This window comes from Vigna unguiculata, chromosome 3 (genome assembly GCF_004118075.2).
Source record: "Vigna unguiculata cultivar IT97K-499-35 chromosome 3, ASM411807v1, whole genome shotgun sequence".
Taxonomy (NCBI): Eukaryota; Viridiplantae; Streptophyta; class Magnoliopsida; order Fabales; family Fabaceae; genus Vigna; species Vigna unguiculata.
Window position 1 is genome coordinate 54,359,056 of NC_040281.1, and position 62,417 is coordinate 54,421,472.

Consider the following 62,417-nt stretch of genomic DNA (forward strand, 5'->3'; position numbering starts at 1 on the left):
TACATCAAGTGACTCTTCAACAACTTCTGCTTTAGCTTTTTGTGATGCAAGCGTAAGCGTACGTCATTTCGTTTCACTCACTTTCATCAAAATTTCAACCCTTGTGAAATACTTTTAACCTTTTTATGATTAATTAAAAATGAAAATAGAGAAAAGAAAAGAGGTTTGTTGTTAGAAATAGGGGAGCACGGTAGAGAGAGCACGTGAAGAAGCAGTGAGTCACGTGCGATCATCCCCTGCCGTTGGTCTACCCCGCGTGCGGTGGGGACCATTTATGTGTGGAGTTTGATGAAATCAGGTTTAACCGCCGTTGGGTTTAGTTACCTGGGGCGATGGGTGATGGATGATGTATGTGTGGGGATGGATGATGATGGATGATGGATGGGATGGGATGATGGGGGAGTGGGTGTGGGTATCTTAGTGGTGAGGGTGTCACGTGGGGGTGGGTGAGGGACCCACAGGGGGAGGGATGGAAAAGTGGGAAAAGGGAGAGTGGGGGCATGTGCTTTCCCCTCTCAACTGACCTGTCGTTTATGGCTGATTCAAATCTGAAAGCGATGCAATAAGAGAGACACTTCTTTCACATGAGGTGCCTCACTCACGTGCTTCACTCACGTGCCTCCCTTTCTTTGTCGTTTACCTCATGCATGCCATCCAGTGGACCCACTTCTGGTAGGACAAGTGTCTCCATCCACCCCACTCTGTCCCACATTCCATTACTTTTTTCTCTCCATTTCCTATTCCTATTCCCTCCACTTTACATTTTTTAATACTTTCTATTTTTCTTTCTCCAATATTTAAATAATACTCATTTTCTTATCCTCGGAAAATAAATATAATATGCACCTTTTTACTATTCACAAAATAAATTAAAAAAATCAAAGAACGCGTACACTATATATTATTTTTCGAACTCCGAATCATGTAAGACTACCGATTTAATTTTTTTTATTAAACAAACAACGCTGTCACGGGAAAACTGTTACAGAGTGTCCAATTCGGAATGAACCACTTAGATCAATTTCATTTCGATTGCTATTTGAAAGCGTTTAAGGATGAACCGATAAATTATTGGAAAATAATATAGAAGCTTCAAATTAGAAATCCTTAGGGGTGTGTTGAGATTACATAATTTTGTTTACATTAAAAGCAATATTTCATATGGAAAATTTTGGCACGGCATTTTTAACCTAGTTAGTGAATATATAAATGATTGCAACGTCATATTTTTCATACCATTAAGAGGTACGTGTGAGAATAGAAAAATAGAGATGATTTCTGTAATTTCTCCCAATCTCATAAATAGTTACAATAATTTAATATAGAAATTAAACCGCACCTGCCTCAGCTTTATTTCCTCTTCCAACCTCTTTCCCAATTCTGATGCTCATATGGACTGGGCCATGAGTTCTAAATCGATGCAACTGTTGAGGTTGAGCTCGAAAATAACCAAACACCCCACATCCACCAAAGAGCATGTTTGGAAATCTGTTTCGAGATCATTTCATCATAGATTTATGTATACTGATTTTTTTTTTCTAAACACGATTAAGAGTTTAAATATATAAAACGATTAACTTTGTACCCTGATATATACTTGAAAATTTTAAATCAGTGACAAAATAGTCTCTGCTAATTTTAAAAAAAAAATCATTAAAATTTACTGATCCATGAATTAGCCACAAAAAATGTCACTGAAGGGGTTGCAAACAGAAGCTGGTTTGGTGAAGCCAAAGTTCGTGTCGACCGTAGTACAACACACTCCTGATGTTTTAGTGGTTTCATGATTCGTGATGCAATAGGACTGGAGTTTACACACTCATTGGAGGCAACTGTACATTTTGCTTTTTCTCTGTACGACTGTACCCAAATAAGTGATACACTTCCATAGTGCAAAAAATAATGTCATCATGCATAGGCTTTGAGTGATGAGAATTGTGCATACTTGAAGAATCGGTAAACAAATACTCTAGTTTTCAACTTAAAAATCAACTCTTATTCCATCAGGTGGAAAGTAAATAGATTACACTGCTATCCCCTAACTCCTCCGACTTGAATTTTACAATGGAGAACAATAATCAAAGCAATAGATAGAAGCACAAAATGTAGACAGAGAGAAGAAAAAAAAAATGGCAGATCAAGCACAACCCACTTTCTCCATAATGGTGGAACTGACAACGTTGTTTACAAAGGCGTAAAAGCATTGCCTGCAACAATTAGGCATTAAAGTAGATTTCTGAAACTGAGGAGTATTGTCAGAATGACAGCATACTGAGCAAGAGGAGGATGTGCTGCACTTTTGCTGCTCAGAACTGCAAGCAGCCAAGATGGTATGGGTGGCCTGCCTAGCAACTACCTTGAAGGTATCAAAACCTGCATCACCAACAGTTTCGAGTGAAATACTTTCATTCAAGTAACAATTATCATTTGCATTCGGCCACATGAGTGATTATTTCTCCAGAACAAGCTGAACTATGCACACACGCTACCTAATTAAAGATCACATATGGATTGTAAAATGTGTACACAAAGCACCTATAAATATTTCAGCCAATAACGATAATGTAAATCTAGGACAAAAGACTGAATTTTGATAACCAATTACCTAATTTTTTATCTCTGGTTAAGAGCTTCAGATTCAATTTGACAAGAGACTGGATCTCAGTTTTTGCATCGCTAGTTTTTCCTGTGCTTCCATCCTCGCGACTACTAGCTAATCTCTTTTCTTCATTGGCAAGATCCAAGTCCTTACAAGAGGAGAGGTCACTAACAAACTTGCCACGCGAGGAAGCTAAATCTGCCGAAGTTACCTGGCAAGCATTTCTCTTTTCTTCACGACAGGGAGTACCACCCTGGATATTAGTAGGGACCTTTCTAGACAATGGACTTTCACAGTATCCTTCTGAATGAGTAGTATGGTCCCTTACACGGTGTATCATCTCCTCACATCTAACTCTACTTTTCTTTTTGTCTTCCAACTTTAAAGTTGAGCAATTTTTGATATTCTGGAAGAGTCTAGAATGGTCACACTGCTTCTCTTTCTTAGTGTTCCTTAAGTCCAATTCTTTCGAATGTTGATCTTTCAGTTCTGGGAAATTAGAGTGTTCAACTGATGTTTTACGAGCTCCTCTACTGCATGAGGGTCTATCTACTCCCTGCCGATTGCTGCTAATTCTTTGATGAGTTAGTTGCACCCTCTTTGCTCTGTCCACCATTTTCCAAGCCTTGTCAACATCATCTTTAATGACTCTCTCATTCAACGTTTTGCTAGAAGGACCACCTTGGACGGTGGATTGCTGCACGCTTGTGGAAGCCCCAGAATGTGAATCATATAGTTTTCCATGTGATAAGGATCTAGAATCTTGCTTTTGACTAACTGAACTGCTAGGTTGATCTGCATCACAATGGAACCGTAATGAACCACTCCTCAAAGCATTCCAGTTTTCACGAAATGCCTGTATATTACGCTGCATACTATTGACACCTTTGGCAGGACTTTTTCCTTTAAATCTACTTAACCTATCTGATAAAGGAATAGCAGAAGGAGATGACAGGTTCTGTTGTAAAGGAGATGTCCTTGGTCTTTTAACCAACCGACTGCCTGTTTCACGCACAATATCAAAGATATCAACGACTTCTCTTGGCTCAGCCTCTGGCACAACACGTTGTTGGTCTGGATCTTCATTGGCATTGGTCTCCCGTGAAATAGCACAATCGTGACAAAACCAATCCCCTTCAGGAACAGTATATCCCAGGCCAACACAGTATGTGTGTGAAGCAGTATCACAAAGATCACAAAGTAGTAGAAGATGTTCATCTGTCCCAGCACGACAAACACCACATTTGGTTTCAGCATAAGAATCGGCAGGACCAATTGACACATTCCCATGAGGATGATAAGCCTACAAACAGAAGAGCTTATTTGCATATTAACATTAGTTCATCTACTAAATAAATACTAGCTCTTCATTCTTCAAGTTCATTGAATCACCAGCTAGAATTAATTTATAAATTAAGAATTATGATTTCTTCTGGTTCAGACAGAGAATTATGATTTCTTTGAACTTTGTGATTCCCTTTTTGGTATAAAAGAAGTTTTTATACTAACATCTAATTTTGCCATTCACTTGTGACATTATTTAATAAGTTTGACAATTCGAGATGTCAAAATCCCATTTTGGTTTAAAAGAAGTTTTTATACTAACATCTAATTTTGCCATTCACTAGTGACATCATTTAATAAGTTTGACAATTGGAGATGTCAAAATCATTAAATGGTATGACATGTTAGATAATGTAAATTGTATATAAACAACCAACTTTTGGTGGGATAATGTATAGCCACAAACTAAAACGTACAATGGAATGGAATGATGTATAGGACAGTGAGGCAATAGCAGTTCCAAATTTATACTTGTTTTGATTAAGTGATGGCAAGTGGGAGAGTGGAAAAGAAAAGAAAAAAGATAAATAGAGTGCATAGTATAATGTTTGGATTATGAAAAAGATAGTGAAAAAGATAGTAGAATGTTTGTAAGTGATTATTATGATTGATTTCAAAGATATAAAGATATGTGATAATTTCTTAATTTAAACAAATATCATAGGGATTGATTTACCAAATTTCTTAATTTGGTAAAAATATTTGGTGATTAGAGCATAAACAAATACTTGCAATGACAATGAAAAGGGTTAAACATAAGAGCATGTTGGTAAGGGTCCAAACATTGTTATTTTGGCACATACATAGACATAATTGGTTATCATTAGGGCATAATCGATTATGTTCTTCAAAACATAAGCATTATGATGATTTTTACCCTGCATAATCAATTATGGATATAGCATAACTAATTATGTAGGTCTATGGTGCAACCATGAAGTGAATGAGGATGAGTATAATCAATTATGCCCCATATATAATTGATTATGATTAGGGAATAATTGATTATGGATTTAAATGTGTTTTTGGTCCATCAACATAATGCAAAATTGGAATTGGTCTCTGCTCAAAACTTTTATTCTATTTGGTCCCTGCTCCATTCTTCCTCTAATTTTCCATCTCCATTTCCATCCTCTCAATTTTTCCATCTCTTCCATCATCCATACACAATTTCATCACAGCTTCCCCCTCTAGCTATCACATATCCTACATAACCACACTGCCACAACATCCAGGGTCTTACTTTCATCTATCTTCTTCCATTCATCACCTGCATTTCCAATACTCACAACACAAAAACCCATAACACAGTTACAAAGGTACTCCTTCATAACCATCTCTATCATCCACCCCCAATTTTCTTCAATTACTTGAATTAGACCAGAATCTTCCAATTCTATCTCCATTTCCCCTTTCAGTCTCCAATATCACACACCGCCACCCAACATCATTCACAAAGACAAAAGAACCATTACAATAGGAAATGAAATTGGAAGAGGGGAGAGCAAGAACGAATAGATAGTATTCTTTGGAGCAAATCTGAAATGGAAAATATCCAAACGACAAAGCAATGCCGGTGGTTTCTGCATTGAAACTTGTTTCAGAAAGGACAAGGCAAGAACCAAGGATGGGAGATGCGGCGACGCCAACGAGACCTTCGGTGGTGGCTGACTTTGTCACCGACAGCTCTATGACAGGTAGCTGCAAGACTTAGTGCTGGAGTGACGAGCCTTGCGGAGATGGAGGAAACCCTTAGGGGTTTCATTTTGAAGGAGAAGAAGCAGCTACGAGACCAAGTGTGGCCCGTTTTCAAAATCTATTGCTTTCTAAAGTAAGGGGACCAAACAGAATCAAAGTTTTAAACAGGGACTAATTCCAATTTTGCATTATAGTTTAGAGACCAAAAACATATTTAATCTTTATACAAGAGATAGAGCCGGATAGATTAAGACACATTGGGCCAGGAACTTATTAGTCAGGCCCATACCTTGGCAAAGAGCTGCAAGACGAGAACATCTCGGTTTGAGAATGTTGATTACAATAACCAGCATTTAGGGGATTACGACAGTTAGGACAAAGCATTCATGAACATTTATGAAATGAATCTTAATGCTCTTAAAGATAGTAAATGAGACTCAAATATATAAAGGTGATTGGAACTAAGGTAAAGGATATCTTAACTTTTATATTATCACCAAAATTACCAGATACTTTTTGTTACTGACTTGATCGTCAGAATACTTGAGGTATCACTCCCCCTATTCTTTCAAGGGGCATGTTGAGGACACCTTGTATATACACGCAGAGGACATCCTAGACATATTAGCCGGAGTGATCAAGATCTTCTAGATCAGTTTGGCTCCATACACAAACATCAACATCATAACATAATGATGCTTCACTTGTTAACTTGTGTCTATAAATAATTTGGACGTTCTAAATTTGCAATAAATTCTTCAAGTGATATCAAATCCATGTAGATCCAATTCTGAGGAGTTCAAGTGATGCCGACTCACAAGCTAGCGCACAACTAGGTGTGTGGGCCCATCTAAAGGGCAAATTTATATACCTTTTGAAAAATATTTACTTTATAATCTTGTAATTTTGGTGGGTTTTCAAGATTTTTATACACCGGATGATATTTTTTGTATGAATCGGAAACCCTATTTTCTGAATAGCAAATCAAATCCTACCTTGAACTGTACGATTCATGATCACTAATTAAACATGGCTTATAAATGACAAATAACTAAAAGCATATCTCTTGGATCATTTTAACCTAAGGAAACATATGACATGGAAAAAAAAAATTAACATAATTCCAAATGCTATCTGTAAATAAGACAATAAGACAAGTTTAAGCTATCTGATGGGCTTTCAAGTTTAAAATTGCACCCGAATTGTCTATTTAAAATAAACAAAATAAAACATAAGAAACAGAGTTTTAAAAACTCATACGACGCACTTAACTTTCTATGTGAGTTCTTAAAAACATGTAAATTTTGAAACCAGCAAGGCCCATACCCAATGCCCACACCCGACCTAGTTTTCTTTCCTTTCTTTTCTTCGTAAACCCTGAACACCCTGACCCAATGGCTGGATTTAGCCTATGTATCTCATCAGAATACCCTTGACAAAAATACATAGCCTAGGACGCAATTCAAACCGCTGATGCATAAGGCAGCTGCAATTGCTTCTGTTGCAGACTTCACTACGTCATCACACTGCACTCCCATTCATGTAGAAACCCGCAAAGTTGTGCCAAAATCGTTGAACTTGGAGATCGAAAATTGCATCATAAGGCTTCCAAATCATGTCAAATCAATAGTACCGTATGTTGATGCGTTCGATACTAACTACCATGTTTATTTTTATCAATCTAAGACTATTTTAATCATAAATATTATACTTCTAGGTAGCTCTGCTGTTGGGAGTAAGCAGTAAGATTAATGAGACATCTTTTACGCTACTGAATATGTTAAAAGCGTATCCCTATTCCCTAAATTAAGACACCGATTAGGGAAGGTATTCTTCATCATCTTCACTAAACAAAAACCATATATAAGAAAGGTATATGACAAGAACCTGGTCACGATGAGGGACCTTCACGTCCCGGGAGGAAGAAAAGACGCCATGCATGGGGAGCCTGCGAACGTTGGAGAATCTCTGGCGACAAATTGGGCATCGAGACTCATGCTTAGCCCATTCCATGATGCATACGAAGCAAAAGTAGTGGCTGCAGGAATCGATTTCCCCGGCAATCGAAACCCCTCGCTCCGCGTAGCAAATCCCGCAACAAACGCCCTCTTCGTCGTCCTCATCCTCCTCTACTTGGGATTTCGCTCTCTTCTTTGGAGAACTCAACGACGCCGACGACGACCCCATCCTCGCCGGATCTCTCAACTCCGAAGCCTGCACCACTTCTCCTTCCGATTCCGAATCACCCACTGTTCAGAACCATTGGTGAAGAAGATGACAAGCTCCACCGCACCAAAACTTTGTTGCTCTGGCCCAACTCATCACTGTCTCGTCTAACTATTGGGCCAGAGGCCCAATTTCACATATGCATGAGAGGTGGGCGTTAGAACTTGCCCAGAGTAAATTTTCTAGAAGAAAACATAGTCATATTTTATTTTTGTTAATTCAATTTATCAATTATAACTATTTATTATCTTAATTATGTATGAAAAATTATTATAGTATTAGTAATTAATAGTTAAATCATTTTGTGTACATATTTTGAAAACATAACTAGTTGTTAGTTTGGGGTTTAAATATATTTTATCTCTCAAAGTTTTTTGTTTTATTTATATAATAAAAATAAAATGTTAGTTTTTTAGTCCGAACGTCTTCCCCTAAACTTGTAGAAAAATAATTTGAAACATAAAAAATAGGGTGAAATATGTTTTTAACCTTAAAATTTTAGTTAAAATTGAAATTAGTCTTTTTTAAAAATTTTGAACCAATTTAGTCATTCATCTTTAGAAATGCATGGATTTAGTCTTTTAAACAAAAATTTTGTAAGTTTATTTGACGTTTTAAACGCGTTTTTCAGCTAATATTGAAACAAAAATGTGTCAAACGGTATAAACAAACTAAAATATTATAATGAAATATGTTCGAAACGTTAAATAAACTTAAAAGAATTTGGTTAAAAAAATTAAATCCACGTATCTACAAAATTGAGAGGCTAGATTGATTCAAGGTTTTCAAGAGAAACTAATTCTAATTTTCACTTAAAGTTCAAAGACCAAAAACATATTTATCTATAAAAAGTAAATAGGTAACTTGTTTGATAAAGAAAATGTAAAATTAAAGTAATGAGATCAAGTTGTAGTTATGAGACAATTTTCCTTTTCAAAAGCTAAAAGTATATGTAATTTTTAAATCAATATTAACTTTTAATCCAATAATGAAGTATTCATTTAAAATATATTTAATAACGTTAGAATTAATATATCTACAATCCCTCAGGTAGAAGACACGTGTTAAAGAATCAAAATAAATAAAGCAAATGCTCGAAGTGGTAGGAACCTTAGTTTTCCTTATTTAAATTGCAGACAAGTTAGATGAGCAGAAAAAAAAAAGTGTCGGGAGAATTTTATTCTTTTAAATGAGTTCAGTAATGGAGTTGTTAAATGTCGGGTTTAACCAAAGAATACTAATTATATATTTAAACCAAATCTTATATAAGTAGTAGAAAAGCTCCTTTTGGGAACACTAGCTGAGTTCACAATTAAAGCCTCAATTTACATACATGTATAAATCACCTATAATTTACTTGTAATACAAAACTGAGAGCAAAGACAAAGCAAATATGGTTAGAGGTAGGTAAAAACTAACCAAACTAAAAAATACACTACATATATATATGTCAAAATTCCTTATATATGCTTCAAACTCTGTGATTCAGTTGTTCTTGGGAGGGTGAGGTCTTGGAACATAATAATCAGCATTCAGAGGCACCAAACCAGACATACTAGAATGCCCATTAATATTCCTTTTACCAACTTTATGCTGTTTCTGTTTCACCTTCAAAACTTCTTCATGGTTGTTGCAGTTTCCAACCACACAAGTGGTTAAGCCCTTTGCCTTCAACTTCGAGTGCACTTCATTAGACATCATCTTTCTCCCAGAAAGAAACCTCGTTCTCTGATCCGTCTCAGCAACTGCTGGAACACCATGATAAACCTTTGTTGTGGAAAAAACAAATGTTGTCACATTAGTTAACTCACTGTTTGAATCATCACTTCATAGCATATATATACAGTATCATCACACATACCTCTAAGTCCACTCGACTTTTTGTTGTTTGAATATCGTCAACCACCATGGTCTTCTTACCTGAACAATATTCAACACAATCAATCAGCAACAGAAAAGAAAAGAGAGGAACATGATTGGGAAAGTGAAAAGTTAGCGAACCTTGGTTTTGGGTGTGTGCGCTGGAGAATCTTAGAGGAAGCAAAATGAAAAGAAGGAGAAAGGTGGTGGACCTTAAGCTTGCCGACACCATTATTGCGAATGGAATAACAGAACGGTAAGGGTATGTCGTTGAACAAAAAGAGGAGAGGAATCGTGCGGAAGAGAAATTAAGGGTCTTTCCTTATAGGGTCCACCTTAATAATCCACATGCATCTCAAATTCTTTTAGCTCTTTGTGAACAAATTACAGAAAAAAGGATTAATTTATTACTGGGTCGTTACTTGGGAAAAGGAATTAACGAGTAGCGAGAACAATGTTGAAAAAGGGGTTTGTTTTGTTTGTGGGAGTGAAACTAGGGTTGAAGTCAAAGTGAAGAAAAAGGTGTATGATCGCGTGAAATGGAAGATACGAGATGTTCAGCTCCTGTCGGCCGTCATGCATGCAACGAGGAGAACTTGTTCGGTCCATTTTCCATCACTCCATGCTCCACTTCCTATGAAACTTCACACACCTTTTTCGATTCCCCAAACATACAAATGAGACAAGAGATTAGTGGCTATATATAATAAGTGTTCGATTCTATTCGATTCAGTCTATGTGTAAATAGAGTTGTTTCTTAGTTAGAACCTATGTTTATAAAAGATTGGTCTCGGATTCAGCTTTTAGAGACAACCCTTTGAGTCCAATATGTATGTTTGTTTGTTCGTTCATATCAATATACTATTATTATACAGTGATGTTCAAAGCTTGAACTTTATATACAATTACCTAAAAGTGAGTGGGGATAGGGAAAATAAACTAGGGCACCCTTTGTGGTAAATTGTGTATAATGTGAATTATTATATGAAATAAAAGGTAGTTAGTGTAGACTTACAGTTGTATCTCCTTCTTGGGGTTTTAAGTATGGAGCAATCCCTTGCATATATATAGCTTTAAGCCTGTTCTCATTTTGACCAAGATTATAGGGTGCTTTGAAAGAAGTGTTCTGATTTGACCATTACCATTGGCCTACAATGTTATATAATTCAGAATATTTAATTCTTACACAACAATAATAATGTCATTACAAAAGTGATTAAATAATGACGGTGACCACAAATGATCGTTAAATATAAAAAGGAAAACATTTATTTTTGTTATCTTTGTATTGGCAGACAAGAAAGAATAAAGAAATGTTGTTTTTTCTTGCTTCGAAATTTTTAAGGCTAATTTATGTGTTTTAGTAATAAGGTGAAAATGAGGAATAATTAAAATTTAGAACTAGCATGATGATGTTTTATTTGACCCGCCTTATCTTTTACATATTTAGAACTTGTAAACCTAGGTTGTTGATAAATAATTTGTGTATTTTAGCAATATAGTAGAATGAACATTATATTGTATCCGTTTTAGAAATTGTGACTTTTGTAGTGAGTAACCTAATGCTTTCGAAACAACGTTTGGTTGTTTAGCCATGGGTGTATGTTTTAAACATTACTTAATTATTTTGTTAGAAGTAATTAAGTTTCAAACATTACTTGGTTATTTAGACAATAGTAATTGAGGTCCAACGAATATTTCTCTTATGTTAAATATACACATTTTATTAAATATAGTACCATATTTTATACACATTTTTATGACAAATAAATTCACCTTTTTAGTTAGCAAAACCTAGTTGTTATGGAAACTAATTAAAATGATCTTAAATGGTTGTTATTAAATTTAAATTGTATTTTTGAATTGATTTCTTCATTGTCTTGTTACCAGAATGATTTTCAATAACGACATTTCAATTTTAAAATTATAATTTTTTATTCAAAATTACATTTAAATATATAAAATCTTTAAAATGAATAAAATATTTAGGAGCGAAATGTAACAAAACAGGAAGAAAAAAAACTTGGGTGGTAATAACATCTTCCTTAGGAAAGGAAAGTGCCAAAGGAGAGCATTTAAGTCCACTGGACTAGTTAGCAGTGACCCATATAAGGCTTTTACTTCCTGAACCCCCATAATTTTAAGGCTCACCACTCAAATTTTTGAAATAACCACTTTTACTTTCCGTAAAAATAATTTTTGGATTATATATTTTGGAAAATTTTTAATGTTTCGAAATTTAGAAGATGATTTTTGAAATAAGATTTTTAAAATAAGATTTTCATAACATATACATTTTAGAACAAATTTCTCGAAATGGGATTTTGGAACAAACTTTTCAGAATACATGTAATGTAATTTTTTTCCGAAGCTCTTCTACATTAAATATGTTTTAATAATACTTTCCAGAATATATGAAATATGTTTCCAAAAAATAATCTAGAAGATTTTTCCTGTATTTTCTCTCTTCTTTCTCTACATTCTTTCTCTGAAGCGCAATAATAACACTTATTTAAGTCTTAAAGAAAATTATAACAACTGAATCGCCAAATACCTTTAATTGAAGGCTATAATACATATACAATAGAAAAATACATTATAAGTTTTTTGAAGATATTATTACAAAAGATTGACTTAACAATTAATTTGTTGAAATATTTGATTTATCAATTTTTAACTGAATTCTTCTTCGACGTAAGAAATATATATATGTATATATATATATATATATATATATATATATATATATATATTAGATATATATATATAATTACATTTTTTTCTTCGTTGATATATTGTATTTATTAACAAATTTTATTGAAAATTATATTTAATGGGATATTCTTTCAATTGTATACTTTTAGTGATTAGTGATAAAGTTGAGAGTTTAAACTTACGTAAATATGAATGAAATTGATGTAATGAAGACCAATAGCGTAAAAGGTTGAGAAAAAAGCATTTATGGATCATAAAGATGCTAATAATTATCCCATTCCATCTTTTATGAAAGAAGGAAGCAACTAATGCCACAACCAGTAACATTTTTAATGTTCCTTGAAGTGAGGGGAATCTTTCCTTCACATCTAAGTACCCTTTCTTAGGCAAATTGATATATTATAATAATCCACTTTTATTATACTCTTATTTTCATGTTAATACTATATAATAATATTACTTTAGTTTTGTTCTCTAGTATATCTTTTTTATTCCCAAAGTGAACTGAATAAAAAGATAATAGATGTCAAATAAACTCATGGAATGGGTATGGTCTAAATTCATAGACATTTTACTTTTAAAATTCTATATTTGGAAAGTATGAATGTGTATTTAATTTTTAAACTTATGTAATCTAAATAATTTATATTTATTTTTTTACATCATTTTTTTTTCTATTATTATCCATTATTAATAATGATTGTTGTAACGTCCCATTTAATTATTAAACGAAATTAAAGAAAACGTCACACAGAGATAATCAACAATGCAGTCCTGGAGTTCATAACGTCACCCCTACAAAACCAGGCACACCACGATGCCAACTAAAAGCAGGATAACCGTTTACTTAAGAGTTTACAATCTACCGACTACGAATACAGGGGCCATAGCCCTAAAGAAAACATGAAAAGAAGAAGCGTGAGATCTAGCCCAGATGGCTAAGCTGCTGGATCACCGTTTCCCTGCTGACCACGAGAACTTCGTCCATCTGCTCCCATCAACCAAGTCGATGATCATCGCAAGAAAGAACAGCCACATACATCACAACCATGCAACAAAACGGGTAAGCTAGAGCCAATCAACATATTCAACATGCAATCATATATATTCTCATCATCTCATCCACATAACAACCAAACATGTTATGACTCTTCATTCAATACACTACGACTCGACTCGACTCATCCGGATACGTATAACTCGGTCGGATTCAGCGGATGCTTGCACTTGTGGTGGATACCCCTGCTCGACCCTGAGCTGCTCGACCCTGAGCTGCTCGATCCTGAGCTATGTGTTACCAGTGTTACGATGAATCAAAAATCTCTCCCACCACAAGGTTAGCCCTTAATGAGTTTCAGGCCTCCTGCTACTCCCACCACAAGAGTCAGTCCGCTCTAAGTGAGACTAACTGGCTCCTCGGAGCGTCAGGATGCAACCTTACCTTGAATCCTTACCTAGTTATACAGATGGGGCACCACCATGAACACCCACTAGCAGGGGCCATGGAATTACGTCCCGACCACTAAAGCGCGACCCCGGAGGTCTCACCTAGAGACCCCAAGGAATTACACGCTGACACGGACCAACGTTCATAAATTAGCAATAAGAGAATATTGAATTATGTTTTTCAATTCCATATGAACCCTTGAGGTTTGATCCTCATGTCAATCACATCTCAAATCCATACCCCTGATCATCACCACCCCCAATGAGTCTGGGGTTTAGTCTCGTATTTATACCATGATCCTTGAGTTCCAAACCGCATACTCATTTCACATGCTAAGTCCCCACTACACTCATCATTCATCATTCATGAATCATGTCACGCACATATAGCAACCCATTAGGCATATATTCATACATCAGTACATGCATCTTGTCATAGCGTTCATACCCAAACAAGTCCAAGCACAAAAGAACAAATATGCAACCCAACACCGCACTGTCTCGCCCAAACCCCTCGCTCAGGCTGAAGGGTCTCGCTCAGGCGAGACAGGCTCGCTCAGGCGAGCCCCCCTTCGCCTAGGCGAGGGCTCAAGGAAAACAGGGCCTGGGCAACACGGGATCTCGCTTAAGCGAGATCCCTCTCGCTTTGGCGAGTTGCCTGCTCGCTCAAAAGTTGAGCGAGGCGCCTGGGCGACTTTTCGCACAATAAACCTAGGCGAGCTCCCTGTTTCATCTCGCCTAGGCGAGATGGACTCGCTTGGGCGAGATTAACAGGTCTCGCCACTGTTCTTCACTGCCACAACCATGTTTATCAAATCCATCAAGCATAACAAGCATTTAATCATACCAAAACGAAGGATTCATTCATGAAATCATTAACTCACTCAAGAACAGCCAAGACAACACCTAAAAGACTGAAACCCTAACTTCTCGTACCTGGAAAGCGGCTAACAGAACTTCGACGCGGAACCTTGGAGCACAGCAGCTCGAGTGATGGACCTCGGAACTGACGGAACAGCGAAGGACACGATTATTTTCGGGCTTTAATCGGTGGAAAACGAATGCAAAGCTTTAGGAGGTAAGTACAATAGGGTTAGAGTTACTTACGTGGAGCAGGAATCGTTAGTTGGGACGAACTGGTTCGAGACAAGAACAAACCCTAGCAGAGCTCTAGTGCGGAAGGGCGACGGCTGCTGATTTCTGCAAGTGTGAGAGTAAATTGTGAAATTAGGACAGACTTAGTGACTTTATACGTTGGGCCGGCCTTAGGCCCACTAACTTTAGGGCAGAAAAGTTAACGTATTTTAAATGGGCCTTACAATTGTGATTTTATTATATAAAAGATAATGATACTATTTTTGTTATTTATATTTATTTAATTTTTTTTATAATAATAGATCTTTATCAATAATTTTGAGAGGCCAAAATAATTTTTTTAAAATTAATCGTAATTTTAGTTATTAATTTTTATACAAAATTAATAGAGTTCATTCTTAAGGTATTACAAGTAGCATTAACTTGTTTATTCCTCTCACACAGTGACTACATTACCCTCTCTCATATCGCAAACAAATTATATATAAAAAAGTGTATTATTCTTAATCACCAACAACATTGATCTCTTCTTGAAAGTTGTAAATTTCAATAATATCACGTTTTTTTTTTTGTGCAATTTTCTTTGTTGTAAAAAAACATTTAATTAATATTTGCAACAATAAGTAAATATATATGAGTGTCCCTATTCTCAAATATCGATGAAGCAAGATTTCATATCTATTAGATGTGTAGACAAAGAATGTTAATAATTTTTTACTTCAAGAATGTCACTATAGATACATACAAGTTTTGTGGATCATTGTCATCTCTCGTATACTTTTTTTTTGTACATTTCCTAATTATGTAATTAAAATTGTACAAGGAAATATTCTCTGCAACATTAATTAAAGGATTCTGACACTCCCCTCAAGTTGGTGAGTGGATGTGATTTATTCCCAACTTGCCAACAATAGAATGAAATGTAACATGAATTAGTCCTTCTACCAATACATTTGCAAATTGTTTTATAAAGGATACAGGCATAGATATTGTATGATTATTCAATTTCTCCTTTATAAAATGTTTATCTACTTCAATGTACTAGTTCCACCATGTTGCATAGTATCATCCACGATATTTATCATTGATTTGTTATCATAATAGAGTCTGTAGACTTCTTTTAATCAATTTTTGGGTCTTTTAAAATTATCTTTGACATTAGTATTTCTTAAATTCCTAACATTTTGTTTTTTACTCTTCTAAGAGACTAAATTTTCTTCAAGAAAAGTGCAAGATTTAGGGATAGATATTTTGTCATCTATAAAACCTACATAGTCAAATTCTTCTAAGATAATTTCATTCCCCTTTATAAATGAAATTCTTTGTCCACAAATTCCTGTCAAGTATTGTAGAATGTGATGAGTCTCATTTCCCGTCAATATTTGATAAGATCGTCTATTTCCAACAACATCTTCAATTAATTTACTGGTGATTTTGTTCAATAGGTGTCTCTATTATTTTGCATTCTAATCTACTAATCTCAGATAATAAATTCAACACATGTTTTTCTTAAGTCACTTTAATGGCAAAGAAATATTTTAATTTGCCTAAATCCTTAATTTAAATTTTTTCATCGAACATATTTTTAAGGCTTCATTTTTGTCTCATAATTTCATGTTATAAGTATATAATCTACATGTATAGATAATTAGTGCAATAAATCTCCTTAAAGCTAGATGCTAAATAAATGGTGTATGGTCACCTTGATTTTGCCTGTATACTATGTTCTTCATTAGTAGTAAACTTGTCGAACCATACTCTACAAGACTATTTCAATCCATAGGTGATTTTCACGGTTTACACACATATTCCTATTCAACTTTAAACCTAGGTGATACCTCTATGTAAAAAGGTATTTGTGACATTAGATTGTCGCAAACTCCCTCGATAGTTAGTTGGTAAAAACAATAAATCACATGCACTAAGGCGTGCGAAATTCATCCACTAAATCACACACTAAGACGCACACGCACTAAGGCGCACAGATTTTATCTAAATCACCAAACACTAAGGTTTTGTAGTTAAGTATAAAAAAATATTTAACATCAAACTTTTATTTATTCACTTACTATTAATTAATAGTTCTGTGGTTAAATTGCTAATATCATATTCAATAGAAAAATATTTTTAAATTTTAACTTCAGTATTTTATTATTAATACTTTTAATTATTCAAATTTGTAAAATCTATCTATCATCTTTAAATTATATCAATATTTGACAAGAATAAAAAGTATATTTTTACTTGAACATTTTTTTTATCAAACAAGATTGTGAAATAAATTAGGAAATAATTTTTTTGTACACAATATAATTATTTACATTGAAAAAATGTAACTAAAACTTTTAGTTTTGACTTTATTATTGATGGATTCAATAATTTCTTTTGTAGTTATAATTATGTTGAATTATGTATTAATTTTTGTTGTATTAGTAATAATGATAAGATATATAAATTTCAAATATGTTATTTTGACTCTCCCAAAGTTAATGGTAGAGTGGGGTCTTTATAAACATTAAATATCAATCTTAATAAACTCAACAAATAATAGAAACACTGAGGTCCTATGATTGAACTACAACCACAAGACTAAATTTCATTTCTATCAGACATATGAGAAGTGATTAGGTAGTTGAGTATTTTTCATTAAAATATTGGTACAAACATAATTATTTCATTCTTAAAAATATTAATCATTTATCAGCCCATAGAAGTAATATGTACTCACTACCAAACTTGGCGATGCCGAGCAAGTATCAGATAGTCTCAAAATTGGCCTATAAATATCCTAGTCCATGCTTTGTAGTATACCAAACTGTGACTTGACATTGGTTTGATCAGCTCATTGAAACCAAATTTAATACGCTTTCTTAACTAACATAATTTTGGACATTTTCAAAAATCACAAAATATTATTACTATCCAGTTATGTCATTCTTGACCAATAATATGTACATCACACACAAAGAATATAAAATAGCAATAAAACATTAGGTAACTTTCTTTTATTCAAGCTCACTGAATAAAATAATATTTACTTTAACTTTATTTTTATATTTTAAATATAAAATAATGATAGAATAAAATAAGAATTAAAAGCAAAAAATTTAAATAAGTAATTAGAATGTTATAAACAAATATAATAAAAAAATATAAGTTAATTTAAAGGACCCATGCATAATTGGTGATCAATGAAATGACTAAATGGAATTAATGTGTGGTTAGATATAAATTGAAATAAATAATTAAGGAGGATAGTACGTAACTAAAGATAAAATAAAATAAATTAAAATAAACAAATTCGTGTATTGGTAAATAAATAAGATCAATGCATAATTGGAAGTAAAATAAATCAGATTGAATAAATAAAACCAATGCGTAATTGAGATAAATTAGATAAAATAGGTGTCTTGGTAATCTGTGTCCGAAGGGATACTGGTTAAAGATAATTAATATGCATTGAATCCTGTAAAAGTTTATAGTTAATTATGATATTAAACGAAATCTCACATGATAATCATTAATGCAATTTTATTTTATTTAAAGTACAAAAATGTCTGAGTGTTGTACAACTATGTTTAATATTTTATTTAATGCTCACTAATAAAAGTTAAAAAACAATTAAATAATAAAATATTTATATTTTAATGTTGCTAAACAATGAAATATAATTAAACCTAAAAAATATAAATTAACAGAAAAAAAGTGTTAAAATATATAAAAAGAAAAAAAAGAAAAACAATTAAACAATTAAAGTGTTTATTTGTATTAGAGAATTATTACTTACAATTTTCCAAGGATATTTTTGTTTTTGTAAAATTTGTTATATGCATTTATAATATTTTAATTAATGAACTTAATTATTCTAACTTTCTATGTAAAAATAATAGAACCAATGCGCATTAATTACTCGTTAACAGTGTCCTAAGGGCACCGGTTAGCATTCTCCATAAAGTAAATATACATAAATAAAGATGATAACGATAACAAATGAAATAAGTTACAATAACCATTCGCTTAAGTCTACATTTTGATATTGAGAGTTTGATGCGGATTTTATTGGTGTGTTCTTCACCCTTCAGCACATCTTACACAATTGTCAATCGACAATCTCATGTGAATGAATTGAAAATAGTTGTCAACTAATTTTACGTGATTTTTCCTGAAAATAAAGTCACAAAATTATTGATTCTAGAATTTTTCCTTTCGAGATGCGGACTTAAGGAAATGTTTGTTGTAAATTAAAGTAAAAAAATAATATATAATTCATAATAAACTCTCTCTCTCTCTCTCATAAATGTAGCACATGTGCATTAATGTTGTGTTTGGGTATAATTAGTATTATGAAGTGTAGACACAAAACAAGGAATTTCTTTATATATTGTCATAGATATACATATAATGATTATTATATATGTTATCTTTATAATATATCCTATTATTATAATATACATGTAATTAATATATATATATATATATATATATATATATATATATATATATATATATAATAAATCAGTTTTTATATGGACAATGAAGTAATTTAAATGTGATGAGCTGTCTTTTCCTGCATTCCCCTTCATTTTAGAGAGTGCCAAAATCTGCAACTTATGTGCAAATCTGCTCTCTTAAATCAGCGGAAATCAGTAGAACCAAACACATTCACAACTCACTTTCCATCCGCATGAACAGTACTCATACGGATCCAAACACAATATAAGTCATCTTTTCTTTATCATGATTTTCATTCATCTATTTTACAAGTCATGCATGAGTCATTATCCACCAAATTCGAGTTCATTATGACTTGTATTAAATAAAGAGATAAATCTTATCTTCTTCTTCTTTTTACTTAACTTACATTCTCTTATTTCTTTTGCACATTCTTATGCCATCTTATCTTCTTATTTCTTATATTGAAGATTAGAAGGTTCATTTAGTTAGCTTTCTTCATACATACATACATACATACATACATACATACATACATACATACATACATACATACATACATATATATATATATATATATATATATATATATATATATATATATATGTATGTGTGTAAACCGTGAAAATTACCTATGGATTGAAATAGTCTTGTAGAGTATGGTTCGACAAGTTTACTACTAATGAAGAACATAGTATACAGACAAAATCAAGGTGACCATACACCATTTATTTAGCATCTAGCTTTAAGGAGATTTATTGCACTAATTATCTATACATGTAGATTATATACTTATAACATGAAATTATGAGACAAAAATGAAGCCTTAAAAATATGTTCGATGAAAATCTTTTTTAAGTGTATCTATTTTTACTTCATGATAATCTTTTTTCTAATTGTTATTAATGAAAAAGGTTATCAAATTTATTTAAAAAATAATTATAAAATTTTAAAAGTAAAATAATTAATAAAATAGTTTATATAAATAAAGATAAATTTTGTAATGAAATATATACACCAAAAAAGTAGGAGTTAACAAAAACCATGCCGTTCATTAATATAAGATTAATAGAAAAAATATCCATAATTACACATTCTAAATAAATATTAATACAATAATAAGTGTATTTTATTTTAGATTAGCAAAAGTACAGGTGATATGGGGTTTATATGTTCTTATTTTTTAATTTTTATAAAATTTAAGTTAAAATCAATAAAAAATATATAATTAATTTTTAAAATAATTATTAAATATAAAAATAAAAAAATAAAATATGAACGAAATTTTTTTAAATAATTATTACATTCTTAAAATAACTTATTTATATAATAATTAAAGATAAAATTAAAATAATAAATTATGAACATAAAAGATGATATATCTTCGTAAATTGTTATATAAAAACTAAAAAATTCAAAGGTTAAGTTAAAAATAAAAATTTATTTATTTACTTAAAAAAATTACAATATTTGAATAAAAGAAATGTCAATTACTATATAATTTTCCTGGTAACGGATTAGATTGAACATTTTCTAATAAATACAAAAAAGAAAAAGTGAAAAATTAATTAATTTGTGTGGCGTAGAAAAGGAAAGGAGACACATTCAGAACGTGTGAGCAAAGTGAGCGGAACACGGTGTGCTTCCCCGTATTCCGGAGGCGAGAAGACACGGAATTACAATAGTCAGGGTCATTTCCGTCATTCCATATTGCAACCCATTATAGGCCCAAAAGTCCCACACTTTCCATCCACACCACACTTTCTTCCTCCATCAAACGACAATGGCAGATGTAACCACCTACCCCCGCCACCACCGCCACTCCCGCCACCCCGACGATGACCAAACTCTGATTCCTTTCCCTTATTGGGACTTAGATTTTGATTTTGACCCCGAATTCCACCCCAACCCTTTCTCCATCACCGACCGCGAGAACCAGGTCAATTTCGTAATGGATCTCTTTCACCAGCGCGTTGAACAGTCGCAGCTCACCGATCCCCTCTCTAACGACGCCTTTTTAGGCGTTATCGACGCCCTAGACGCCATCGACCTTGGCTTTCCAGCCGCCGACGACCTATTTGTCGGACGTCGGCTCTCCGTCGGATCTGACTCCGACGAATCGCTCTACCAGTCCGGAAACGTCGACGGCTTGTTCGGGATCTGCACGCACTCGGAGGAAGAGTACAACGTGAACGACGACGTTTCGAGCATCCCTCTCTGCTTGGAAGCGCTTCAATTGGAAGACAACAGGGACAGTTACGATGATTTCGAGTGGGAGGAAGTGGTCGACGAGAGAGAAGTTCTGAGCATGCTCGACGACACCTCCGTTTCCGTCTCCGTGGGAATCGAAGAGGAAACGGAGGAGGAAGTAGAATTTGAAATGGAGGCCAACAATTTGGGGTGGCAGGTTCTGTTGAACGGCAATTTGGAAGGAGCGAATTCCGAGCCTTATTTCGGAGACAACGAGGATTTCGTGTACGCCGCGGAGTACGAGATGTTCAGCCAATTCAACGACGTCGCCTTCATCGGGAAGCCTCCGGCGTCCGTCTCCGCCGTGAGGAACCTTTCGGCGGTGGTCGTGAGCGCTGCTGATGTGGCAAGCGAAAACGTGGTTTGCGCGGTCTGTAAGGAGGAGTTTGGGGTTGGGGAAGAGGTGAAGCAGTTGCCGTGTTCGCATCGTATCATGGGGACTGCATTGTGCCGTGGTTGGGGATAAGGAACACGTGTCCCGTTTGTCGCTTTGAGTTTCCCACTGACGATGCTGATTATGAGCGGAGGAAGACACAGACATCTGTTATGTGATGATGATGATATGTTTACTTGATTATTTTTCACGTGTAGGGTATTTGATCAAGTATAGATTTTTTTTCTCCTGAAAAAAAATGCATGTGATGCTCTTGTTTATTATTGGAGATTTGAGTTTAGGGATTTTCTCTTCGAATTGTACTTTGGGATACATCACAGAAATTAATCATTTTTGCCTGGAATTTGTGGTTGTTGTGCTTTCTTTATGTTCTTATTCTTGATGATTCAGCTCTCTTGTGCCGTTCTGAGTCACTGGCATATTGGAGGAAGTCTCCGGCAGATTGGAGGAACTCTGGAAGTGTAAGCAGACCCTTTTGACGGATTTTATCCTCTCATATCTTTACTACTGTGTGCATTCACATTCATATATCTGAAATTACATGGAAATATAATGTTTAATTGTCATAATTCTTGCTGTGATTGGTTGGTGATGTTCAAATTTGGAAAAAGTTCTTTGCAAATGCAAAAGTAAGTATTTGGCAGGGCAAAATTTTAGGGAGTTCATATGTTTAATTTTGGATTCTGACTTCAAAATTTATTTCAAGGTTTTTCTTCAAAAAAAAAAATAGCTAAAAGTTGAAAAAACTAGTTAAAACTGAAAAAGTTGGGTTAAACTAGTGTTTATCAATTAGTTGAAGTTGCAAAATTTCAAAAGAAATGCACATTAATTTTTGAATCAATTGTAATCTAAAATTTTTATAAGTTAACATTTAGGTAATATTCATATAAAAAAAATTCATTGTAGTTTAAAATAGTTATCATTATGAATAAAATAATATTTTACTAAAACTATTTTTTTTTTTCTGCTAGAAGTCATGTCATGAAACTTAAACGCCAGAGGATTGGAAATCTTCCCTTGACTGTGATTTCGTTAATCATCATAGGGAGTCGAGGAGCTTATTTTTGAGAGAAAAATGGCTTTCGGATGGGTATTCTTTGTTCATGGTTTACCAATTAGTTTTATATATTAATAGAGGCAATGGCCAATTTTGAGCGTTGGCTTCCTGTTCTGGTTTGTTATCCATTCTTCATGTAGCTGAAGTCTTGCTGGCTTTCTTTGTCCTTCAGGAAGAAATTTCTTACCTGGATCTCTTGTGTTTTCTAGGATTCGTATCAGTACTGAGGTTAGAACACTAGAGTTCAGCTTTATGCTATCCTTTTATAGGACAAGACAGGGTGAGATTTCTACACTATTCCTCAGCCACTTTATGATATATTTAGTACTTTCTTTGTGACTTTCTTGATTGAAGTTACAGTTAAGGACGCACTCAAAATTGGTGCAGTTGCCTGAAAATGGAATAATGAGGAATGCGAAGTTGCATTCTTGTGAGAGTAACTTGAAATATGATATTTGTTATTGAAAATATTATTTTGGTTGTGGAAACGTAGGTATTCATTCCTTTCTTTTAGGGATGTTCTTGTTGAGTTGCTTGCTGTAGATTCATTTGTTAGGAGGAGTAGTCATTCTCACTTCAGTGTAGGTGATTATTGCCACGCACGGCACGCCTATGTAAATTAAATTTTAAGATAATTTGTCACGTAAACTCAATATTAGTAATAGCAATGACAATGAAGAGTGACAATTCACTTCAATATCTCCTGCTATTTTTTTCATAATGCTGCATCTGCAAAATATTAGTAATAGGTTTTATCTCATTAAATTGAGCAATAACAAAAATTCTTTTCTGTTATCTGTTGGTTAGCATAAATACTTTCACCTTCAGATTAAAGAATTAATTTATATAGTTTATTGAGATGTCTATCTCAATAAATTTCAGTTGGATAAAAACTTGTAAAATGTGTGTTAATAGGTTAAAAATCCAATATGCTTGGAAGTCAGTGATTTGAAACTCCATGTGACAATGGGATCAAAAGCTGGTGATTTACTATGCATATGAATACCTATTATAGGCAATATATTAGACTTTTAATTAGCATCTGCGCTATATAAGCAATGAATAGAGAATACCTATGCCATTGCAAGTAGCATACTTTTTATATACGTGTTAACCTTGACATATAAATGTCATCCGTGTGAGCTATGTCTCATTGTGATTGCCCACTAAATAAAAGTGATAGTCTATGATGGAAGATTCCATGGAGACGCCAGATATGCCAATTATTTCATTTGCTTTTCATATAACATGTGACATTTTATTTAATCCAAAGCTTAAAATGCTACTGTAAACAGTGTCTTCAATTTATCAGATTTCCTGAAGTATACAAAGTTATAATATGTTTCTTGGGTAGAGTGAATTTGTCTACTTTTATTTAATTTATTGTAACCTAATTTTAGGTTGAAATAGATGAAGTAAAATTTTAACGCGCATTGCCATTTTTTCTTTGGTAGAGTATATAACCAAGACCAAAAATAGGAACAAAGAACTGCAGATAGAGTCCTTAGCCAGCATTTTACTGAATTGGGTATAAAGTTCTGAGCTTATATGGCATAATTTAATTTTCTGGCTCTCATCTAGGTTAGAGAATCACTGAGTTTGCTGCTTTGTATAATTTTTTAGGCATACTTATAATCAAAAAGTCAATGGCATTGCCTTGACAGCCATTAAACCACTTTACTTCTCAAATCCCTGTCTCTAGGTCAATTATATCCCACCATTTTGCTGAACAAAACTTATCTGACCATTAGTTGTTATTAATCTTGATCAAATATGTATTCTGAACTTTCCTAGTATATAGAACCAATATTATCTACGGAACTTAACACATCTATAAATACATCGGCCAACTTAAATGCCAAGAAATTCCCATACCTACTTGTGTTCATCTGCATTAACTATCCAATATCAATCTATAAAACTTGCAGGTCGGTTAGTTCCATCTCTCATACTGAAATGAAAAATTGAGACATGGAATGCAATGAAGATGATGAACTCCCTGTAGCCCCTTATGCTTCCTTAACACAGTGCTTTCACTATCCTTCTCCAACCCAGAGACCTATCCTGACCTCAACAATGGAAACTGGTGAAGGCCATAATTTGACCCATCTGGACCAACCTCATAGTTTACACCACATTCCATTTTTCTGCTCTCAATTGCACCTTCCAAGCAACAGCCACGACCCAATTCAAATCCCACTCCATAAACCCTCTCCCAACACATCATCAAACAGTAACAACAATAACAACTCCGATGAAGCAAAGGCTCTCCTTGATGACAGAAAGAAGAAAAGAATGTTCTCCAACAGAGAATCTGCTCGCAGGTCTCGCATGCGAAAGAAGCAACAAATTGAAGTCCTGCAGTATCACGTGGATCATCTGCAGACACTAAACCATCAACTGTCCCAAAAGATCATTTACTTGCTTGAATGTAACCAACAAATCCATCAACAGAATGCTCAGCTAAAAGAAAAAGTTTCCTCTCTTCAGGTAGCACTCTCTGACTTGTTGGTTCCTGCAGGAGGTGCCGAGCAACCTCACCACATCTCTAACGGCTTCCTAGCCGAGCCTTCTTCAACTAGACCAATTGCAAGTTCTCGAGCATAGCCATATGTGCTGTAAGAACAGTTATGAGCATTTGAGTGAGAATCTGATGCACGCTTTTTGGCCTCAAGTTCTGGTTCGTTTCAGCGATGCAGTCGTATGGAAATCTAACTCACAGGTAAATATTATATGATATAGTTTTTTCCTACTTCCCAACTGGCTAATGCAGCATCAGAAGTTTGACTTGTGCAGTTGAGAAGTGGCGAATATTGCTTAATATGACAATTTTATAATATTTGTGATCCGATACTATGTATGTCCAGTAATATAATGTTGATTTGATACTCTACTACCATGGGATTAACATATATAATATACTGAATATCTGTTGAATTAACGATCACGATTCACTTCTCTTCTCTTTTACAAAGTTTGCTTCTCTTCAACCAAAAGAAAGAAATAGATGAAATTATACTACCCACTGGGAATGAGGATCAAACATTAAACCTCGTGCATATTATCCAAACTTTTCAGGCTGATTCCAGTAATTTTTTTTTACTATCCTTTTTTTTTCCATTATCAAAGTTTATACTAAACTTTATTCGGTGAAAATGAATGTGAAAGTCATGTGGTCTGAAGTTTTCTTTATTATACCTAAACATCAAATCAAGGGAATACATATTGATAGAAGATACTCTAATTTGGTACTAACGTTTACTATTTAATGCACTATACGAGACATTTTAATAATGAAAAGAAAGTTTCAGAAATAACTAAAAAGTTACACAAAAGATGTTGCGTTAAGATATAGATATACTTATCCATTCCAATTTGACTCAAGATACATAGAAAAAGATTATATAGAAAAAGTTTATAAGGTGAACAGGATGGTGTTTGATGAAATAGTTGAATATTTTGATTATATTATTATAAAAAAATGAGTAAAGTCATTGTATTATAATAAATATGTAAAAGTAAGTTGAAAAAAAAATAAAACATGCTCAAGTCAGTTAACTTATCTAACACTTCAACCCTTGACAAATTAACTTGGAATATTAAATTTTTCGGACGTCAACCTAGTTGAGTTGGTCTTTTAAACTAATCTATGTTGAGTTATTTCATATGGACCTTAGATGATTTTGACATCTTATTAGACCTAACTCATGTAATGTTGGATTGAAACAAACCCAAGTCAAGTTGGGTCTAGTTAAACCCAAATGATTTACATTAAATTAAGTTCAAATCAGTTTGGGTTGTATTCGATCTAGTCATGTTAGAATAGAGTCGAGTTTCATCCAAATTGATATATGTTGTGTCTAAGCAAGCCTATATTAAGTTAAGTCTATGTTAGGTTGGATCAATCCTAATCAAGATTAAGATAAACCAAATTTAGTTAAATTAAGTTGAACTCAAGTTTGACCATATTAATAACAGAAAAATAAAGTTATAACGGTTTCTTTTAGAGTATTTATTATTTGTGGGCGAATCACATATTTATTCTTTTCAAGAGATTTATAAATGAGAAAAATATTTGATATATATATATATATATATATATATATATATATATATATATATATATATATATATATATATATATATATATATTTAAGGTGAGGTTCTGAGAAGATAAAGATAAAATTACCAAATGAACTTGATATTTTTAAATATTTGAAACCTTTATTTATGATAACTAATAATCACAATAACAACAACATTAATAATAATAATAATAATAATTTATGAAATATAAAATATTTAAAATTAATATTTATGAAGAAAAATCTAAATAAAATACTAATAAAAAATATAATAACAAAATAATTAATTAATAATAGTATTAATTTTTTTGTAATTCAATATTTAATTAAAATTGTTTTAAACCAATCACATTTTATTTTAAATTAGTCATACTTAATCATTTTTTTTAAATTATCCAAGTTTCATTTTAAATTAATTTTAACTAATTATATATTTTTTTATTAATTTTAATTATAAAAACAAATATATAATCTTACCACTTAATCTATTAAAACTTCTTTTATATGTCATACATCCATCAAATTATTCTTAAACTTACAAATTTTATCTTTAAACTTACAAATTTTATCTTTAAATTTCTTAACTTTTAACTCCAAATCCTTTAAAATGAATAATATCACTTTATACTCTATTCTTTCTCAAATTTATCCGCTCATTCTTCTCCAAACCTTCACTCCAAAAGAAATAGAGCCTAAATGATTTAGGTGGATTGTCTCAAGCCAATTCAAGTTAGATCAGAATAAAAAATGAATTAAAATCATGCAAAATCAAATCTAGTCATCCGCAAATAATAAAAACTATCAATGATCAATTTATAAATAACGTAAAGCATTCAAAATAAATTTACAATTTGAAATAATTTTAACGAGTCATACAATTATAGCAAATATTAATTGATGTGTTACTTTAATATTATTTCAAGACAAACCACTCTAACCGTTGTCTAGACTTTGGGGGCTTAATTCTTTTTTTTTTCAACCCCGGAAACTTATTCTTAAAATGGGGTATAGGTAAAATTTAAAGCTAAAATATACGAATATACAATTAAACTAGTTTATGGCGTAATTAAAAATTACTTATTCGATTAAGGAATTTTTATTTTCTTTTTCTTATCAAACCCTAAAGTCCCAATAAATTTTGCATCTGACGTTGATTTCGAGTAAATTGGCGTCATTTCTAATTTGCTTTTGGAATCAAATTTTCCCTAAAAATGTGTAGATAATGGTACATGAAACATCCCAATAAGGCATTCTCACACAGTAACAGTAAAGATATACACACACACGTCAAACTTATTTGACACTTATTCTCTCTATTTCCCGGTTTATTACATAATAATAACATTTCTCTCCCTCTCTCTTGCAAATTACGTGAGGTGTCCATGCATACCTCACTATATAATGCAAAACACAAACAGGAGGAATACTACGTAACAACTAAAGGGAACTAAGATAATCTTTTATCAATGCTAAAATGGGGTTGGCGTATGGATATCCTTCCAATTTCTCAAACACGATTCCGTCCATCCGTGCTTGGACTCCGTGGGAAAATGTCAAGTCCTGTAGTAATTCATTTAAAGTTCTGTCTACTCCAACCACAGAATTACCTAGACTACTCAAAATCTCGGGAAGAGAAGGGCTGGGTCTTGTGACCTCCACAACAGTAACCTGACATAGATCAAGCAAAAAAATCGAACTGTCTTGAATTGAAGTGCAAAGCATATCCAATCTACAAACAAAGGCATTATCAAAACCAACCTGTCTATCTTGAGGTATACCGGCCTTCAATTTTGCTATGGCAACAGCTCGAGAAAGGCCGCCAATAGCATCAATCAAACCATTAGAAGCTGCATCCTTGCCGGTCCAAACCCTCCCCTGTGCAACCTCTTCCATCTTCTCTACCTAGTAAGAAGTAGTTATGGTAACTTCGATATACAAAGATGAACAGAAAGACAGCAAAATAGCTTATTAATTTAAAGCATACAGTCATAGATCGAGAAAGGGCTGCTTTATCTCGAAATTGTTTATAAGCATGCTGAACAGACTTGGAAAATAGCTCTGCTTCATCTGGTCTGTATGTAGCAGAGAAAGCGAGACAGAATGATCATATATGAGTACCAACCCTCGAATCAACCAAAACTAAGTGATTAAGCATAAGTGGCAGCTAAAAAGCAAGGCAATAATGACAAACAGGCTATATAAAACGAAAAAGAAAAAACTAATTAAAATCATCATTAGCATAAAAAAAATTATATTCCAGCACTGCGAGCAAACCCTGGACATGATTAGGGTGATCTGAAGCGCCTAGAGGATAGAGGCAGCATGAATGTTCTGTGTATTTATCTTCTTTTGCCATAATCCGCTTGCTCAGGTTAAAAAACTTACATTAGGGGCACAGCTGCATTGATGACAACGAGGGCAACTCAAGTCCTTGAAAAAGTACATGTTTCATCATACATTTAAACTATTTGCACCTCTAAAGTCATTGATACCTCAATATGCTCTTTTCAGGGGGATACTGAAAAGGGAAAATATAATTGATACCGGTATCAACTGATAATACGGTAGAATACTAATCACTGAATTAAAAATAATGAGTACACTGAGCCCAAAACTGTGTTTAATGAAAGGATAATACCGCCACAAATATGGAATTTCATTATTGGCTTATTAGAACAGCACTGAAGACCATTCAAACAGATATATACATTATGTCTTCCATTCTCAAATAGACAGTGCCTCGCAGTTAGATATCATGGCACAGGGCACTCGTTAATTACAGCCCTAAAATCTTGATAACTGAACAAGAACAAATTCCATTACCTAAATGAACGCTGTTCAGCTGCCCGCAGCTCAGCATATCTACCCCTTGATATGATTTCTTTGTTGAAGCCAATCTTCTCATAGAGTTTCCCAAGGTTAAGCTTTCCTACAAAAGTATTTGTTCACATATAGTCAAATTGTTAGATTACAATGTTTCCCTCATTATTTCAGAGCTCAGACAAATACTTCCGTTTCAGCTACAATTTCCTTTGGTTGAAGTCTGTTACCATTCAAATAATACAACACACCGCTACATTTTTCTCCATAAAATGCTATATATTACCATATAGACACAACTCATAATACGCTACATATATTCCTCCTGGGTAGAGTTAACAGATTCATGCATATATACACTTCTAAGTTGATTTTCAAGAAGAGTTAAGTAGATTTGACTAAAAGGGAAAAATAGCAATAATCATTGTAGTCATCTAGCTATAGATTATGAGTCTAAATCACTAGTTTCCTAAATTTAAGAAATACCAATTACGTTTTTAATGAAGAGATCAGCAGTGTCAACCATACCAGCATGCGTATATTCGTTCGTAGTAATTCTTAAAATTTATATTATTAGTTCCAGTCAAATTTATCATCCATAAATCCCCTGTATCTCGTGCTGAAACACCAAGGTTCACCTGTGACCACTCCAATCGAACCAGTTAAGGTAAGACTTTCTGCCACAATAACTCCTGCTCCCATTGCCATGTAGTACCCTCCACTTGCTGCCACATCAGACATTGAAGCAATGACTGGTTTTGAGGCAGCCAGAAGCCTGATTTCTCTCCACATCCTGGAGATCATGACACCAAAGCTTTAGTAAACAAGCAAACAAACCAAAATACTTGCAATTAGCATTAGATTATAGTTTCATGACAAAGATCACACGTATTTCCATTTTCAATAGTTCATTAAAGCCCTCTTAATTACTCTCAAAACTAAAAGTATCATCAGAATGAAATTCTGAAGAAAAAAATTATAGTACTGGCTCTTAAAAAAAGTATTACTGATATTGTATAAATCTCTCTTAAATGTATTCAACCAACCTTATTGTATGTCATTTAACAGACAGTGAATTTTGAACAGTGGGGAATCTACCAGCACTTACAAATCAGAAGCAAGGGCATCCCCTCCTGGACTGTCAATTCGGATAATAGCAGCCTTGTATTTATTTGATTCTGAGAAAAAAAGAAGGCTCAGTGTGACGTCAAACTATGAAGATATATAACCAAAAAGAATAAAGATCAATATCGTAGTCCACATGTTTGGCAAACAGTATCATATATGAAGAATGATAGCCAATGTTATCCCTATATTTTGGTCCTACAAACAAACAGAGCAGTCGCACCTTAACATTTAATACTTAAGTAACCTAAATGAATATGATTAACTACCACTGCATACATCGTGCAACTTAAGGATGAAGATCTCATTTGTTATCTACTATTTCTCCAGTAAACAGGTTTCTGCCAAATTTATACATCAGATAGAGGAAGAAAACTATAAGCTTCATTTTTAGTTGCAAAAACTTAAAAGGAGTGTATTCCCTAAGATTGTTTTTACACCTTTTTTACAGCCATTTGTCAAAGTCTATAGAGACAGAAACCTTATTTCTTAAGCCCATTTAGTTGAAAAACTCAAACGAAGTGTAGTCCCTGAGCTTGTTCCCGCATTTTATTATGTATACTCATTTGTCAATGTTTGGGGACAACCATATTTCTAAAGGACTGCGTTTACCTTTAAGAATGAATTATTGGAGGAAGGTAATTGGGAATCACAAGGTAGTGCTAACCTCTATTGGGATGAGATGTCTACAAAAGTTAGGAAGGAATGTTAGACCAACTTCAGTGAATCAAAAAGGCTTCAAACCAAGATAAGCAATGTTGGTTATGGAATGTAAGTAGTCAAGAAGAAGGTGAGAAACAAAAATGAGTGTTTTATGGCCATATATGCATGAATGCTGAAATTAGGTAAGACATTAGAAAGACAGAAATGAGCCAAGAGACATTGTGACTTACGCAGACTCCAAAGCTTTTGAAGAGTTTTACCGAGATTTAGGGTTAAAGAATGATGAATGAAATATTATACACACACACACACAGAATAGGGAAAGAAAATCAAAAAAATTGGACCAAGATGTACTAAGGATGAAGAGGGGAAATTTTCGGTTATATATAGATGAAAATATCAAAGAGATTGAAAAACTATTTTTATCAGCTTTTCTATAATAAACAAGGATTGACCTGTAATAGGCAAGAATAACTAATCCAAATGGAAAAACAAATTTTGGTTTACTATTGATGAATTGAAGTTGGAGAGGTAAAAGAAGCCATTAAAGAGGATGGATAAATATGCAGGTTGTTGATCCTAATGGTGTTCCGATTAAGTTTGCAATTGCAAGGGAAATTAGGGTATCATTTGACTTGAAATTAATGAGATTTCAAGATCTATGAAAATGCCAAATAAGTAAAAGAAGCTATGATGCTTCTCTCACTTTTTAAAGAAGAGCAATTTGACTAGAAAGATATTCAGAATTGGTAAATTACAAAATAGATAAACTTTAGAGTCACACTATGAAATTATGAGAAAATGTGATTGAACATAAACTAAGAGATTAAGTTTGCAAGGAACCAATTTAGTTTTATGCCAAGAAGATCCACAACAAAAAGTTATTCATTGAAAAATGCAAAAACAAAGACATATAGCTTTGATTGACTGGTAAAATACATATGATCAAGGGTCAAATGAGTATTTTAGAAGGTTTCCGAAAACAAAGTGTTTGTGCGGTTTACATTCAAGCTACTAGTACACGTCTAATTTTGCAACTATTAGTATGAGAGCTCCTAGAAGCAAGACTGAGGCCATTCTATAAAGATTGATTTACGTCAAGACTTGCTCGATTAATAGTCTAGTATGGGCTTGTTAGGGACATTCAAGAATATTATCTCTAACTATAAGATTTTTTTGGGATGATAAAGTTTGGATTAAGGAATTAAAGAATTAAGGAAAGCGGTTAACTCTAAGCTTGAGATTAGTAGAAAAAAGCTTAAAAATGAAAGGGTTTTCTTTTCGATTAGAAGCAAGATAGAGTGTATGCATTCCAGTTTAAGTAAAAGAGAGATAAATTATTAGGAGCAAAATCTAGAGAGGTCATACCACAAGTTTCTATGTTTATTACAAAATGATTAGAAAATTAATAATGTCACACACAATAAACAAGATGGGAGATTAAACTGTTGAAAGAAACCAGTGATTATTTGTGACCACTATGTGTCTAACATGCTCAAAGGGAAATTCTTACATGATCCGAACAATTATACTTTCAGTAAATTGAACTTTAAAGGGGCACAACAAAAGATACAATGGGAGTATCAATAAATGAAAATCTTAAGACGCACATAAGAAATCAGAACATACAATAATGATTATACATAAAAAAATATATTACTATGCAACCTGTTAAAGAAAAAATGACAGGAAACCAGTTAAGATGGTTTGTGCATGTGCAAAGAGTGTCACAAAGGCTCCAATGAAAAGAATAGATCACATGGATTTTAACGGTATGAAAAAGGGATAAGGGAAAATAAAGATATAGAAAGAAATCATTAGATCACAGAGAATAATATCACTGAGAGTTTGATTTTTAAGCAAGCTGAATGACAACATTTGATTTTATGCAACTAACCTCATTGGGTGGGATGAGGCTATAGTTGTTGCAGTTTGTTACAGTGATGTTAAAATAATTAATAATGTGACTCTAATGAAATCAAAATAGATATTATGTAGCACTAACGAAAAGAACCATACTCCATGAAATAGTTATCGAATTAAAGAAGGTAACTTTGTATGATTAAGTGTACCTCTTACACTGCGTATCTTCTCAATTAACTTCTCTCCAATGATACCTGAGCTACGGGCACCTAGTGGACTCTCAATACGACGAATACTCCCAGAAGCTCGGATGATGGCTATTAAGTCTTTACCATCTGATAGTCCAAGAGTTGATTTCCTAACTCCGGAGTATTTTCTGCATTTGAGGAAAGTAAATATCAACATATGGCTAATGTGAGTCTTTAGGTTATTTTAATTTATAAAAAAATACATTCAGATTATTAATCTGTTGGGAAACAAGAAGCGATATAGTAAGTCTTATATTGCAATGTTAGTATCACCACTTGGGCTGCTCATTTGCAACCGATAAATGTTGGATGACTACAGTACTGATTGATAAGAACCTTGAGAGAACCACATCACAAAAGGTAGCTATCTTAGTTGGAGAGCCCAATGTGGGATTCAAGTCCAATACCTTGCAATTGGATCCTAGCAATATACTAAAATCAGTGGAATCAGATTCTGACTTGTCGTACTCAAAACCTAAAGATCAAATAAAACCTTCCCCATGATGCCGGGGGGAGGAGGGGAATCCATGGTTATAGGTTAATCTCCAATAAGAGGGAAAGAATAAAGAAACAACCATGTTTTATAAATAACATTTTTATTGGCAACCTCATTTGATTATGGAAGTTATTACAGCCTTCAAACTATAAATTTCTAAAAACGGAAATAAAATAAGACAAAGAACAAAAATTTGAACAGTCAGACAATAATTTTATTAGACTATGGGTTTGTAGAAAACTTTAAAGTTAACTTCTGTCTATTCTGAATAAATGGCATGCTTCAATGTAAACCATATTAGATTTTTAAGGACCTAGAAGAAAAAAAAATACCTGTAATCAACCATAGGCAGATTTTTATTTGTTTTTACTTGAAGTCTGTCCTTCAACCTTGTAATAACCTGCAAAACGTTCATTGTTTCTTATCCTTTTAAGCATCAGTCCACCTTGATAATATCCTTCAGAATTGTTCACCGATGTTAATTATCAATACAATACATATGAATGAAGTAGGCCTCACAAGTTAATTGAATGAAGAAGCAAATAAAACCAACAGACTGTAAATGAGCTGGACAAAACCCCTCTTTATGAGATTCTGTCATACACATACTCTATATGATTATTTAATGATGCCATCAGTTAGCAGGTTGACAGATGCAAGTAATCAGTCTTACCTCATCCTCATAGATTATGTCTGATATGAAGCCCTCCTCTTTAAGTGTCTCTACTTGATAAACACCTTTATTTATGAAGTTTTCAATATCTTCTATTTTCTTTCCTGTATAGAATATGCAGAAACTCAAAAGTTAATTTATTGATTCACGTTTCAAGTTGGTCTTTAAATACACTTGCACCTCTAGCAGCAGAGACTTTGTCCAGCCAATGTGTATAGATATTATCAAGCAATGAAGTGAGCATCTCATGATGATCTTCAGACATGGTTCTACGGGTAAGTTGATCTCCTACACTTTTGTACTTGCCAATCCTTTCTACTTCTGGTTCAATTCCAAGATTCTCTAAAACACCTAAGAGAATCAATAAATAACATAAATAATTAGTTTTAGGCTAACTATAGTCATAAAAAAACTTAAGGGTCTATTTGATTTGATAACATGCAAAAGTTTTAAAACTTTCATTAAATAATTTAGTAGTGTACAAAGAGCTAAAAGGAGAACATTAGCCTAGAAAAACAACGCATGGAAAAGCAGAATCAGCGTACCTCTGAAGAATGGAGCCTGAACAGTAAATCCGAACAATGAAAAATAAGCACTTGGAGGGGCATATATTTCTTCACACGCACTTGCAATATAATATTCTTTTTCTCGACAGGAAGGGACATAAGCCACAATAAATTTTCCTACAAGCATCATGAACTATCAAAGCTGCCCATAACTAGCGAAGATCAGAGCTTATTGACCAAAATATTAGATGATTCATAACACTGTACATATTTAGTACCACCAATTACAATATTTACAAAGCATTTAAGAAAATAGTGCAGTATGCTTCATGTATAGCTTATAAAAATAAGCTCAGTTTAGAGCTTTGACTAGATTATAAGCTACTTTGATCCAAAGTTTGTTTGTTACACGAGTTTTTTAGTAATTTCTAGCTTACACAACCTACTTCATGCAGCTTATGAAATTAAGCTAGCTTATATATAAGCTACTAACTTTCTTTTATAATTTTCATTTTTATTCACAACAATTTATTTGGAATCTCTTTTCGCCTCAAATAACTAAATATGTCCTTTTATGACATTTTTTACCCAACACTTCCAATTCAATTGGCTAGCTTATTGGTTCATTTTACCAAATACTTTCAATTGAATAAGCTAGTTTTATATACTTTCAGCTTTTCAGCGCCTAACTCAGCTTATAAGCTTCGGCTAGTTTAACAAACACACAATTAAGCCCCCACGTGATAAAGGTTAATTGAATAAGCACTTAATCAAACTTATTACTCTCATGCATCCTAACTAAAGGTGAACAAACTTCATTTCATTATTGCCTCAGAAAACATACTCATCCAAGCAATAGAAAAATGATAACCGGTTGCCACTTTAACAACTTACTGGGAAAAAAAAAAAAAAAACACATTAAGCAAATAAAAAATTCTTTTGAATAATATCCTCTAGAGGATACGTGATTAAAAACCACACAAAGTGGCATTCAGTATATCACCATAACTTATTCACTTGACCCTGGCGGATAAATAAGATTGTAAAACAGTACGTGGTAGAACTACAAAAATAGTTATACGTAAAGCATACGTGTTCCTACATTTTTTTTCCCACCAGAACAGTAAATTCACACACCTGATTTTCTGAAATTGAAAATGTGCCTTCGAATTTCTTCAACCTTTGCCCAGCCACAATTTAAAATATCAATGTGGAGATAGATACCGGAAATTCGAGGATCATAAGCTGCCTTGATGAAATTATCACAGATTTGAGGCAGAGATAATCCCCGAGAGAACCTACTCTTCAGCTGATCCGATACCTAGAGTGAAGAACCACGCGAAATAGTTAAAACAGAAAAAGTAGTTATTAACATAATAGTACCGTGAGTGAGAAGAACTAAGCGAAAAGCGAGATTGAGAGGGTGAAACCTGGCCGCGCAACTTGATTGTCAAAACGGTGCCGTATCGGAGCCGGTGCCAGGGTAAGGCCGTTAGCATCTTGAGCTTGACGAGGAATTTTTTCCAGCCAGTGAGGGGCTTGAAATCAAAGTCTCCACTCGGATAATTCTCGACGCCATCGTTTAAGGCTTGTTTGGGGACAGACGAAGAATAAGGAGAGTGGAAGTGGAAGGGGAGGGATGCGCGCGTGAGATGTTGTAGTGGACATTGGAACTGAAAGTGTGTAACTGAAGATGAAGATGAGTTGATTGACGATAATGCGGCGTAGGTACAGCGGAAGCGGTGGACGGCAATACGAGCCCGTGACATTTCCGTCACTTTGCAGCTTCTCTGCGGCAAAACGTGGGAGGGAAAAGAAAGCCAGGAAATTTCAGAAATTTAACGGTAAAGAACAGAAGAAGTAGAAAACATTATTTTGTTACTTTTATTATAGTTTAATTTATTAAAATTTATAAAATAATCTGAATTTATTTAATTAGGAGATATTTATTTTGACCTTTTAGTCACACCAGAATGTTTTTTATTCAAAATCTAATGTGTTGACTTTTTTTAAGGTTATAATTAATTTGATGATTAAATATGTGGTTATCTCTTAAATTCTTGTTGAAAATTAAAAGTAGTTTATTTTTAAAATCTTGGTCAAATTAATTTCTTAACTTTAAATATATAATATAATTTTGTTAAATTCATTTAATTTTATATATGATAATATTTGAGTTAACATTGAAATGATATAAATAAAATTATTTAAAAAATTTAAATAATATCATGAAATATATTTAAAACGATAAATAAATCTAACCCGATGTTGCCATGAGACCTAAACTTACGCATTTTTAAGATTAAGAAAAATTAGATTGAACTAAAGTTTCAAAAATAAATTAATTATAATTTGTAAAAAAATAAAAAAATTAAAAACATATTTAATCTTTCGTTCAACTATAAAAGTATTAATTTAAATATAAATTTTTATTAAAAGATAAGATACGAAAAGAGAGTAATTTGAGATAGAAAGTTCATTAAATTTAAATAAATATTCATTTAAAAGGTAAAAACAATAAAATAATTATTTTAATTTAAAAGTAGTTAAATTTAATAAAGTGTCTGAAAAAAATTGTAAAATAATCGTTTTAGTTTAAGGAAATAGTTATTGAAAGGATAATATTAAAATATAAAAAATGTTTACACCTAGATAAAAAAATCATTTTATTAATAGTATAGATTTTAGTTATAGATTTGCAATGGTCAATTGAGTAAAATAACGAGCTTAATATCTTTAACAAAGTTACAAATTATCATATGAGATAGTAAATTATTTCTATTTTATTTTAATATTTTTATTTATTATTTATATCTTGTATAAGAATAAATGGTTCTCTTCTAAGTCTTTTATCACATAAATTTTATTATTTTTTAATAATATAATAAACATATTCCTTTTTTATTCTTTTTACTTTTAATTTTGTTTTAGCGAAGAACTTTTGTTTTGTTAAAAAAAAATTATTTAACTAGTTTTCTTCAATCTTTAATATCCTTATCATGTTATTACACTTTTAATTATATATTATTTCTCTTTTGTAAGACTTTGTTTTTATGTATCAAGTTACTTGTAATAGACACATTTAATTATTTTTATTTTTATCATATAAAATATCGTAAAAAAAATAAGAATATTGTATGAAAAATGGTGAATATTCTAGATTTTTATATTTCTCATGAATAAATACCTCGAGTTCCTTTATGAGCACATAAACATTTTCCTCCAAATTGACTACCTCATTACTAGATGCCTTTTATGAGTATATTGTGATATATGCAATAATATTCACTTTTGGAGGACATGTCGTCATCATGATCTTTGTATTTAGTTTCTTACATTAATTGATAATTGGATAAATGAACTAAGGGGAAGAATGTTGAAAATTTCCCAGATGTGATATATTGGATAATATGAGATACTCGCATAATCAATTGGTTTATAGACGTTATCCATTTGTCAATCAATTTGATAGTTGTTGTATAAATTTCAATACTATAATCTCATTAACAATTTATTAAGTAACTACTATGTGATGGACAAAAATCTTTATAAAATTCACATGTGTTTTGTGATGGGTCATCAAATATGTTATCTTCTACCATATATTTTACCATTAAAATTTAGGAAGTAAGAGTTTAAAACGAAAAAACAATTTAAAAGTTATTCCTTAATTATCCTATTAGTTTTACATGATCGTATTTATTAGAAGATAACTATAGTGATGTCAAGGTAGTTTATTGGTTTCATTTATATTTGTAGCATACATTTGAGGGGCTCAATATCCTATGTCCCAAAGATTTTTTTAAGATTTAGATAAGTAAATATATATTCAAAATATTTTAATCAATGAATGTGAGACGAGACGGAAAGTTTTTTATTCCATTAAAATGAGTTTCATAAATAAAAAAGTTTCAAAGAGAAAAAAAGAATATAAAGTAATAAAAAAGGTAAAATTATGTTTGTTTGTGAAAATAAATAAATTGCGTTTTGAAAAAGAAAATTAAATAATCATACAATTATAAAATTATCTGTATACTTATATACAAGAGAAATGAGTAAGTGATATTTCTAAAAAAATACTATTTTTATAAATTTTTCACTTGTTTTCCTCACTTTTAGAAAATAAAATATGTGATATTTAACAGAGAAGAACACTTTTATTTTTTATTATCAAACAAGAGAATTATTTTCTTTATTGTGTTTTACATTCCTATTCTATATTTTTTTTCCTCATAATCAATTGACGGAAATGAAAAAAAAAAAAAGCAATGGTTTTGTTTTGTGAAGGAAACGGTGGAAAAAAAACATAGGATCTGCTACTTTTTTTACAAGACAAAAATAAATGTATAAAGATGTTCAGATTCATCATAATTATGTTTTAGAGATAATAATATATCTTCACTTACAAGCGTACCATAATTTGTTTTGTTACCCTTAAATCCATTATAAGAGGAAGAAAAAAAAATACTTTTAAACTATGTTGCTATAATTATAATGAATAAAAGGGATATTTTTATCATAGAGTCATACATAAGATTATAGGTTTGAGATGGTAAACTTAATTAAAGGGTTAAATGTAAATTAAAATCTTCTAAAATGATTTTTTTTAGAACAAAAAGTTAAAGGAATAAACTTTTTTGAGAAATATTTTGGTATTACACAATAACTCAAACTTTTCTTAGTCCACAAATTAATTTTGAACATTGGAAAGAGTAAAGAAATTTTTGGTTTCTGGGCAATCTAACTCTCTTAAATGCATATTACTTTGGGGATATGCTTTTTCCATATCCAAATGGAAAGCGACTTTGTCTTGAAAGCATGATGATGATTTGCGTTTAACTTCTTCTTTAGAGTGACACAGTCGCAAATATTAATGGTGGAACCCAGTAGGTACCACCTAGCTATGGCTTCATTCACATGTCATCATGCACTGCATGCCATACCATACTACTATCATTCATCATGTCAAGTACCATTTTTCTTTACTCCAACCATTTCTATGTTTTTTCATACAACAAACAAACCCTTCTCCTTCTCACACATCTACGGGTTCATATTCTTTATTAATTTTTGTATACAGTTATATGTTGAGCATTAAAAAAATATTATATTAATATTTTAAATATTTTTTTAATATATTTTAAAATATTAAAATTAGTGATAATTAGTATATTATAAAGAAACAGAAAAAAATCAATAAAAAATCCAAATTCTACATTTACACAAATTTTGTATTCATTTTAGATTTTTTTTAAATGCTGATTTCTATTGAAATTTTTAATTTTTTTTTATCAGAAATGAGTCAGTAAAAAGTAATATGATGTTTTTTTAATAATTTAAGTTACTTTAATTGAAGAAAGTAAAGTAAAATTTTCCCCTCTCTAATGGAGAGGGCAACGGGGCGGGGCGGGTACGGGTATCATGATCCCATCCCCATAATAAAAATTCATTCACATCCCCATTCCCAAACCCAACGGGTATACAACTTTTGACCCATCCCCATCTCCACCGGGTAACGGGTATTTTCTTATACCCATACCCATACCCATTTTTTTATTGTTCCATATATCAATTAAATATTTTTTATAAAAAAAATTTAAAAATCACACCAACGGAATCATGATACTATCAAAATATTCAATATTAAAATAACATACTCTTTTTGATTTTCATGATGTCAAATATTAAGAAAAATATTATAATAGTATAAATCTCAAATTAAAGTATCAAATAACAACTAAATAAAATTCAAATAATTATATAAAAGCTAAAAAATTACACATTACTAAAATTTTATAATAACCAAAATATTTATTAATTTTACAAATGATCAGTGGTTTCATTTGCATTCGATCCACCTACACATAGAAAAAAAATGAAAAATTAGATATGATATAATAATTGAAATTGAAAATTTTAATTACTAGAATATAATGTACCTTCTTCATCAGATTCATTTTCACTCATGAGAACATCTTTTCCTTTTAATTTTTTAACACCTACAAACACCAAATGTAGAATATTAGATGAAAATTCACAAAAAATACTAACAAAAAATATTAATAAATTTGAGTAACTTACCTAGATGGTTTGAGTTCCATATCCAACTTCTTGTACACATCAAAGCCTCTATAGTAATATGATGAAGTCGACTACGGTGAGAAGTTAATATCTGACCACCAGTACTAAAAGCAGATTCAGAAGCTACAGTTGTTATTGGAATAGCTAAAACATCCCTTGCAATTGCTTGAAGGGTTGGAAACTTTAACCCATTTGTTTTCCACCATGATAGGATATCAAATTCTTGTGTAACCGGCAAATTATCTTCTTCCAAATAATAATCCAACTCTGTTTTCATAACTGTAGTTCTAGATTTTTTCTTTTTTGCCATAAACTCTAAAAATTCATTCGCATCATTATCAACATCATTTTCCAACTCCAATGATGTAGCTCTATAAGAAGAAGTTTCATTCTTTTTTTATTGATATTCCAAAACCAAATCATAGCACATTTGACGAATCCTACTAAGTTTCAGATCAAAATCATTACCATACAATTTATAAAAATAATATTCTAACATGTCCATCTTGTACCTTGGATCTAAAACTGAAGCAATTGCCAATATGTTATATAACAAAAAACAAAGAGAATGAGAAATATGTTATATATATATATATATATATATATATATATATATATATATATATATATATATATACTATATTATATTATATATTATATTACTATGTATATATATATATCATATGTGTGGATATCTTATGTTTATATATATATATATATATAATTATTTATATATATTATATTATATTATATATTATATTATTATTACTATGTATATATATTATATGTGTGGATATCTTATGTTTATATATATATATATATATATATATATATATATTTATAGATATATATTTATTTTAAGTATATATTATATTATATTATATAATAATATAAATATAATAATATATATTATATTATTATGTATATATATTATATGTATATGCGTAGATATTTTATGCTTTTTTATATATATATATATATATATATATATATATATATATATATATATATATATTTCTTTTAAATTTTTATAAATTTGTAATGTTATAAATTTGTTTATAAAAGATCTCACTAGTTAAATGATTAATTTGTTTTATACGTATATATTATATATATTATATTATATTATTATGTATATATATTATATGTATATTATATTATATTATATTATATTATATTACATGTATATGTGTAAATATATATATATATATATATATATATAAAAGTATATTTTATTTATATGTATATATATTATATTATATTATATTATATTATATTATATTTTATGTGTAAATATATTATTTATTTATATATATTTTTTAGATTATTTAATAAATTATAAATAGTTTAGTAATTTAAGCGGGGACGGGTATTTGGGCGGGTATATATATATCCCCATCCCCATCCCCAGTTGAAAATTTCGGGTATTACCCATACCCATACCCAGTCAAAGCGGGGATTCCCCGTCAAAACGGGGACGGGTTCGGGTGATACCCACGGGCACGGATTTATTTGCCATCTCTACTCTCCATGAGATTTTTCACGAAAAACTTCTGTTGAAAATTGTCATGGAAACGTATTTTTCGGAAAATGATATATTTTCTTAAGATAAATAAAAAAAAAAAAACTTATTATAAGAATTCTAAAAAGTTATCAAATTTTCTTGTGTTAAATATTTTTCAAAATAATAAACTTTCATTGTTAAATTTTGTTCCAATATATTCCCATATAACTCATGATCTAACTATTTTCAAAATAGTTAATGTTAAATATCGTTACGAATTCTTACATCTTAATTATGTTAACGCTTTCAAATCTATCAATAATTTATCATTACATAAAAATTTATTAAAAGAGAAAAAATGGAAATAAGACTCGAGTATCATATTAAACCGATAAAAAATTAGACTTCATGGAACATAAACAAATTATACCTACCAACTATGAAAAATATTTAAATAAATATACGAAATAAAATATTAAACACTTATACAATTCTGTATGAATAAAAGTCAAGTTAACTAATTTATTAACAGGGTTAAATATATTTTTAGTCCCTTAACTTTAAGTGAATTTTGGAATTAGTCCATTTTGAAACTTTAAACTAATTTAGTCATTCATCTTTCGAACTACGTGGATTTAGTCCTTTTAATAAAATTTTGTTAGGTTTATTTGATGTTTCATACGCATTTCAGGATTGTATTTGAGTTGTTTATACTGTTTGATACATTTATGCTTTAATGTTAAGTCAAATACTGTTATGAAACAAGCTTGAAATGTCAAACAAAATTAACAAAATTTGATTAAAAGGATTAAATCCACGTATTTCGAAAGATGGAGGACTAAATTGGTCCAAAGTTTCGAAATGGACTAATTCCAAAATTCACTGAAAGTTAAGGACCAAAAACATATTTAACCCTTATTAACATAATGATTATCCTTGCAAAAGAATAAGAAACTTTGAATTTTGTTTATAAGAATGCAAGCAACGATACCATTTTCCTCTAAAACTCTAAGAAATCACTCATTAATCCAAAAAACCATGACACTCCCTGCCCTCTCCCACAAGATTGTTGCAAAGCATAGATGATCTTCATAAACTTAACATAAATAAAAGTTTGTACCCTAAAAAAAGCTAAAAAGTCATCCACATGTTTATCCCGACTTCCTCTAAAGATACCAACACATGTAGCTAAACTAGGACAATCTCTAATTACACAATTAGTATTCACTTTAAAGCAATTAACAAATGAAACTTATATATTATGCAAGTAAATGAAATCATTCTGCCATACCTAGTTTGATTTGAATATTAAAAATTTTCAACACAAAAAAATCAAAAATAGTATTATTCATATACTTCTTAGATTTATTCAGAGTCATATGAACCATTTCCTTATTTTGAAAAACAACATAAGTAAAATAAATTTGAACATGAAATATACTATGGTTCTCACTATTCAAATAATATAAATAGCAACGGTAATGATAATCACTTTAAACAAATGATTATAAGAACTTCATAAACTGAGCAACTAAATTCAAAAAAGAAAATTACATTCATTCAACAATTTTTACAACTACATAACAATAAAATAAGAAAATAACATGAGAGAAAGATTTTGTCACACAAAAAACACAAAACATAAAATTACACCTTATTTCTGAATGTTCAAATCAAAAAGGTAAACAACCATATAATACTTTCAAAAAATCAAAGTTTTAGTTACTAACATTGCATCCAACTAAATCAAATTGTCCCAATTTACACATTTTATACTAGAATAGTAAAAAAAATTATCAGCCTTTATGAAAAAAAAAAAATACACCAGTATCATTCATAATTCAATTAAACACCTCATTAGTCATTAAATAAAAAATTACATAAATTGATAATAAATAAATGAAAGTTTCGGTAAGTATTTATCAAAGTTGAACTATCAACTCAATATAATCCTAACAAAGTTTAACAAATTTAAATATACAAATATCAAAACAAGAATTCCAAATATTAATACAATCACTTTACTTAATATTCAAAAAATATTTTAAAAGAATATCACATGCATCCTTTAATATCTTATATAAATATTTCAAAATAATAAACTTTTATTACTCAATTACATTTCTATACAAACATATTCCGCATAACTCATAATCCAGGTAAATAAAAAAAATACCGAAACCTATATAACTTATATCTTATTATTGATGATTTAAATATCCTGTTTCGAGATTTTAGTGAGAATTTTTGTTATTTGCAGCATGTATTATTAAATTATTTTTGTATAGCAAAAATAATGTATATATAGTGGTATTTGATAATTTTATTAGAGATCTACTTTTAAAAGAAAAAATGAAAAGTCCATCGTTAACAATTGTACAAACCGAACTCCACAAAAACATTGCCTGGCTTCTCATTTTTTAACACAGGACGAAGTCAAATCGGACTATTACCAAGTTCTTTGTGGGTTTTGTTTTTCTTATCTTTAATTGTAGGGAGAATGAATAGATTTAGAGAAAAAAAAATCAATAATGAGCCTTCAATTCTATCACACAAAAATATATATGACAAATAAGATTTCTCTTTTTCTTTTTTTTCTTTTTTCACACGGGAAACATAGATATTAAAGACCACATTAATTTGATTAATTTTTGATAATATATTGTAATTGGGTATATTTAAGGCGATTTTGTTTTTAAAGTAAAGTAATATTTATGCACCACTTCACTTAAAAAAACTAAGTCATGCATCGCATACACAATTTAAGTTTAAAAATAAAAAGGTTGAAATTATATTTATCATGCATAATTTCAAATTTAAAAAACTAAATTGTTTTCATCATACAAAACTTGAACATATTAACAAAAAAAAAATCAAATTAAAAATATCTTTAATATATACTGTGTGAAGATAAAAAAAAAATCAAACTAAATTTACATTTGTCATACACAATTTTTGTGTTATTTAAAAAAAAAAAACTATTTTTGAATTCATGTTTTCTTTCACATACAAAGTCCCGAATCCTAAACGCGACTAACTTTGGCATATTCATTGTTTCTATTCTTATTTTATGTTTCTAAATTTGTCTATTTTAATAATTAAGTCACATAACAATAGTAAAATGAATCCCTACTACTAAGTACATCTGGCTTAAACATTTCTGATGTTTCCTGATTTAAAATTTTCCCAAATGAAAAAACTGTAGTTGCAACTAATTTACAATATTTACAATTCATTTATACTTATATATAAAGAACTTTTTTTATTTTGGTGTCCACATTTTTATTTTTAATTTTATCCTTTAATACATAACTATTTATTTAAAATTAAAATAATTATTTTAACATTTTTATCTTTTAAGTGATTTTTGTTATATTTAGCTGTTTTATTTATTTAAGTATTTTAATAAAAAAAATAATTATATTTGTTTTTAAAATATAAAAAAATGAACATAGATGCTCATAGATCATGTGTTTTTACTGTTTCCAAATAAAACAAATAATACTAACTAAATGTGGTATGGTATAGAAATCTATAATAATAGTTATACCACCAACATTGTCAATTATAGTCATCAAAAAAGTCTATTATTAGACTCTCTTTTACAAACTCTCCATGATATCATAGATTCATAGATAAACCAGATGTCAGAATATATAACTATAATCACTTTCTGTACCTTTAACCAAATCCTCATAATTCAAACAAAACATTCTATCATAATTATATTTGATGACAAATCATGTTTCGCAACATGCCGAGACAGAGGGACGCCATTTATGCATAGTTCATGATCAATGTTAGTTAAGGTTTTTGAGATTTTGCTGGTGAATTCAGTGCGATGCAAGGTTGTTGATACATTGATATACGAAGCAAAATTATGGTTTCATCAATACGTAATTACACAAATAATGAGTAATAGTAGCAGTGCTAAGTTCAAGGATTATCTTAGGAAAACTTTAGCCTTGTGACAAAGAAGATCGTTCTAGCATAAGAGGTTACACGTGAATAATAAATTTAATGTACTTTGTTAGGTTTAACTTTTTGTATTATGACATGTTCAATTTGTCAGTATATAGTCATGACCGTGGATAGAAAACTTCTCATGCTATCTAAACAAATCAAAATTTATTTTGTATCTTGCGACTCATTTCTTGTTTTCTTGCCAGAACTTCTCCATCCAACTAATCAAATGCGATAAAAACTACTGCAACTTGGGGGAATCTTGTGCAATTGGATGGAGTGTGTTGTTTTGCGAATATATATTCAAAAGTGTAAAAATGAAATGGCTGATAGAATAAAAACAGGAACATACTGAACATATTTTAGAACATAACCAGATAAATATATGCATCAATCCATACCCTTGAATCCTTGCATGCTGTGGTTAATGCAAGTCAGTAATTGCAGCTATAAATTATTTAAGCTAAGCAACAAACTAAGGCGTGGAGCAGGAAAAAACATGCCTATTTCCTTTTCCCCACAAAGTTTCTTTTTTTCACGTTGGTACAGCCCTGAACCGGAGACTTACCTTTGGTAGCGACGAATAACATCCCTTTGTTTTCCACCTTTTTCCCTTCCATTTGCTTGTGTTGGGTTTTATTTGGCTTCTTCTCTAAGCAACACTTGGCTGCATCACATTCCTCTTCAGCATCTCGCTGGAAAAATTCCGGAAAGCCATGAAGATGACTTGGCCCAGAAGACGCATCAGAAGCCATAGAATCATCATCACTTTCATCCTCATCTTCATCGTCATCATCATCAGCATTCTGTGGATCAGTTTGAACAGCTTGGTGGTCGTTGTCAGCAGCATCATCGGTGTGGCCAGCATCATCCATAGGGGACCCAATGTACATGGTCCATCCAGATTCACTGCTGTGACATTCCTCTCCAGCGAATGGCTCCATTCGGAGAAGGAAGAAGGAGAATGGAGAATGGAGAAAGGGAATGGTAAAGCAAAGAAAGGGTATAGGTGGGTGTATCTCTTAAATAGGAAATTAAAAAGAACAAGCAGTGTCCGTTTATGGACACCTGAAAAGAGCAGCAGTTGAGTTATTGAGAAAGAGACATGGTATGTGATGATGTGTTATGTATGTGAAAAGGAGAATATGTCTTAAATGAGCATAGGGATATGTCTTCTCCACAGAACACCACCTGGAACTGCATCTAAAGACCCATTAATTCTCTGACTTACCCACCACCACACAGGTAGAAGCTGTCAATGAAAGTGAAATTAGCCTCCAGAGAGGGTTTTCTTGAATTTGAAAGGACATAGGGGTTTTTCACTCCATAATAATAACAGAGAAGATGCAATCATCATTATTTCTCTGCATACCTCATTAAATATGAAAGATGGGTTTAAATGCACAATAGGTGGCACACCCTACAAAAACTCCAGAGAATATATAACATAACATAACACCCCTTCTTCATTACCTTTTATTATTATATTCCCTTGTCCTCTCCTCATAAACAAGCGCCACTTTTCCACTTCCACTTCCACTTTTGTTTTGTTTTGTTCCTGGAGAAAACACGCGACAAGTTTGTGATGACTAGATTTTTGTGTTGGGTGTAGTAGGAGGCATTGAGGATTGCATGGTTGGATTGAGATGGTCAATCCTAGTTGCTGTTACGAGGAACCACATGCTCCACGTTTTTTGCTTCTTCTGCAAACACTGTCCCACCCAAACGGAAAATAAAATAATAATTTTGTGGTAAAAAAGACAAGAACTTCACTATGCATATGTGTATGAATAGTTGGTTGTTGAAGTTAGATGAGAAGGGAAGAGAGCATGGTTGTGTTGTGCATGTGCAGTGATAAAGGTAGAAGAGGCGAAGCAAGAAAAGGAAGCAGTGGAATAGGGTTGGAGCAGTAGCACTTTAGGGTGTTCCCCACCTTAAATATGCAATTCTTATGCTTCCATGCCTAAAATTAATTGCCCCACTTTTTATTCCATTTCTTTCTTTCTTTCTCTTTTAAATGCCTTCGCCTCTGCCCCCTGCACATTTCCTTCTTTTCAATCTACACAGTCTTTTCAACTTCATTACCACTCACCTACCTAGTGTCTTTCATTTTTTTCCTTTTCCTTTTTTAATGGACGTTTTTACTTCTGAGATTTTTAAAAATCAGTTTGGAGGACAAGAATCATGTTTTATTTATTTTCCAATATTTAAAAGTAAAATACATCAAAATAATATTTTGCTGTATTTCTTGCTTACGCTCCCCTCCTCTTCCCTTTCTGGATATATATATATATATATATATATATATATATATATATATATATATATATATATATATATATATATATATATATATATATATATATAATTTGTTTTTTTGCTTACATTTTAGATATACAGGTTTAGGAATGGTTAGTTGTATACCTTTATTATTAGTTTAACTCTTTAACTTAAATTTATACGAATATCAAGTTATGTAGTTATGTTAGAATTTCATAACTTTAATTAGGTTGCATTGCGATTTAGTTAGTTATTTTTTACTATTTTGTTTTAAAGAATATTTTTGTTTAGTTGATAAATTTGTATATGTTTTTATTAATATTTTATTTTCATTGCAATAAAACTTTTAAATAATAATTAATTTTAGTGCTAAAAAATATATTTAGAAATCAATTTATTAATTAGAGATCAATTATTTTGATTATCAAATTTTTATAATGATCAATATAGATACAAATTTTACAAAATAAAAAATTATTAATTACTAAAATAATCATTATTACGAATAAAATATTATAATTAGTTATTAAATTAGTTTCTAACTAATTTATAAACCAACTTCTTTTCGTAATAAAAAATTTTGATAGCTCATGTTTAATATTCCTTTGGTAATTAAAAATTTAATAATTAAATTTTATAAATCAATTTAGAAATTAATTATAATTTTTTATTCACAATTAACTATTTTTAACAATTAATAATTTTTTATTTTATAAATTGTTATCTTAAATTACTTACCAAAGTGACTAACCACTTTTTATTATTAAAATTAATGGTTAACGAAACATTTTCTTTGTAATGTATTAATATAAAGAATGTTAAACCTTTTCTTGTCAGGTATAGTATCTTTTGGGAGATATATACTTCAAATTTGAAATGATTTGTGTGATATGTTATACTGAGTGAACCTGGATTTTTCATTTAAGGTTAAATATAAATATTTAAGTATTATCTCCAATTGAAATTGTTTACATGATTTTCTTTTATATAAAACAAGATAACAAATTACTATAATAGTTTATTGTATTAAATCCTGAATCAACAATTGAACAACTTGAAAATATTAAATACTTTTTAATAGTTTATTTACGTATATTTTAATCTATATTTCATATATATTATGAAATTATCGGTTGTGATGTATTTTTGTGTTAATTTTTGGATATATATATTCGGTTATGGATAACCTGATGTTATTGTTTTCAATTTTTGTCACATAAAAAATAAAAACTAATGTGAAATGTTACCAAATTTTATAAAATATAATAAATGATGATTAAAATTTATGTGTTAGTCAAATATCACTACTAAAATAACAAAATTTTTTGTAATCTTTTTTAATTTTTTAAGAAATATTTTTTTTTTGTAAATAATAATTTGTAAAAAAAAATTGTTACTTTTTTTGCAAAATATTCTACATAACATTTTTTACAATTTTTTTAAATACTTGCAAATTTTATAATTTTGTTGAAAATAATTATCTATAAAATAATTACTTGTCAACTAAAATTTTTAGAAAAAAATAAAAAAAAATCTTTTGTTGTAAAATTTATAATAAATTTGTAAGAAAAATATAATTAAATATAACATTTTTGTAAAAAATATTATCTACGAAATAATTATTTGTCAATTAAAATTATTGGAAAAAAAATTGTAAAATTTTATAACAAATTTGTAAGAAAGATATCATTAAATATGAAAATTTATACTAAGATATGAGAGTGAATATTTATTAACGGAATAATGTTACATATTTGATTAAGAAAAGAAATGTTCATGCATGACCATGAAACTTGATGTCAAACACATACCTAGAAAATATCAATAAATATGGACCAGTTTGATTAACTCAACATACATAATGAATACGAGAAAACACAAACCTTGTTTTCGTTACATTTAATAATTTTTAATATTTTGTTTTTTACAGGAGACGTTTTCAAATACAAGTATCAAACATGTAAACCTTTACGTGATTTGATATTGAATAATTAATAATATATTATATTTTTTTGTTGTAATTTTATTTTTTAAAATTATTTCATCTTTAAAATAGCACGAACACGAGTGTGAAGGTAGGTACAAATATTCTTATCATCTAATACGAATGGAGATGCATCCCAAATTTTATATAATTTATAAGTAATAAAGATGGAGGTGTAACTTTCCTTTAAAGATAAAGATAAAATAGTTAAACCTTATGAGAGTTTTGCTTTAAAGTTAAATATTTTTGTTAAAAGAATTTTATGTGTATGTGAGGGAAGTACTTATATAATCATATTTATTTTAAATACATGTAAATAATATTCAGATATAATATATAAAAAACACCTTTTTACCATAGTTAAATTTATAACATACTTATAATTTTAATTCAAAGATATTTATTAATTTTATACTTTGTTCACTTAAATAAATATATATATATATATATATATATATATATATATATATATATATATATATATATATATATATATATATATATATATATATATATATATACTGTTTAGATTAGAGAGATGAGAGAGGAGGAAAGAAATGATTTGAGGATGATTGAAGTGTTCATCTGTAAGGATTCAAAAGAGAGGAAAATGAAGGAATAACAAAATTCTATTATTTTTTATCTCCTCTCATATGTAAAAATTTGAAGATGATTTGTATAAGATTATCGTAATATCTTTGATTATTTTTCATTTTCTTAATTCAAGTTGATTCACATGTTTTCTTACTTCTGTCCATTTCAAATAGTCACTAAAAAAAGTTCAATAAGTAAATATATTGTATTATTATTATTATTATACATTTTTTTAATTTACATTTCAATAATTTTTATAAAATAAATCTAACTCATCTAAATATAATTTTAAATTACTGTCAACATCAATGCCTATTTGATAATCTTATTTTTTTCCAATTAAACTTAATTTTTCATCTATCACATCAATTAACTCATTCACAAACTTTCATTAAATTTACTTTTAATTTCACTCACTTTTACCTCTTCAAATCTCTTGGGTGTGTTTGGATTTGGAAGAAGATTTGAGGGTGAGTGGATGGATTTGAGGGATAAAGAAGAGATTTTGATGTTGTTTGAATTAAGAGAAAGATGATGTGATTTGAGTGAATTTGATATTATAGTTTGTGTATATGTAATGAGTCTAATAAATTAAAAAAAAATGTTTTAATAAATAAATTTAAATGATTATCATTTTGCTTTTGAAAATAACTGTGATATAAATTTAAATATAAATAGTAAAAATTATATTAAAATAAAATTTAAAAGTATAATTTATTATTATAACTATTATAATAATAATAATTATTATTATTACAATGTGTAGGTGCAGGAAACTTTTCTTTCAAAAGTAGAAAAGTAGAAAAGGGATTATTTTGTCATTTCATAGTGCATGTAGAGTGCATTCTTGCAAATCCCGACACTTATAGGATGAGAATATGTTACATTATTTAAATTCATCTATTCACATACCTTTAAATGCACTAAAACAAACACAATGTGTTTGTTTCTACATGTTTATTGTATAAGAAGATGAATTTGTAAATGATCATTATGTTTGTAATAGTGCATTTAGGGCATGTTTATTTGAGGTGAATATTGTTCACATAGATGAGATGATGGATTGTGAGGTGATTAATTTATTTAATTTAATGGATTTAAGGGAAGGGGAAAAGAAGGAATAAAATAATTAATTTATATTCTCATTCTCTCTTATATGAAGATTTGAATGTGATATTAGACACATTATAATTATGCCTTCCATTAACTTTTCTGTTTGTTTTTGTTTTTTTCTTAAGTAATTCCATGAAGCTTAAAGTGTTGCTACCATTTTATACTGCAGTATATGTTAACTTTTAAAAAATGTTTAAAAAAAAAACAATACAAAAAATTTAAAAGTTATTATGAGAAAATAAAGTTAAAAAAATAATTATTAATTTTATGTTTTTTTATCATAATATTTTATTATTAAAATATGTTATTTTAATTTATTCATTTAAATATTTTTCTACAATAATTCAAATTCATCTCATTGTAAATTTACACAACTTTTCAAATTAAAGATAATTTAATAATTTGATTTTTTTTCATTAAACTTAATTTTTAATTTTTCAAATCAATCAAATCTATAAAAATCTTTATTTCTAAATCCACTCGTTTTTATCTCTAAATTTCTTTAAATAAACAACAAAAATTTCATCCTTTAATTAATTCAAATTTATCATTTTCTTCTTCCTCGAATCAACTGCCTCATGTAAATACGCTTTTAAAATAAAGAACATAAACTTAAACCTTGAATTAATTTTCTCCCAAATCTCCCGATTCGATCTTCATTGATCTCCTAACATATCTGTGTTAGGAAGTAATGATTTAATTCAATGAACTGGTTATGTTGAATCTGGTAAAAAGCAGGAATAACAAAAAAGTTGATATTAAAACATAGAACACAGGTCATAATCGAGAAGCTGAAAAGTCAAAACCTTGACGTATATCTGTAAGGCATTTGTGACATTGCAATCAAAGTACACTTGTCCCATTTTAAGCCAATTGCTTTAGTGAATATGTGGCATCCAGCTGTAAATTCTCCTTCAAGAATCATATCCATTAATTACAATATACAACACCTGCCATTCACTTATTGGATATGGGTTTTCAATAAAACAAAACAAAACCAAATTAGATATAACTTTTTTTCTTATTACTTTATATCTATTAAAATATTTCCTTTATAAAATTGTTTTAGTGTCGATTGTATTTTTATTAGTATAATTTATTTTATTATTTTATTCTTTATGTTTTGTAATTATTTTTAGTTCTAATTAATTATTAACCATTAAAAAAAGTTATGTATCATCAAATTATTAAAACCATATATTTTATGATTATCTTTTACGAGCATATCTTTTAATAAATTTAATAATATTTTTTAATAATTATGATAAGAATTATTTATATTTTATTTTTTATTATAATAAAAATAGTGGACACCTATACCTGTCATATATTTTCTCTAACTTTAATTAAAATATACTAAATATTTATAATAAATATAGGTAAACATTTTTAAAATAAAACTCTGGAATAAAAATAGAATTAAGAAATGTTATTTTATAAAATATAACATTTTCCCAACCATATATTATATTCAAATACATTGTTTGATATAACTCTCGTAAAAAAATAAAAAATAAACATACATTTTACATTTAACCTTTGAAACAATTCATGAAAAACTCAAATAATAAAATTAACGAGCAAATGCTATTAGTCATAAATTTCGGGCTTGATAAGAGTCAAGTCGATTTAAAACAACAATTCAATCAAATATGTCAAGTCAATTTAAAGCAATAATTTAATCAAATTTGCAATCTCACAATTCATTCCAAAATCTTTATTACAATGTACTCGCGATACATTATTACGATATTAAAGTGTCTAAATATAAATAAAATTAGTATTTCCTACTCAAAACATAAACATTTTTACAAAAGTGTTTTTTCTTTTAATTTTATTTTGACTATAATGGTTACATCCATCATAACTAAATAATAATATATTTAAGATCTTATATTGACTAAAGATAAAATAAATTTTTAATATATATACGAGTACATATTTCACATTAGAAACTGATTTTGTAAGATTTAGTTAAACTTAAAATTTACTTTTCAAAAATATTAAATTTGAACTTATCTTAACAAAATTTGTTATTTATTGAGTCTATTATGTCACCTACTATCGAACTATCCATTAATGTTTAATGTTTAATTTACGTTTGATATGTATATATACTTTGGTGTGAGAGGTATGTGTTGGAAATCTTACATCAATTAAAAATAAGACGAATTTACAATATATAAATTATTGCAAATATCGTCTTTCAAACGGATTGTGTAGGATTGAGTTAGTATTAAAATTTATTTATTAATATAATACAAATGAAAGTAAATTTTTTCTTACAAAAAATATTTTTTTTGTGAGATTCAATTAAATTTAAAGTTAATCTCTATCAAAATTTCTCTTAACTAAAACTAAACCCAATTATCAAATGATCTGTTGAAGGCAGGTAAAATCTACAAGAGACCAACTTTTTAATAAATTTTGATTATTTATGCACATTAAATGGTATAATAAAATTCACCAAAGTACTTATTATAAAAAACATGTGCAAAACATTTCGAGATACAAATCCTCACTGTTTTTGGCGAAAGAATATATTACTGTATGTACATGACAGCTAGAATTTCAATCGATCGACTTAAAGACGATTGTTGTCGAAACCGACTCCTTAAATTGTTCGGCCAGTATAAAGATAAGATTAGAAGGATGATTCATAAATTATCACATTAATTAAACAAAGTTAGAAAGTCATTGGATTGTAATTAAACCTCGTAAAAATTCATCAACAACATTATAAATAAAATATGTACCTGAAACATTTAATACTTTTGGACTATCTACGAACATTTATATAATTGCAAATATTCATATAAATATTTTATAGTTCTAATGCCTCTAAAATTACTGCCACATGAAAATATGATTATCGGTAATCACAGTTACAATAGAAATTAGATAGTGCGTTCATTTAAACATATATTTACGAATAATATATATATTTAATCTCATATAAGTTCACAGAAAAAAAACACAGTTTATAAATGCAAGATATGATGTTTTTAAAAATAAATATCCACGTAATAAAATCACTTTTGATTATTTACCTATAGAGTCGTTTGTCAAACATCACATACAACATCTAAAAATATCACATGGAAAACAAACATGTTTTTCCACAATGATATATATACTCTTATAACACCATTCATCAAACATCACATACTTGAAAATATCGTACGAAAATGAGCAGTGAGAATCAACAAAGAAAAAAATATAAAACAGAAATGTATCGTAAAATGAGAAATGGTAACTTGATAAGGGAGTCAAAATAATATACTTTAAATTTATATATTTAATTATTATAACTAATTAATAAAATAAAATTGAATATATAATTTATATAGTTGTAATTAAAAAATAAATCACACATAAAGAATCGTCTTTCTTCTGTCAGGTTTTGGAACTCATTAATAATTGAATTGGTATTAACATTTTTAGCTTTTTATTTTTTTCAATGTAAATAATCATATTATCGATAAGAAATTCATCTACCATTTTATTTTGCACAACGAAGTAGATGTTATTTAACTATCCTATTTTTGTCAAAGATTGATTTTTTTTTCTTCTGTTATTCTTTTTGTTAGGTTTTATAGAGGAGGAGATTTTACTGGAGAGATACAACACAAGACTTAAGTCTAACTACATAAAACATTGACACCACTCTCAACCTAAAACCTTAAGACAATGGGTTTATGGGTCTTTATTTTCATATAGTGTTCTACTTTCTCATTTTTAGTTAATGTGAGACTTAGACTCACACTTGGATTCCTAACACTTTTACTGATAGTTTTCTTTTTATCATTGTCAATATAATTCAAAAGCTTTCGCACATCCTGTCCGGCCTAGGGAAATCTAGCCGACCGATTATTGCTGTTATCACTAGGACAATCGGTATCCATGTCGAGTATGTCAGCTGAAAGATTAAAGGAACACTTAGATTAAAAAGATTATCTACAAATTACCATACTAAAGTTAAGACATTATTGGACTACTATTAGAATACATTATTCAACTATTAATAACCAACACGATAACAGGAATCACAATGAGAATTATCCTCACGTGTGAGCAGATAAAAATGTGATGAATCCATATATAGAGGCTGGTGCAATGAATTCAAATTTTATGTTTTTTAGTCATGGCTTTGGAATACACAAGCCTTCATAAATATGTTTAATTTTTTTAATTTATGTGATATAAGTAATGAAAAAAAAAATTCAGGTCAAAGCTTAAATCTAATAAATTTATAGAGTCCAAAAGTGCGGCTACTGAAGAGTGGTTAGATAATTACAGTGATTAAAGCACGCTGTATCGTGATTTTCTGCCCTTAAAAAAACACAGATTAGATCTCCTCTTTGCATCTAACGTCCACCTTTTGACGCATGCATGCACCAAATACATCAAATTACCTAAATAAAATAATTCACGAGAGTGTAACATAAGCCATAAATTATAGTTATTTTAGGGTTACTTAATGATTATCGGTTCGTAATCTAAAACAATTTTTTTTTTTACTACAATTGAAATCGTAGTTTATTATTAGTTACAAAATTTTCAATAATTGTAGTTTATTATTATTATTTATAGGCTACAATTATCCTAATAACTGTATATATAGATCACAGTTCTACCAATGGTTGTAGCTTATTATAAATAGACAAAAAATAGATAACCTTAAGCAGCATATGAGCTTTTGTAATCTTATCGTTGATATGCCTTTTAACATATTATATCCGGTATAAAATAAAATAAAAATACATTAATTAGGATTTGCTTATATAAAAAAATAAACTACATAAATTCTCATATATTAAATCTCAAATAGAAAACTAAAGTTTACATGTAACAACAACTTAATCTCAACTTCAAACAAACTAAATTTGTGCATATAATAAATTAATTATAGAAGAAATTATATATATATATATATATATATATATATATATATATATATATATATATATATATATATATATATATTTGACAAAACTATTATTGAAAATTACGGCGTTTATGTTTAACAAAACTATATTGAAAAATAAGCGTCGATAACTTGACACTACTTAAATTTTAACTTTACTAATTTAATCAAAAACATTGCACCAGTCTAACAAAAGTAAATTATGATTTTTGAAAATAAAAAAGTAGAATGTCACATGCGTTCATCGCAACTAAATGAGAATTAATCTTTCATGTTATCACAAGATTAATGATGTTTATGGGAATTTGAAGAAATCTTTTAATAATTATGTAGACATTAGAATACTTTAACTAACATTATATGAAAATGTAACAAGTTTACCCTATATGGAGGTTTAATTTTATGATTTGTCTTAAAAAATGACCACCTTTATCCGTAATCTACTTTGGACGAATACACAGTATGATAAAGTGGATCGATCTTATCATCAAATTCAACTACTCCACAAAAGTAATAAGATATTAATCCCTCTGCACCACCTTTATTAAAGTTATAACCATTTCATTTCAACCTTGTTCATAATAAATAAAACCTTTCGTCTCCAACTTGTGTTTCTCTAGCTTTTCTTGTTACTGCAGAAGGATACAACAACCCTAAAAGAAAACAACATTCTCCAAACACTGAAAATGAGTCACGATCAAAACCAGCCTCAAGGTAATAACATGCACATTAATTTCTCTTGAAATCAACTATTTTGAAGTTGTGCAGTGTTATTGTAATACATGTTGTGTTTGGTTGGGTTTGTGTGTAGCAAATGAGTCAAAGGGCAGTGCACCAGGTCCTTATCAAGTTCCCCCACCTCCACCTGTAATAATTATGGAGGATGAGGTTGAAGAAACCAAATTCAAGGGTGATGGCTTTTGGAGAGGATGGTAACTTCATCGTTCATATATTCTTAATTTATTTACCTGTTTGAGAATTTAACAGTGAAATTTGACTAAATTATTAGTGTTAATTTTTACACAAACCATGAATGTAGTTAAAGTCAGAGTACTCATCATGGGATCACTTTTCCCACCTGAGTTACATTTTACACATTCATCATATATTCTGGAATAAAGTAAAACAGTTTCAGTAATGGATATTTCAATAGTATTATAAGGCAATAATTAGAGGTGATGGTTAGTGTAAAACATGTTTTTAAAATCTTTCTTATGAGTCTTCGTCATGACGGAGTCAGACACCGTTGGTTGACGGAGACTGATGTTAACCACGATTCTGCTAATGCTGAGAATGGAGGACGTTGAAACAGAGTTTCTTGAGTCAGGACCTTGTGTCGTTTGTAGAATGTTTTCCTAGACTTAGGATTTTTTAATTTTTTTTAGATAAATTACATTTATAATCTTATAAAAGATAAGTAAACAAATAAAATGATATGTAAAATAATTTCAAATATAAATGAATAAATGGAGACATATAAAGAAAATTTTAAAACATGCTTTAAACAGGAAAAATCATTAACAATTACCTAAATTAAATTAGATATCACAAAGTTAATCATATGTACTCGTCTGATAAAGTATTTATTGTTGGATAATAATCTCACGATAACTATTTGTAATATAAAATATGCGAATGTTGTTTTATAAAAAAATACAAAAAAAATATAAATATATATTTTAAAATTATATAGATGAAACATGATGAGTGCAATTTCGTTATAAATTTAATTATTTCATTCGAATATATATTGCTTATATTTATTTTATTTAATTATCAACTGAGTTAAAAGTTTGTGACTAATATATGTTTATTTTATTTAATTTGTTTGCAGTTGTGCTGGAATTTGTTGCTATTGTTGTTTGGACATTTGCTTCTGAGATATCGGGAATACTATGCATATAGTGTATTATATATCTGAATAAAAGTATATGTTTATGCGTGTAATATTATAAAGTTTCAGTCTCTATGGAATCTGCATGTATAATTAAACTAAACTTTATATAATTTTTATACATTTTATTGTATTCTAAAACTTGTAATTTATAGTTTTATTAAAATAAGTGTAATTTTTTTTTAAATTTATTAAAATAAATACATTTTAAAAAATTATATGCATAAGTAAATTATAGGTTAAATAATTTCAGAGATCCTAATTTTTGTAAAGAAATCTTAACTAGGTTCTCTTTTTTTTATTTGACTCAATTTGGTTATTATTGTGAAAAAATCGTTGCAATGAGGTAATTTCCGTTAGTAGTACACTAACAATGTTAATTATGTGTTACATGTCAGCACATGATTTTTTTATTTTTAATTTTTTTAATTTTTTTTTTAATTTTTTAAAAATAATAATGGCCACAAATCTTACATATCACGTGAAAGAAAAAGTGTGATGTGGTAGCGGCAGTCCTCAATATGGTATTTGTATTTGTTATTTTATTTCAATTTAGTTTCAATTTTTTTAAAACTAAATCAATTTCATCCCTATACTAAATTTAATTTTTATATAAATTTTACCATAACATTTTTATTATAATTAATATTATAATTGATATTTTTAACTAAATTAAATTTATTTAAATGTATATTTTACATTGAATTTTATTTAAATGTCACAATAATATAATTGAAATTTGGTTAGGATGAAGTCGTGCTCCACAATAGTTGTACGGTTAAATAAAAGTTGTGTTTTAAATACAGATTTCCTTTTTCTTCTACTTATACGTTCTAAATGAATGGTGAGTGAAACATACAAATTCTCCTTTTTTTATATTGTTTTACAATTAGTCTTTTTTATTTCAGATAAAAAAAAACACCCACTATAAAATAAAAAAAATAATTGATCAAATTATTAAATATATTTTAAAATAAAAATTATGTTTATATAAAAATTTAAAAAACATAAAGAAGAAATTATACTATATATGTATGAATTCTATAAAACCAGAAATAAAAAATGAATTTGTCTTGTTAAATCATGATTTCCATAAAAGTCAAAGAAAATTAAAAAAATTATGTTTTTAAAGTACGACTTCTTTTTTATTGATCTAAAATCTTGTTTAGAAAACATAACTTCTTTTCAAAAAAATGACTTATTTAGCTGTGTAAATTTTTAAAAATTTACCCAATTTTGATGATTTTTTGTTTTTTTTTTTTAAAAACACCTATTTAACAGAATAACATGTAACTTATTGTAAACATTAATCAATTGCACGGATTCTAAAATAAATATGACTTTGGCAATATAAAAATCGGAAATATATAGGATTATTGATGCTTGGACAATTCACATTTTATACAAATAGAACAATTTTATCTTAAATTACAAAAGTGGGTAAGTTTTATTAAAAATATTTTGTAACATAAACAAAAAGTTGCATTTTTAAATAACAACTTCGCTTTTTTTTTTTTAATTTAATTTACATCTGTAGTTTTTCACCTCACCACTTTGTGTTTTAATTTAATTATATTTGATAACTTTTTAGGAATTATAAGTTTGCTTCATAATGCAAAATCAGTTACATTTTGGGCGGTCCTGCTTTATATGACTGCTAGTTTTTGGTCTTGATAACTAGTCTGTATAAATTAAAATAAATATATTATTTATAATTTTTTGAATCATAGGTTTAAGTAGTTTTTAAAAATAGAGTCTTAATTCAAATAAAATAATTATAAAAAATTAAAAACTAATATTTTCCTGTTTACTGTGTGGAGAAAAACACATTATGAACAAAATTAAAATATATCAAGAAATAAAATTTGGATTTAGACTTATAAATAAATTATACTAATAAATTATTGAATTTAAATGTTTAGTTATATTTAATACAAAATAAATTTTATATTATTTAATTTTAAATGTGTTTTTAATTCAAAACTACATTTTTAATTATATAATTTTAAATATATTTTGAATTATATAATTCTAAAAATATATTTTTCAAATACATTTTAACTTTTGTAATTTAAAATGTATTTTTGGATATAGAATTATATTTTTAATCACATAAATATATTAAAAAAAAGAGTTACAATGTATTTTTTTACTTTTTTATATCTTTTTAATGAAAAATAATTTAAAGTTTATGAGTGGTATAGGAGTGCATGAAATAAAAAGAAAGAAAAAAAGAAGAAGGAGGTGAACAAAGGAACAACTTGATCGATTTAAATGTTCAGTCCATTTAATACTTTTTTTACAATAAACTGTAGTGTGACCTTCTTGTTTTGTTTCAGACTCTCATCATTACTTTAACGGTAAAAAAGAAAGTGAAAAGAGTTATGAATAAATAGATGAAATTTAAGTAAATAGGATTTATATATTAACAGTTAATATTTATAAGTAGAAAAATACAACTT

The 62,417-nt window shown here is 29.7% G+C and overlaps 5 protein-coding genes and 1 pseudogene across 7 annotated transcripts; 2 read left to right on the forward strand and 4 right to left on the reverse strand.

The window, feature by feature from the left end:
* Positions 1–1,957: 1,957 nt before the first annotated feature.
* On the reverse strand, positions 1,958–7,966 carry LOC114176433. Its single transcript, XM_028061476.1, has 3 exons — positions 7,529–7,966; positions 2,606–3,902; positions 1,958–2,373 (listed from the first exon to the last, which is right to left on the reverse strand). Exons 1-3 carry the CDS (start codon positions 7,826–7,828, stop codon positions 2,138–2,140), a joined length of 1,833 nt encoding a protein of 610 aa, XP_027917277.1. The 5' UTR covers positions 7,829–7,966; the 3' UTR covers positions 1,958–2,137.
* Positions 7,967–9,132: 1,166 nt separating this feature from the next.
* On the reverse strand, positions 9,133–10,542 carry LOC114179587. Of its 2 annotated transcripts, XM_028065985.1 has the most exons (3): positions 9,869–10,540; positions 9,729–9,787; positions 9,135–9,634 (listed from the first exon to the last, which is right to left on the reverse strand). In XM_028065985.1, exons 1-3 carry the CDS (start codon positions 9,957–9,959, stop codon positions 9,353–9,355), a joined length of 432 nt encoding a protein of 143 aa, XP_027921786.1. In that variant the 5' UTR covers positions 9,960–10,540; the 3' UTR covers positions 9,135–9,352. The 2 variants fall into 2 exon arrangements, with proteins under 2 accessions (XP_027921785.1, XP_027921786.1); XM_028065984.1 differs by having other exon boundaries at positions 9,133–9,634; positions 9,729–10,542.
* A 10,570-nt stretch (positions 10,543–21,112) lies between these two features.
* LOC114177817 lies at positions 21,113–22,422 on the forward strand (annotated as a pseudogene).
* LOC114177818 (basic leucine zipper 43-like) lies at positions 22,307–26,077 on the forward strand. Of its 2 annotated transcripts, none has more exons than XM_028063373.1 (2): positions 22,307–22,540; positions 25,065–26,077. In XM_028063373.1, the coding sequence occupies exon 2, from the start codon at positions 25,108–25,110 to the stop codon at positions 25,741–25,743; it is 636 nt and encodes a 211-aa protein (XP_027919174.1). In that variant the 5' UTR covers positions 22,307–22,540; positions 25,065–25,107; the 3' UTR covers positions 25,744–26,077. The 2 variants fall into 2 exon arrangements, with proteins under 2 accessions (XP_027919174.1, XP_027919173.1); XM_028063372.1 differs by lacking the exon at positions 22,307–22,540 and adding an exon at positions 23,162–23,416.
* Positions 26,078–28,447: 2,370 nt separating this feature from the next.
* On the reverse strand, positions 28,448–37,452 carry LOC114176494 (serine protease SPPA, chloroplastic-like). Its single transcript, XM_028061547.1, has 13 exons — positions 37,046–37,452; positions 36,753–36,936; positions 35,655–35,792; positions 35,290–35,460; positions 35,110–35,213; positions 34,769–34,836; positions 33,902–34,068; positions 31,150–31,219; positions 30,680–30,834; positions 30,045–30,150; positions 29,206–29,293; positions 28,980–29,123; positions 28,448–28,889 (listed from the first exon to the last, which is right to left on the reverse strand). The coding sequence occupies exons 1-13, from the start codon at positions 37,382–37,384 to the stop codon at positions 28,659–28,661; spliced, it is 1,965 nt and encodes a 654-aa protein (XP_027917348.1). The 5' UTR covers positions 37,385–37,452; the 3' UTR covers positions 28,448–28,658.
* A 10,099-nt stretch (positions 37,453–47,551) lies between these two features.
* Positions 47,552–49,050, reverse strand: LOC114179791 (MATH and LRR domain-containing protein PFE0570w). The gene has a single exon (XM_028066246.1). The coding sequence runs from the start codon at positions 48,105–48,107 to the stop codon at positions 47,667–47,669; it is 441 nt and encodes a 146-aa protein (XP_027922047.1). The 5' UTR covers positions 48,108–49,050; the 3' UTR covers positions 47,552–47,666.
* Positions 49,051–62,417: the final 13,367 nt, after the last annotated feature.

Excerpts from the sequence above, each read along its gene's own strand:
- LOC114176433 (XM_028061476.1), bottom strand. The coding sequence starts at position 7,828 with ATGGGGTCGTCGTCGGCGTCGTTGAGTTCTCCAAAGAAGAGAGCGAAA. Across the intron at positions 3,903-7,528 it reads AGGTCCCTCATCGTGACCAG|GCTTATCATCCTCATGGGAA; the intron begins GTTCTTGTCATA and ends TTCTGTTTGTAG. Across the intron at positions 2,374-2,605 it reads AACCAGAGATAAAAAATTAG|GTTTTGATACCTTCAAGGTA; the intron begins GTAATTGGTTAT and ends TTGGTGATGCAG.
- LOC114179587 (XM_028065984.1), bottom strand. The coding sequence starts at position 9,959 with ATGGTGTCGGCAAGCTTAAGGTCCACCACCTTTCTCCTTCTTTTCATT. Across the intron at positions 9,635-9,728 it reads AAAGTCGAGTGGACTTAGAG|GTTTATCATGGTGTTCCAGC; the intron begins GTATGTGTGATG and ends TCCACAACAAAG.
- LOC114177818 (XM_028063373.1), top strand. The coding sequence starts at position 25,108 with ATGGAATGCAATGAAGATGATGAACTCCCTGTAGCCCCTTATGCTTCC.
- LOC114176494 (XM_028061547.1), bottom strand. The coding sequence starts at position 37,384 with ATGTCACGGGCTCGTATTGCCGTCCACCGCTTCCGCTGTACCTACGCC. Across the intron at positions 36,937-37,045 it reads CAATCAAGTTGCGCGGCCAG|GTATCGGATCAGCTGAAGAG; the intron begins GTTTCACCCTCT and ends TCTTCACTCTAG. Across the intron at positions 34,837-35,109 it reads ACATAATCTATGAGGATGAG|GTTATTACAAGGTTGAAGGA; the intron begins GTAAGACTGATT and ends AACGTTTTGCAG.
- LOC114179791 (XM_028066246.1), bottom strand. The coding sequence starts at position 48,107 with ATGGAGCCATTCGCTGGAGAGGAATGTCACAGCAGTGAATCTGGATGG.